Genomic DNA, 72,089 nt, shown 5'->3' on the forward strand with positions numbered 1-72,089 from the left:
TTAAGACATGTGGAGGAATAAGATCTCTCGTATAGATCTTTGTTTCGGAGTTTAAGGGTGTATAACTTTTACCCTTGTGTTCAAATTTGAATATGAGATATGAATTGGTTTGACACCGACTTACTTAGAGTTTATCAGCAACTTTATGGATATTGGATTTTTGTTTGAGTGACAAACAATGATGTGTGGAAGATTCTATGTGATTATGTCAAGCTAGATGTTCAAATTATGATAGGTAACTTATTGATGAAAAATGGTGTGGACCTATAACTTATTGTGATTAAAATGAGGTTTCGAGGGAATCGAAACTACTTTGTTGATGGGACGATACAAACAGCTATGATGTATTGCATAGGCATTTGATAGTCAGTATAGGTTATGATCTTATAGTATACCGAATTATTAGAGTGACCAAGAATTTCTCTAAGTTTAAAATGATGTATATGATATGTTGAATGATAATGGAAACTTGGTATGTGAAAGATTGCGTGGAGTTGAATTTGGGTGTGATTTAATAGTTTTATCTCAATGAAAAAAAAAAAATTTAAAATTTTTGTTATTAGCCTTGTCTGTGACTTGAATTTAATACAAAATACTTATTTGGATAGGGAGAGCGACATAGTTCAAATTTTTTTTGGAGGTGATAATGTGTTTTCTAAGAAGACTTTGATACTAGTAATGGTTCGAGAGTAAGGTAAATGGATGATGTAGTTATTAATTTTTTTATATTAGGAGTGTTGACTTCAATAGAGTATTGTGAGAAATATGTGAGGTTTGAAAAATCGACTATGTGTAAGATTGTAATGATATGGAGTCATCTAAATATAATTACTTGATATGTTCACTATGAAAAGAGTATCTTATGTTATCCGGCCTTAGTTTTGTACATTTTTAGGTGACCAGATACTTTGTTTCATAAATGGTTTGAAGTGTGATTCGTTGCATATGCTCGTGTGTGTTTCTACATCTATGGGTGGATTTCTAATGGTGGATCGGATGTACCGATCCTCTTATATCTTTTTGATAGAGTAGGATCCTTGGACAGACATAGTTATTTCATTTATGGTAGATTTGGTGTTATATGGGATAGTTGAAGTTTAAGAGTAGTTCTACACTCACAACATTGCTTATGAGAAGTTATATAATAGCGATGATGAGTTACAATTGTCTAGGAGTGTTCTTAGAAATTCTGTTAGTTTTGGTGTATTGCTCTCTAGGTAGTTACTTGATCTTATTCTTCTTTAAGTTTGATATGTTTGATTTTCCCTTGATAAGTAACAGATGACTAAATATTATATTTTTATAACTTAAGCTCGTAAAAAGATTGTGTACTGAAAAGGGAATTTTGAAAAGATATGCGATGATTTGTGTATTATAAGTATGTGGTGGTTGGTTAAGATTCACTTCCCGTTGTAGCGAGTATTGATTCAGAATTTTATAGTGGTTATGTGAGAGAAGCATATTGATGGTTGTGTTATGGTTCAGTGGTTTTCAGTGTAGACTCATGAGTTAGTTGGTGGCTTAATGATAGTCACTTCACTCTTCTTCTTCTTATTTATGTTCGGGGACAAAAATGATTTTAGTGCTGCATAATGTAAAGACCCGTTACGTTATTTTGAGAACTAATCCCCTCTCTTTTCTAAAGACCCTTTCCTAAATATTTATATCACAATTTTGAATTATTTGCTAAATTATGATTATTCAATTATTAATAAAAACTTAGTGAATAAAATTAATTTATAATTAATGACCCAAGTTAATAAATCTTGTAATATCCTACATTATCTGACCCGTGTATAAGAATTAAATTAAGTGGGAAGGATTAAACCTAATAAATAATAGCATCAAAAGTTTCGGCCACAAAAGGACACATAAGTTTACAAAGTAGTTTCAGACAAAAAGCTTCAAAAGAAATCCTTCATAAGTCCAGGTTTGATTTCTTTTAGTTTTTGCGTTCCTAGTATTAATTATTATATTGGTAGAATTGGGAGAATGAGATTTTATTTATCTACATGGGCCAATTAATGTTTTAGATTTAGGTGTCATTATGTTTCTTTGAATTAATGGATAAAACATGATGATGTAATGATGACCCAATAATAAGGTTAGCCAATTATTAAAAAATAACATTTGATAGTGAAAAATTTTGGTGTTTCACAGTGGATCCGTTAATTTGGTTTCAGAATCTATATTATATTAGTCCGTACGTAATCGACTTCAACTTTGAGTTTAGTGTTTTGGTTATTACATTATAAATCATGTTTTTACATATTAAGATAGGTAATTAAATATGATGTATAGGATATTATATGACGACTATTGGGATTATGGTATTTGGAGGAATTTTGACTTAATCCTAAACTTGAAATTAAGAAAAATATGAGATGTAACCTATAAGTTGGAATCATGATTTCGAAACACTATTATAAATTAGTGTGAGTTTTGAGTCTAAGATAGACATATTATAATGTGAGTGTTGTTAGTTTGAAAGTCTTATTGTAATTACTTATTTGAATAGATTGCATTTAATTGGAGGCTGAATGAAACGGAAAGATTCAAGTCCCTAAGCGATTGTCGACTATTTTAGGAAAGTGGATTTCAAAACTCTTTCCAAGTGTGTGGAATGTGTGTATTTCCTTGTGGTATGCGTTTGTGAGTAAAGGAGACTTAGTGATTGGTTGACTTGTCCACATTGATTAATTTTAATGATAAAAAGGGGTAATAAAAGACAATGTAATTATTTCTTCGTACATGATGTGTTGAGAATGGTACGATTTCCGGTGTTATAATGGGAAGGTTTATTACTATAGAATGCGGATTGTAATTCGAGAATGCAAAAACATATGTGCATTAACTAATATATTATTGATTTGATTACTATTTGTGATTTGTGTTCTTTACTGAATCTGTATTATTGTTATAATTGAGATGATTATATGTCATAGTGACGTTTGATGTATTGAGATGATTTGATATCATATTGTGCACATGCATTGACATGAGAGTGGTTATGCGTAAAGATCTAACAAGTAGAGATCGTCCGTGTTGAGATTGAGTTATGATTATTTTAGCACGTGGAGATCGTCCGTGCGATAGAAAAGTTATGATTATGATTTAGGAACGGGGAGATCGTCCGTGAGGAACTTGTTTGATTTATGATACTGCGTTGAGATCGTCCGCACAGACACGTGGAGATCGTCCATGTCAGTTTATGAACCTCACGAGTCCCCATGGGTCATTAAATCTCGATGTATTTCCGAGGAGTATCATGTATATACGGTTGAGAGATAAATTTGTATTCTTAGGTATATCATTTCATGGTATCATATTACATTGCATCCCATGACATCCCTTATTTTTGATGATTATATGTTTTACTGGTGGTTGGAAAGTATTTGATATTTGATTACCTCTATTTGACGAACTTGATCTTGTGTATTGTTGATATTGTGAGTGACTTTTTGTGAAAGCTGTAATTTTTGAATATTGAGTTTGTAGTTGAGGATGTGCAAATTTGTTGAAATGATTTTTGATGAGCTGGGTGCTATTAAAGTTATGAACTATTAGGTTGGACTGAATTTTATGCAGGTTGTAATTGTGGAGGTTTGGTTGGTGTGTAAGGAGTACCCGTATTTTATCCCCTTAGCTTGTGTTTAGAAGTTTACTCGTTGGGTACCGTGTGGTTTGGTACTCACCCCTTGCTACTACAATTTTTTTTGTAGGTTACTAGCCCGGACTCTATGTTATTTTCTCTTCTCCTTGCTGAGGCTTCTTGTGGATAATTGAGAGCTAGCTGCTTGTTATCTCAGCAGACCTTCTTACTTCTATTTGTGATCTTGTTCTATTTGAGAAACGGTTTCATTCGAGACTAATTTTTTTTCAAGAATCAATTGAAATACTTTAGAGTCTTGTACACGCGACAACCAGATTTTGGGGGTACTTTTGAGAAACTTATGAAATTTCCGCATTTTATTATAATGGTCGAGCTTATGCTGATTTATATTGGTGAGATAAGACGAGTGCCATCACATCGATTTTTTTAGATCGTGATACTATATTTCTAGCTTAGATCCCACAAGTCATCAAACACAAATCTACATTCAAGTTCATAATCTTGAGATCAAATAATATGCTAAGTTTCTCATTTCTCAAATTCAAGATTTGGGTTAAGTCTTAATTCTTTCCATTGACATAATATTAATGGTACTTATATAATTTGATATACCTAATTTTTAAGTACCTATCTCTATAATTCAAAACTTAATTTATAACAAGATACTTAAAATTATGTGCAGTATCCACGACCTTAACTTTCAAGCGACTCTATTCATTTTATATACTATATGTATGTAATAAATTTTTCCATCCTCAATAATTAAGTGTCCATTAAGAGGTCTTAAAATAATGCCAAGAACACAAACTCCGTGAATAACTAAATAACATTTTAATTCATTTTAATACATTAAAACTAACAAAAACTACCAACTAATATTGTATAATCACTGCAACCTCAAGTTTCTAAAATAACAAATTCCTACAGAAACATATTATATTCATTAACTTTCAAATCCTCGGCCAATACTATATCGTAATTATCTTATACAATTTATTAACAATGTAAACTAAGATAATCAATCCACAAGCTGCCCATTAATTGTAACTTCAATTCTTATTAATTAGTTTAACATTATAATAAGAGTTTAGTTCCTCGATTCAATGATTTCCAGCCAACTTATATAATAAGAATAATTCTCACCATAATATTAAAATAATATAAATCCCCTCCCCAAACTATTAGTTTGTGAAAAGTAATATTGAGCTTCATTATGCATTACCTCGAGAAACTTTTATCACATTCCAAAGACGTCAAACTTGAGTTCTCTCGCACTATAGTTTTTGCCGCACATCAGTTGTATAAGGAAAGAAACAAAAAAAAACATTCATTTTGTTTAATTTAATTTTTCTTACCCTAATTGTATACCTAACTAATTATAAAGATAGTAAAAGTGATCCACTATTAATTTTAATGTTATTTGTTTCAACCACCACCTAAATGATGGAGCAAGATCTGGGTCGGATTTCTGTAATTATTTTAAGGGGTGTTTTGGACTATTCCTGCTTTAATTATAAAGTTAGTGGGTTAATTCTAATAAGTCTAATTACTTGGGGGGTTAAAAGAGGTAACCTTAAATTAATTAGTGGTTATTATTGCCATCTTTTATTCTTAATTATATGCTAATTAGGGTAAAAGAAAGAGGGTTTGAATAGGAAAAAGAAAAAGAACAGAGAGAGAGAGGGAGAAACGATCGAGTGAGAGAGAGAGAAGAACGCAACTTTGGGAACTTGCTTGCTTGATTTCTTATCTTCAGTGGAGGTAGGTTATGGTTTTTATGCTATTCGTAGTAAACTCTTAATAGCGAATGATATGTATTGGTAGTATTGTAAACCCTTCTATATGCTTAATTGCATGCTTGCATGAATGTGATTATGTAATTGTGATATAATAAGCATGATGAAGCTATTGAATCCTAAATCTTGAAAAGAAACCCTAATCTACTTTGTTAATGATGATGCCTTGGTATAAAAGAAGGCTTGATGAATGAAAGTAGTGAGATTAGGGGATCGGGTGCCACGTTCCGGTACCAGGATAGTATATTAGGATCGGAGTGTCACGTTCCGACACCAGGATAGTATATGGATCGGGTGCCACGTTCCGGTACCAGGATAGTATATGAGGATCGGAGTGTCACGTTCCGACACCAGGATAGTATATGGATCGGGTGCCACGTTCCGGCACCAGGATAGTATATGAGGATCGGAGTGTCACGTTCCGACACCAGGATAGTATATGGATCGGGTGCCACGTTCCGGTACCAGGATAGTATATAAGGATCGGAGTGTCACGTTCTGACACAAGGATAGAATATGAGGAGCGGAGTGTCACGTACTGACAAGAGAGGAATAAAGATAATGAAATCTTGAAAGATGTTAATATACTCAATCTAATGAACCTAATTTCCAAATGAGTATGATGAGGAGGCGTGAGTCCTCATTGATGAGCTTGGTGTTGTAACCAAGGGTTATGGTAATTGTAAATGCTGCATGCTAAGGATATTAGTTGATTTTATGATGTTATCTGATATATACTGTTTTCTATTTTGAGTTGGCCGATGATACCTACTCAGTACTTGTGTTTGTACTGACCCCTACTTGTATATGTTTTCTTTTGTTCATTGTGGCGTGCAGCAAACGTACCGTCATCTTCAACTCAACCGCAACTCTAGCCAGTCTTCATTACACCGGATTTCAGGGTGAGCTAATGCTTCTAGCTTGGACTGGGTCTTCTTCTTCATGTCTTGATGCCTTGAAGTTCCGGCATTGACTAGCTTTTACTTGTTTTAGCTTTTAGAATACTCTTAGTTTAGTAATTTGTTCATAGATGTTCTTGTGGTGATGACTTCCAGATTTTGGGGATAATAATATTTATTGATTTTATTAATGAGTTTAAGTCTTCCGCATTATATTCTGTTATTATGTTAAAATGTTGGGGTTTAGATTGGTTGGTTTGCTCACATAGGAGGTAAGTGTGGGTGCCACTCGTGGCTCGATTTGGGTCGTGACAAACTTGGTATCAGAGCATTAGGTTCGTTGGTCTCATCACACAAGAACGAGTCTAGTAGAGTCTTAAGGAATGGTAGGGGGACGCCTTTACTTTTCTTTAAGAGGCTATATGACTTTAGGAAAATTCCATTCTCTCTTTCTTTCTTTCATGCTATTACTTGGGTCCAATGTGTATCTAGGTGATAGAAATTGGTATCTGACCATCTTCACTCTATTTCGCAGATGGTTAGAACTAGAGTAACAACCGCGCCAACATCAACATCGGCAAGACAAAAAGCGTCTGAGCCAGCCACTCGGGCTGTAGCTCGAGGAAGAGTAGCGGCAAGAGGTCGTGGTAGAGGTCGTGGGAGGACGTCCTCTAGAGGAAGAGGACGAGCACCTAGCCCATCTGATACTAGGGCGGTGACTCCTCCACCGACTGAAGAAATAGTAAGAGAGGGTGAGGAAGGGGAAACTGAGTAAGTGTAGAATGAGGGATTTCCACCCCAACCTACCCCAGAGATGATAAATCAGGTGCTTGCTTATATTAGTGGGTTATCTGATCAAGGTCAAACACCTCCAGTGTTTTCTGCACCAGCACCTCAGGGTCCGGAAGTACAACAGGCAACTGCTGCGGCTCCCCGCGTGGATGTTCAATTAGAAATAGGCACGTTTCCTCATCTGACTACCGGGCCTATAATGAGAAATGATCGGCATGAACTTTTCAGTAAGTTCTTGAAATTGAAACCTCCAGTCTTCAAGTGTGCTGAATCTGAGGATGCTTATGATTTTTTGGTTGACTGCCATGAGCTACTACACAAGATGGGTATAGTGGAACGGTTTGGTGTTGAGTTTGTGACTTACCAGTTTCAAGGGAACGCCAAAATGTGGTGGCAGTTACATGTTGAGTGTCAACCAACAGAGGCACCACCTATGACTTGGGCATCATTCTCTAGCTTGCTTATGGAGAAGTATATCCCCCGGTCTTTAAGGGATAGGAAAAGAGATGAATTTTTGAGCCTAGAGCAAGGTAGGATGTCTGTTACTGCATATGAGGCTAAGTTTTGTGCATTATCCCGATATGCCACCAAACTATGTTTCAGTCCACAAGAGTGGATTCGCCGTTTTGTGAAGGGGTTGTGATCAGAGTTGCGGATTTCAGCCTTACAGGTACCGGCTACAGCGAAATTTTTTCAAGAAGTGGTAGACTTCGTGGTAGAGGTAGAGGGAGTGAAGCCAGATGACTTCACCATGGCAACTACATCAAAAAGGTTTCGAAAGGGAGGTGAGTTTAATGGTTCTTACTCTAGAGGACAGGGTTCAGGAGGTTACTCAGTCCGACCAATTCAGTCTTCACTACAGACTGTAGTTGGGGGTCCACCTCAGACCGGTCAACACTTGTCTGAGAGACCTATGCTTGAATCCAGAGAGTGTTATGGATGTGGGGAGACTGGACACATTAAGAGGTATTGTCCAAAACAGAGTTACAGACCTCCAAATGTTAGAGGTAGAGGTGGTTATGGAAGAGGTCGTCATTCTGGAGGACGCGGTGGTCGAGGTAATGGTGGTCACCAAAACGGCCGCGGTGATGGACAAACTGGAGCCACAACATCACAACATGGGGGGCAACGGACTGACAGGTGAGAGGGCCCATTGTTATGCTTTCCTTGGGTGGTCTGAAGCGGAGACATCTGATGCTGTCATCACAGGTAATCTTTCGGTTTGTGATTGCATGGCTTCTGTATTGTTTTATCCTGGATCCACATTTTCTTATTTATCTTCCTCATTTGCTAATGGTCTTAATTTACCTTGTGAATTGCTTGACATGCCTATTCGTGTGTCTACTCCGGTGGGCGAGTCTGTGATAGTTGAAAGGGTATATAGGTCTTGTTTGGTGACTTTTGTGGGGAGCAATACTTATGTAGACTTGGTTATCTTAGAAATGGTTGACTTTGATGTAATTCTGGGTATGACTTGGCTTTCCCCAAATTTTGCAATCTTGGATTGTAATGCTAAAACTGTGACGTTAGCCAAGCCTGGGACAGATCCGTTAGTGTGGGAGGGTGACTACACTTCTAATCCGGTTCGTATCATCTCCTTCCTTCGTGCTAAGAAAATGGTTAGTAAGGGTTGTTTAGCGTTCTTGGCACATCTCAGGGATGATACTACCCAAGTACCTCCGATTGAGTCGGTCTCGATAGTTCGTGAGTTTCTAGATGTGTTTCCTGCAGACCTTCCTGGTATGCCACCGGATAGAGACATTGACTTCTGCATCGATCTTGAACCGGGTACTCGCCCCATTTCTATACCCCCTTATAGAATGGCCCCCCTTGAGTTACGAGAGTTAAAGGCCCAACTTCAAGAGTTGTTGAGCAAAGGCTTCATCAGACCAAGTGCATCTCCTTGGGGTGCTCCGGTGTTATTTGTGAAGAAGAAGGATGGGAGTTTTCGGATGTGCGTAGACTACCGGCAGTTGAACAAGGTATTTATTAAGAACAAGTATCCAATTCCTCGCATTGATGACTTGTTCGATAAGTTACAAGGTGCTTGTGTCTTCTCTAAGATTGACTTGAGATCCGGTTATCATCACTTGAAGATACGGGTAATGGATGTGCCAAAGACTGCTTTTCTAACTAGGTATGGGCATTACGAATTTGTAGTAATGTCTTTTGGTCTTACGAATGCCCATGCTGCTTTCATGAGCTTGATGAACGGGATTTTTAAGCCATATCTGGATCTCTTTGTGATCGTATTCATTGATGATATATTGTTATACTCAAAGAGCAAGAAGGAACATGAAGAGCATTTGAGAATGGTACTGGAAATGTTAAGGGAGAAGAAGCTCTATGCCAAATTCTCCAAGTGTGAGTTTTGGCTAGATTCAGTGTCCTTCATGGGGCATATGGTTTCGAAGGATGCGGTGATGGTAGATCCTTCTAAGATTGAAACAGTAAAGAATTGGGTAAGACCTACTAATGTGTCGGAAATAAGGAGCTTTATTGGTTTAGCTAGCTATTACCGTCGATTTATGAAGGGATTCTCTTCCATTTCTTCCTAATTGACGAACTTGACTAAGCACAATGTTCCATTTGTATGGTCGGATGAATGTGAAGAAAGCTTCCAGAAGCTCAAGACTTCGTTGACTACCGCACCAATCCTTACCTTGCCAGTAGAAGGTAAGAATTTCATTGTCTATTGTGATGCATCCTATTCTGGCTTGGGTGCGGTGCTAATGCAAGAGAAACATGTAATTACTTATGCTTCAAGACAATTAAAGGTGCATGAACGCAATTACCCGACCCATGATTTAGAATTGGCTGCGGTAGTGTTTGCCTTAAAGGAATGGAGACACTATCTATATGGGGTTAAGTGTGAAGTATAAACGGATCATCGTAGCCTACAGTATGTCTTTACTCAAAAAGATTTGAACTTGAGATAGAGGAGATGGATGGAACTACTGAAGGACTACGACATCACTATCTTGTATCATCCGGGAAAGGCTAATGTTGTGGCAGACGCCTTAAGTAGAAAGGCAGGGAGCATGGGAAGTCTAGCTCACTTACAAGTTTCTAGACGTCCATTGGCTAGAGAGGTTCAGACTCTGGCTAACGACTTGATGAGGTTAGAAGTAAATGAGAAGGGAGGATTGTTGGCTTGTGTGGAGGCAAGATCTTCTTTTCTTGACAAGATTAAGGGAAAACAGTTTGAGGATGAGAAACTAAGCAGAATCCAAGATAAAGTATTGCGAGGATAGGCTAAGGAAGCACAAATCGAGGAGGAAGGTGTTTTGAGAATAAAGGGAAGGGTATGTGTACCTCGCGTCGATGATTTGATCAACACTATTCTGACAGAGGCTCATAGTTCAAGGTATTCTATACATCGTGGTGCAACCAAGATGTATCGTGACCTAAAGCAACACTTTTTGTGGAGTAGAATGAAGCGTGATATTGTTGATTTTATTGCCAAATGTCCAAACTGTCAGCAAGTAATGTATGAACACCAGAGGCCCGGAGGAACACTTCAGAGAATGCCCATTCCTGAATGGAAGTGGGAAATGATTGCAATGGATTTCGTAGTTGGTCTTCCAAAGATAATGGGTAAGTATGACTCTATTTGGGTAATTGTGGACAAATTAACTAAGTCTGCTCATTTCATTCCGGTCAAGGTGACTTATAATGCAGAGAAGTTAGCCACAATTTACATCTCAGAAATTGTTCGGTTGCATGGGGTTCCACTCTCCATCATATCAGATAGAGGTACGTAGTTTACTTCTAAGTTTTGGAAAACATTGCATGCGGAATTGGGTACTAGGTTTGACCTTAGTACTGCGTTCCATCCTCAGACCGATGGTCAGTCTGAGCGAACGATTCAAGTGTTGGAGGATATGCTTCGTGCATGTGTGATAGAATTTGGTGGTCATTGGGATAGCTTCTTACCCTTAGCATAGTTCTCCTACAACAATAGCTATCACTCAAGCATTGATATGGCCCCATTTGAGGCACTATATGGGAGAAGATGTAGGTCTCCCATTGGGTGGTTTGATGCATTTGAGGTTTGACCTTGGGGTACTGACCTTCTAAGAGAATCGTTAGATAAAGTGAAATCTATTCAAGAAAAGCTGTTAGCGGCTCAAAGTAGACAGAAAGAGTATGCAGACTGAAAGGTTAGATACTTGGAGTTCATGGAGGGTGAGCAAGTCTTGTTGAAGGTTTCACCCATGAAAGGGGTGATGCGTTTTGGTAAAAGGGGTAAATTAAGCCCAAGGTATATTGGTCCCTTCGAGGTTCTGAAGCGCATAGGGGAGGTGGCTTATGAGTTAGCCTTGCCTCCAGGGCTGTCTGGAGTACATTCCGTGTTTCATGTGTCTATGTTTAAAAGATACCATGGGGATGGAAACTACATTATCCGTTGGGATTCAGTTCTGCTTGATGAAAATTTGTCTTATGAGGAGGAGCCTGTTGCCATTTAAGATAGAGAAATTCGCAATTTGAGATCAAGGGAGATTGCATCCATCAAAGTTCAATGGAAGAATCGACCAGTCGAAGAAGCCACTTGGGAGAAAGAGGCTAATATAAAAGAAAGATATCCACACCTGTTTAGGTACTTCTTTTCGCCCTTGTTTTTCTTCTTATGATCGTTCGAGGACGAACAATGGGTAAATTGGTATCTATTGTAACGATCTGTTTAGTCGTTTTGAGCAGCTGACTTTGATTCTAGAAAAACTGGCAGAAACAACGGACCCCACGACGGACCTTCATGGGCACGACGGACCGTCGAGGGGGTCTCGTTTCAAAACACTTAGAAATTTTGATAATTGGGTACTGAAATCGACTCTCTGAACTTCGTAACGGAATGGCAGGACGGACCGTCACAGACTCTTCAGAGAAGTGAGTCTCTGAACTCTGTGACGGAGCAGCAGGACGGACCGTCGCAGGCACGACGGCCCGTCACAGGCTGCGTAATCCCAGACTGGGTCGGATTTCTGTAATTATTTTAAGGGGTGTTTTGGACTATTCCTGCTTTAATTATAAAGTTAGTGGGTTAATTCTAATAAGTCTAATTACTTGGGGGTTAAAAGAGGTAACCTTAAGTTAATTAGTGGGTTATTATTGCCATCTTTTATTCTTAATTATATGCTAATTAGGGTAAAAGAAAGAGGGTTTGAATAGGAAAAAGAAAAAGAACAGAGAGAGAGAGGGAGAAACGATCGAGCGAGAGAGAGAGAGAAGAACGCAGCTTCGGGGAACTTTCTTGCTTGATTTCTAATCTTCGGTGGAGGTAGGTTATGGTTTTTATGCTATTCGTAGTAAACTCTTAATAGCGAATGATATGTATTGGTAGTATTGTAAACCCTTTTATATGCTTAATTGTATGCTTGCATGAATGTGATTATGTAATTGTGATATAATAAGCATGATGAAGCTATTGAATCCTAAATCTTGAAAAGAAACCCTAATCTACTTTGTTAATGATGATGCCTTGGTATAAAAGAAGGCTTGATGAACGAAAGTAGTGAGATTAGGGGATCGGGTGCCACGTTCCGGTTCCAGGATAGTATATCAGGATCGGAGTGTCACATTCCGACACCAGGATAGTATATGGATCGGGTGCCACGTTCCGGTACCAGGATAGTATATGAGGATCGGAGTGTCACGTTCCGACACCAGGATAGTATATGAATCTGGTGCCATGTTCCGGTACCAGGATAATATATGAGGATCGAAGTGTCACGTTCCGACACCAGGATAGTATATGGATCGGGTGCCACGTTCTGGTACCAGGATAGTATATGAGGATCGGAGTGTCACGTTCCGACACCAGGATAGAATATGAGGAGCGGAGTGTCACGTACCGACAAGAGAGGAATAAAGATAATGAAATCTTTAAAGATGTTAATACACTAAATCTAATGAACCTAATTCCCAAATGAGTATGATGAGGATGCGTGAGTCCTCATTGATGAGTTTGGTGTTGTAACCAAGGGTTATGGTAATTGTAAATGCTGCATGCTAAGGATATTAGTTGATTGTATGATGTTATCTGATATATACTGTTTTCTATTTTGAGTTGGCCGATGATACCTACTCAGTACTTGTGTTTGTACTGACCCCTACTTGTATATGTTTTCTTTTGTTCATTGTGGCGTGCAGCAAACATACCGTCATCTTCAACTCAACTGCAACTCTAGCCAGTCTTCATTACACCGGATTTCAGGGTGAGCTAATGCTTCTAGCTTGGACTGGGTCTTCTTCTTCATGTCTTGATGCCTTGAAGTTCCGGCATGGACTAGCTTTTACTTGTTTTAGCTTTTAGAATACTCTTAGTTTAGTAATTTGGTCATACATGTTCTTGTGGTGATGACTTCCAGATTTTGGGGATAATAGTTATTGATTTTAATAATGAGTTTAAGTCTTCCGCATTATATTCTGTTATTATGTTAAAATGTTGGGGTTTAGATTGGTTGGTTCGCTCACATAGGAGGTAAGTGTGGGTGCCAGTCGCGGCTCGATTTGGGTTGTGACAACGTAGCTTTCTATAAATATGTATAAATTAGAATCTAAAAGATTACATTTAGATTTTACATATTACTAAAAAAAAACTGAAAAAGAAAAAGAATCTCCTATTATACATATAACTGTATTTTATATCAATATTTTAAATTGTTTCACACTTATAAAACATACAAATTAGAATCTAAAAGTTTATACTTAAATTTTACATAATGCTGAATTATTATTATTATTATTTTTTAAATTCAATATTACAAAATTATATATTTTTTTTAAAAAAGAGACCAGAACACATGTAATTACAGTTAATTGTTTTGAAATAGTAAAGATAATTAATTAAGAATTTATATAAATCTTATAACACATTATTAGTATATATTTTTTTAAAAGTGATGTATTCATGAATCAAAATATATATATATATATATATATATATATATATATATATATATATATATATATATATATATATATATATATATTTAAAAAAAACTAAAAATACACAATCCAATAGCATGTACATCTCTCTCTATATATATATTTCACGACCCAAAACGAGCCGCGAGTGGCACCCACACTTAACCTACTATGTGAGCGAACCAACCAATAAAAACCCCAACATTTCAACCATAATATACAGAATATAATGCGGAAGACTTAAAACTCATTAATATAACCACTAAATAACTTCTAAAATTTAATACTTATTATTCCCAAAACCTGGAAGTCATCACCACAAGAACATTGTATCCTCAAATCACTAAATCTAAGAGTATCTAGAAAGCTAAAATAGGTAAACAGATGGTCCATGTCCGAACTTCAAGGACATCATGACATGAATGAGAGAGAATCCAGTCCGAGCTAGGATCAATAGCTCACCCAAAAATCTGACGTGATGAAGACTGGCTAGAGTTGAGGACGAGTTGAAGTCGATGTCACGTTTGCTGCACTCCACAAATAACAAAGAAGAAAATTACAAGTAGGGGTCAGTACGAGGCACAAGTACTGGGTAGGTATCATCGGCCAACTCATAATAGAAAGCAATATATATAAGATAATAACATAAAATCGACCACCATACTCAACTGGTGACAACAACAAGTACCATAACCATTGGCCACAACCCAAGCACATCTATGAGGACTCAAGCCTCCACACCGTACTCATTTGGGAAATAGGTTCTTTAAATTGAGTATATTAACATAATTCAAGATTCATTCTCTTTATCATCCTGGTGTCGGAACGTGAATCTCCGATCCTCTAAAGATTCATTCTCTTTAGCATCCTGGTGTCGGAACGTGACACTCCGATCACCTAAAGATTCATTATCTTTATTATCCTGGTGTCGGAACGTGACACTCCGATCCCCTACTACTATGTGTCGGTTCGTGACACCCGATCCCCTAATTCCTGGTGTTGGTACGTGACATTCCGATCCCCTAATTCTACGTGTCGGTTTGTGACACCGGATCCCTTATTTCTATGTGTCGGTTCGTGACACCCGATCCCCTAATTCTACGTGTCGGTTCGTGACACTGATCCCCTAATCTAATTCTTTTAGTTCATAAAGCCTTCTTTTATACCAAGGCATCATCATTAACAAAGTGGATTTAAGGTTTAAGATTCACAGCCTCATCTTTCAAATCCATTACAATTACATAATCACATCATGCAAGCACACAATTAAGCATACAGAAGACTTTACAATACTACCCAATACATATCATCCGCTATTAAGACTTTACTATGAAATAGCATAAACCATAACTTACCTCCATCGAAGAATCGTGATCAAGCAATCTACTTCTCCAATGCCTTTTGCTTTCTCTTCCTTCTTCTTTCTCTCTCGCTCATTCTCTCTTCTTTTCTTTTTAATTTTCTCCTCTTTCAAATTCCCTTTGTTTTACCCTAATTACCATATAATTAAGTATAAAAGATGATAAAAGTAACCCACTATTTATTTTAAGGTTATCTCTTTTAACCCTCAAGTAAATAAGTTAATAAACTTACCCACTAATTTCATACAGTTTGACATAAATAGTCAAAAACACCCCTTTAAAACTTGGGCAGAAATCCGACGCAGTCAAGGTTACGCAGCTCATGACGGCCCGTCGTGCCTGCGACGGTCTGTCCTGCTGTTTTCGTCACTAAGTTCAGAGATTCTAATTCATTAAAGGGTCTGTGACGGTCCGTGCTGCTCTTCCGTCGCGAAGTTCAGAGAGTTTTTTCCCCGTACCCAAATTTTAGAGTTTAACTGTTTTGGGATAGAGACCCTCGACGATCCGTCGTGACCACGACGGTCCGTCGTGTGGTCCATCGACACAGTTAGTTATTTTCAAGACTAAACTTCACTGCTCGAAAAGACTAAATAGGTCGCTACAATAGATACCAATTTACCCATCTTTCGTCCTCGAACGATCACAAGAAGAAAAACAAGGGCGAGAAAGAGTACCTGAATCTGTGAAAAGGTGTGGATATCTTTCTTGCATATCAGCCTCCTTCTCCCAAGTGGACTCTTTAACTGGCCGATTCTTCCGTTGAACCTTGATGGATACAATCTCCCTTGATCTCAACTTGTGGACTTCTCTATCTAAATGGCAACAGGCTCCTCCTTATAAGACAAATTCTCATCAAGAAGAACTGAATCCCAACGAATAATGTAGTTTCCATCCCCATGGTATCTTTTCAACATAGACACATGAAATACCGGGTGCACTCCTGAGAGTCCTGGGGGCAAGGCTAATTCATAAGCTACCTTCCCCATGCGCTTCAGAACTTCAAATCGACCAATATACCTCAGGCTAAGCTTACCTCGCTTACCAAACCGCATCACCCCTTTCATGGGTGAAACCTTCAGCAAGACTTGTTCACCCTCCATAAAATCCAAGTCTCTAACCTTTCAATCTGCATATTCCTTCTGTCTACTTTGAGCCGCTAAAAGCTTTTTTTGAATGCATTTCACCTTATCTAACGATTCCCTCAGAAGTTCAGTACCCCAAGGTCTAACCTCAAATGCATCAAACCACCCAATGGGAGACCTACATCTTCTCCCATACAGTGCCTCAAATGGGTCCATATAATTACTTGAGTGATAGCTATTGTTGTATGAGAACTCTGCTAAGGGTAAGAAGTTATCCCAATGACCACAAAACTCTATCACACATGCACGAAGCATATCCTCCAAAACCTGAATCGTTCGCTCAGACTGACCATCGTTCTGAGGGTGAAATGCAGTATTAAGATCCAACCTAGTACCTAATTCAGCATGCAATGTTTTCCAAAACATAGAAGTAAATTGCGTACCTCTATCTGATATGATGGGAAGTGGAACTCCGTGCAATCGAACAATTTCTGAGATATAAAGTTTGGCTAACTTCTCTACATTGTAAGTCACCTTAACCGGAATAAAGTGAGAAGACTTAGTTAATCTTTCAACAATCACCCAAAAAGAGTCATACTTACCCATTGTCTTTGGAAGACCAACCACGAAGCCATTGCAATTCTCTCCCACTTCCATTCAGGAATGGGCATTCTTTGAAATGTCCCTCCAGGCCTCTGGTGTTCATACATTACCTGCTGACAATTCGGGCATTGAGCAACAAAATCAACAATGTCACGCTTCATCCTACTCCACAAAAAATGTTGCTTTAGGTCACGATACATCTTGGTTGCACCAGGATGTATAGAATACCTTGAACTATGAGCCTCTATAAGAATAGTGTGACTCAAATCATCGACGCGGGGTACACATACCCTTCCCTTGATTCTCAAAACGCCTTCCTCATCGATTTTTGCTTCTTTAGCCTCTCCTCGCAATACCTTATCTCGAATCTAGATCAGTTTCTCATCAGTAAACTGCTTTCCTTTAATCTTGTCAAGAAAGGAAGATCTTGCCTCCACACAGGCCAAAAATCCTCCCTTCTCTAGTACTTCCAGCCTCATAAAGTCATTTGCCAGAGTCTGAACCTCTCTAGCCAATGGGCGTCTAGAAACCTGCAAGTGAGCTAGACTTTCCATGCTCCCTGCCTTTCTACTTAAAACATCTGCCACAACATTAGCTTTTCCCGGATGATACAAGATAGTGATATCATAGTCCTTCAGTAGTTCCATCCACCGCCTCTGTCTTAAATTTAAATCATTCTGTGTAAAGACATACTGTAAACTACGATGATCCGTATAGACTTCACACTTAACCCAATATAGATAATGTCTCCATTGCTTTAATGCAAACACTACTGCAGCCAACTCCAAATCGTGGGTCGGATAATTACGTTCATGCACCTTTAATGGCCTCGAAGCATAAGCAATTACATTCTTCTCTTGCATTAGAACTGCACCCAAACGAGAATAGGATGCATCACAGTAAACAATGAAATTCTTACCTTCCACTGGCAGGGTAAGAATTGGTGTAGTAGTCAACAAAGTCTTGAGCTTCTGAAAGCTTTCTTCACACTCGTCCAACCATACAAATGGAACACTCTGCTTAGTCAAGTTTTTCAATTGGGAAGCAACAGAAGAAAATCCCTTGACAATTCGACCGTAGTAGCTAGCTAAACCAACGAAGCTCCTTACCTATGTAAAATTTAGTAGGTCTCACCCAACTCTTCACTGCTTCGATCTTAGAAGGATCCACCATTACTCCATCCTTAGAAACTACGTTCCCCAAGAAGGACACTGAATCTAGCAAAAACTCACACTTGGAGAATTTTGCATAAAGATTTTTCTCCCTCAACATTTCCAATACAATTCTCAAGTGCTCCTCATGTTCTTTCCTGCTCTTGGAGTATACCAATATATCATCAATGAATACAATGAAAAAGAGATCCAGACATGGCTTAAAAATCCCGTCATCAAGCTCATGAAAGCAGCAGGGGCATTCGTAAGACCAAAAGACATTACTAAGAACTCATGATGTCCATACCTGGTCCGGAAATCAGTCTTTGGCACATCCGTTGCCCGTATTTTCAATTGATGATAACCAAATCTCAAATCGATTTTTGAGAAGGTACAAGCACCTTGTAACTGATCGAACAAATCATCAATGCGAGGAAGAGGATACTTGTTCTTAATAGTTACCTTATTCAGCTGTCTGTAGTCTATGCACATCCGAAAACTTCCATCCTTCTTCTTCACAAATAAAATAGGAGCAACCCAAGGGGAAGCGCTTGGTCTAATGAAGCCTTTGGCTAACAACTCTTGAAGTTGGGCCTTTAACTCTCTTAACTCAGCGGGAGCCATTCTATAAGGGGGTATGGAAGCCCGGCTCCAGATCAATACAGAAATCAATATCTCTATCCGGTGGCATACCAGGAAGGTTTGCAGGAAACACATCCAGAAACTCACGGACTATCGAAACTGACTCAATTGAAGGTACATGGGTAGTATTGTCCCTGAGGTGTGTCATGAAAGCTAAACACCCTTTACTAACCATTCTCTTAGCACGAAGAAATGAGATGATACGAACTGGAGTGGAAGTGTAGTCACCCTCCCACACTAACGGATCTGTCCCAGGCTTGGCCAACGTTACAGTTTTAGCATTGCAATCTAAGATTGCAAAATTTGGAGAAAGCCAAGTCATACCCAGAATTACATCGAAATCAACCGTTTCTAAGATATCCAAGTCTACATGAGTATTGCTCCCCACAAAAGTTACAAGACAAGACCTATACACCTATTCAACTATCACAGACTCACCCACCGGAGTAGAAACACGAATAGGCATGTCAAGAAATTCATAATGTAAATTAAGACCAGTAGCAAATAAGGAAGATACATATGAAAATGTAGAGCCAGGATCAAATAATACAGAAGCCATGCAATCACAAACAAAAAGATTACATGTGATAACAGTATCAGATGTCTCCGCTTCAGACCTCCCAGGAAAAGCATAACAATGGGCCCTATCACCTGTCTGCCCGTTGCCCCTACCATGTTGCGCTGCAGTAGTTCCAGTTTTCCCGCCACCCCGGTTGATTTGGTGACCTCCATTACTTTGGCCACCCCGTCCTCCAGAATAGCGGCCTCTTCCATGACCACCTCTACCTCTGACTATTGGGGGTCTGTAACTCTGTTTTTGACAATACCTCCTAATATGTCCAGTCTCCCCACATCTATAACACTCTCTAGGTTCAAGCATCGGTCTGTGTGAGAATGACGGAGTCTGGGGATAACCCCCAAACTCAGAGAAGTGTTGACCGGTTTGCGATGGACCCCCAGTTACAGCCTGCAGTGAAGACTGAATAGGTCGGACTTGGTAACCTCCTGAACTCTGCCCTCTTGAGTAAGACCCACCAAACTCACCTCCATCACGAAACTTCTTAGGTGTCGATGCCATGGTGAAGTTGTCTGGCTTCACTCCCTCCACTTCTATCACAAAATCTACCACCTCCTGAAAGGATTTTGCTGCAGTAGCTACCTGTTAGGACGGAATCTGCAAATCTGACCTCAATCCCTTCACAAAATGGCGAATCCGTTCTTGTGTACTGAAGCAAAGCTGGGTGGCATACCTGGATAATGCAAGAAACTTAGCCTCGTAAGCAGTAACCGACATCCTGCCTTGCTCTAGGCTCAGGAAATCATCCCTCCTCCTATCCCTCAAAGTCCGGGGTATATATACTTCTCCATAAACAAGCTAGAGAATGATGCCCAAGTCATAGGTGGTGCCTGTGCTGGATGACACTCAACATACGATCAGCACCACATTTTGGCATTTCCCTTAATATGATAGGTTACAAACTCAACACCGAATCATTCCACTATGCCCATCTTATGTAGCAGCTCATGACAGTCAACTAGAAAATCATAGGCGTCCTCAGATTCAGCACCATTGAAGACTGGAGGTTTCAATTTCAAGAACTTAGTGAAAAGTTCATGCTGATCACTCTTCATTATAGGCCCTGTAGTCAATCGAGGAAATGTGCCTATATCCAATGAGGCATCCATGCGGGAAGCCACAACAGTTGCATGTTGTACTCCCCGAACCTGAGGTGCTGGTGTAGAAAACACTGGAGGCATTTGGCCTTGATCGGATAACCCGCTAAGATAAGCAAGAACCTGGTTAATTATCTCTGGGGTAGGTTGGGGTGGTAATTCCTCATTCTGCACTTGCTCACTCTCCCCTTCCTCACCCTCTCTTACTACTTCCTCAGTCGGTGGAGGCTTCACCACCCTAGTACTAGATGGGCTAGGTGCTTGTCCTCTTCCTCTAGAGGATGTCCTCCCGCGACCTCTACCACGGCCTCTTGCCACTGCTCCTCTTCGACCTACAGCCCCTGTGGCTGGCTCAGACGCATCCTGTCTTGCCGGTGTTGGTGTTGGCGCGGTTTTCGCTCTAGTTCTAACCATCTGCGAAATAGAGTGAAGATGGCCAGATACCAATTTGTATCACCTAGATACCAATTGGATCCAAGTAATAGCACGAAAGAAAGAAAGAATGGAATTTTCCTAAAGTCCTATAGCCTCTCAAAGAAAAGTAAAGGCATCCCCTTACCGTTCCTCAAGACTCTAGTAGACTCGTTCTTGTGTGATAAGACCAACGAACCTAATGCTCTGATACCAAGTTTGTCACGACCCAAAACGAGCCGCGAGTGGCACCCACACTTATCCTACTATGTGAGCGAACCAACCAATCTAAACCCCAACATTTCAACCTTAATAAACAGAATATAATGCGGAAGACTTCAAACTCATTAATATAACCAATAAATAACTTCTAAAATTTAATACTTATTATTCCCAAAATCTGGAAGTCATCACCACAAGAATATTCTATCCTCAAATTACTAAATCTAAGAGTATCTAGGAAGCTAAAATAGGTAAACAGATGGTCCATGTCCGAACTTCAAGGACATCAAGACATGAATGAGAGAGAATCCAGTCCGAGCTAGGAACAATAGCTCACCTTGATATCTGATGTGATGAAGACTGCCTAGAGTTGAGGATGAGTTGAAGTCGATGGCACGTTTGCTGCACTCCACAAATAACAAAGAAGAAAATTACAAGTAGTGGTCAGTACGAGGCACAAGTACTGAGTAGGTATCATAGGCCAACTCAAAATAGAAAGCAATTTCTATCAGATAATAATATAAAATCAACTAGCATACTCAACTGGTGACAACAACAAGTACCATAACCATTGGCCACAACCCAAGCACATCTATGAGGACTCAAGCCTCCACACCATACTCATTTGGGAAATAGGTTCTTTAAATTGAGTATATTAACATAATTCAAGATTCATTCTCTTTATTATCCTGGTGTTGGAACGTGACACTTTGATCCCCTAAAGATTCATTCTATTTATCATCCTGGTGTCGGAACGTGACACTCCGATCCCCTAAAGATTCATTCTCTTTATCATACTGGTGTCGGAACGTGACAATCCGATCTCCTAAAGATTCATTCTCTTTATTATCCTGGTGTCGGAACATGACACTCCGATCCCCTACTACTACGTGTCGGTTCGTGACACCCGATCCCCTAATTCCTGGTATCAGTACGTGACACTCCGATCCCCTAATTTTACGTGTCGGTTCGTGACACCCGATACCCTAATTCTCTGTGTCGGTTCGTGACATCCGATCCTCTAATTCTACGTGACGGTTCGTGACACCCGATTCCCTAATCTCATTCTTTTAGTTCATCAAGCCATCTTTTATACCAAGGCATCATCATTAACAAAGTGGATTTAAGGTTTAAGATTCACAGCCTCATCTTTCCAATCCATTACTATTACATAATCACATCATGCAAGCACACAATTAAGCATAAAGAAGACATTATAATACTACCCAATATATATCATTCGCTATTAAGAGTTTACTATGAAATAGCATAAACCATAACCTACCTCCACCGAAGAATCATGATCAAGCAATCTACTTCTCCAATGCTTTTTGCTTTCTCTTCGTTCTTCTTTCTCTCTCGCTCGTTCTCTCTTATTTTCTTTTTAATTTTGTCCTCTTTCAAATTCCCTTTGTTTTACCCTAATTACCATACTATTAAGTATAAAAGATGATAAAAGTAACCCACTATTTATTTTAAGGTTATCTCCTTTAACCCTCAAGTAAATAAGTTATTAAACTTACCCACTAATTTCATACAGTTTGACATAAATATTCCAAAACACCCCTTTAAAACTTTACCAGAAATCCGACCCAGTCAAGGTTATGTAGCTTGTGACGGCCCGTCATGCCTGCGACGGTACGTCCTGCTGTTTCCGTCACTATGTTCAGAGAGTCGAATTCATTAAAGAGTCTTTGACGGTTTGTCGTGCCTACGACGGTCCGTGCTGCTCTTCCGTCGCGAAGTTCAGAGAGTTGTTTCCCCGTACCCAAATTTCAGAGTTTAAGTGTTTTGGGACGGAGACCCTCGACGATCCGTCGTAACCATGACGGTCCATCGTGTGGTCCGTCGACACAATCAGTTATTTTCATGACTAAACTTCACTGCTCGAAACGACTAAACAAGTCGTTACAATATAAATATATATATATATATATATATATATATATATATATATATATATATATATATATATATATATATATATATAACTTCTCCATTTTTTATATAAAAAAATATTTACATGTTTATGATAAAAACATAGGAATTCCCCCGTGAAAAAGAAAAAAACAAAAAAAAAATATTTTGTCTCTCCTATGCTATATATTGTGATTTTTCTAAAATAAATGCAAATGTTTTAAATAAATTTTGTAATTCTTTATCTTTTTTAAAAAATAAATAACCGCTAAATAGATATAAAATGAAATACAAACATATATATATATATATATATATCTGTGTGTGTGTGTGTGTGTGTGTGTGTGTGTGAGTGTGTGTGTATATATATATATATATATTAAAATTATAAATTAAAAATTTATTTCAAAAGTTACTTTACTCTTATAATTTTAATTCAATAAAAATTTCGAAATAATTAATTTTCAAATTAAAATTTAATTCATATAATTTTTTATTCATTTGAAATTAAGATCATACTAAGCAGTCATCATTAATTTATGCTTTCAAAAATAAATGTCAATTGATTATATATGTGCTAAAATTGTAAATGATAATATTTCAAAAATATTTTTAGTTTTAAAAGAAAAAGGGCAGACAATATTATAGGCCAAAATTAAACTTGAAAAAATGAAAAATGAAATTACTAGGACAATAATGATGATGATGAAAGTACTAAACATGTGCATATTATTACTAATATGTGTTAAGAAGCCGAGAAATTTGTTATCCTAATCGCAACAACAACTACGTAAGAGTAACTCATTAAAGAGTGTAGAGATTCGTATCCTCTTCAAGACATAATATTGAAAAATATAATATAACATAATTTCTTCACATAGAAAAATGCCTATTATATCTTTGGGCATAAGATATGACATAATTATTTACGTTTATGTTATCCACGCATCGTGCAGGTACATATACTAGTTTAATCAATAGAAGACAAAGCTAGAAAACATTATGATATATTCATTTCATAGTCAACGTACACATTTAACCTCTTTTCCTTTATCGTAATATTGTAAAAACAACTAATCAAGCAAGTCGCAGTTTTACTCATCAAGTAACTAATAACTAGATTAAAATAAAACTCTCACAATTCATTCAAATTAAAAAAAAATTAAAATTCAACTTTAATTCTTCTTTCTCTTAACTAATGCTAAGCAAAAAAACATACTAGAGATTAATTAACATAACTTTATGCTAATAAAATAAGGATTGTTTCATAGCTAATATTCATCTATTGTAATAGCACCAAGTGTCACCTTGAAATCTCTCATGGACTCAAGATTTCATCATGTCAGGGATAATAGTACAAAATGGGCCTTCTGGCACAAATTGAGTCACTAAAGGATGAAAAATAACTGGCACATTTCCACCACCATGTGGATTAATGTGTAGGTAAAAGAAGCGAGATCGGAGTACTGGATGACTATACAATGATTAACTATTCATTCTATGAAAACTTCTAAAACACCCACAATCAAGAAAAATATATTCTTATTTAGTTCCATCATCACCCTTCTTCGTAAATTCACGACATCCATCAATCGAATGTTCACCAAAATCAGTAGCATGATTTTTTAGACATATCCCATTTATAATCATCATATCACCACTTGGATTTGTGCTTGAACTATTTTTTATTGCTTGATTATTTTTTTATGCTAAAGACTTGAGAATGATTATTTTGTATTACTTTTTTATTTTTCGATTAAACTCTCTTAAATAGTGTGTGTAACAAACGTCATTTGCTTGTTTGGCATAAATTGAACCAAGATATATCTATATTGGAAGTTAACTTATTTTAGTAATTTTGCATTAATAATATCTTTACGAAATGTTTGAAAAGATATATACAGATAAGAATGATTTATGTAAGTTTATGTGTATATTATTACTAACTCGTAGTTTTAAGTGACACTTCTAAAGGACTAACACAACATATACAAGTTGTACCAAAAGTACTACAAATTGTAAATGATATTTAGTTTGTTATCTATTATGGTAAATAATTGTACCAATAGCACTGTCAATTCTACTATAAGCTTTGTCCAATATGATTGGCTATTCAATATCTTTTACTTTTGTATTAGAACTTGTACTATATTTTTTTCTCATCAAACCATGTGTACTTTTTAGGCAGATTTTATTTTCTTGATTTTCCAACACTGAATTCTTCGATGATTCTAGAAAATTATATATTTTTCTTTTAAATAGTTTCCAAATTTCATTTGATCGTGAAGTTTTTCCATTCGATTTTTTTAGCATTGAAAAATTTCGTTGTATGTAATCACGATCTTTTTGGGTTGTTTTCTATTAAATTTTCAACATGCATATACTAATTATTTTTTATATTCAGGTGCAATTTTATGGATGATTCTAAATCCAAGCTTAAAGATAACGACCTATTTAGGGATTTTCTCCTCTTTTCTTTTTCTAATGAAAAGCTAAGTTAATTCAGTTTAATAATTAATGCAACAGAAGTATTTGATAGTATGCACGAACCAACTAAAAAGTTTTTTTATTTCCCTTCCTTGCAGATTTTCTACAAGGTACGCCTCTTCAATTTTGAAGATTCTTGGTCTATATAATTTTTTTTTGGATTTTGTTGGTAAGTCTAAGATGCTATACTGAACTATTCACGAATTATATTGTCTTCTATATTTTGTGTTGAATTTCTAATTTTATTGATCCCGCCCAAACCAGGAGTGATCTTCAACTTTCAAGAAAGATTGAAGACACTATTATCGAAGGAGAAATTTATGAAATCATTATCTCTGAACATATTTTTCAGTTTATGCATAATATTCATAAATTCGTCCAATTACATCTACTTCAAATGATGATTGTTCACCTATATGTTATTGCCTCCTTCCATTTAACAACATAGTAAATTCTGCATTTATTATAAGATGGATAATGAAATTTAAATATTGCTTCTTTTAAATTATTATTTACTAGTTTTATTAAGCAATTCACTTTTCTAAAGTATATGGATAGTCACACATTAGGACTATCAACATGCTCGATATCTTGCTGGTAACCATTAATCTTATTGAAAGTTTAAATTTGAACCTCAAAGAGTTCTGCGGTGATTATATTTTCCTTTTATTGTCATGACCCAAAAATCACGAGTCATGATGGCACCTATGTTCCCAACCAATAGGTAAGCCAACCAAAACATTTTACAAACTTAACTAACTAATGAGTGAAAAGACAACATTTAGCAAAATCACCAAGACTGAGTTCCTTATAAGTAAGAATGCGGAAAACTGAAAAATGTACTACCCAAGAATTGGTGTTATAAGTAGAGGAGCTACTAAAATACGATGCAAGTCTGAAACTAAAATGACAATCTAACATAAGGAAACCCTGTGTGAAAACTAAATGACAGAATAAGTAAAAGATAGAGGAAGGTGTGATCCACAGAAAAGCCAACCAGCTCACTGATATACCGTGGTTTCACAGTATTATTAATACTTTTTCCTTAAAGTTTATGTGTCCAAAAGACTTTTTGTGCTAATTTTTATATAAGTTTCTCTTTATTTGCAGGAAATCTTTCAAAAGATGAATGCGGAGATTTTGAGCGAAGAAATGCAGAAGAGACCACCTACGGAGCTTGTGACGGTCTGTCGTGCTTATGATGGTCCGTAGGTGGCAGTGTAGTGCAGCTGCTAAAGGAAGATGGGGAAGTCTGACCAAGTGTGGGGTTATGGAGTCCATGACGGTCCGTCGTGTCTATGACGGTTCGTCCTTCAGGCTTTTCATGAAGTTCAGAGAAGTAGTCCCAGTACCCATATTCCAAGAGTTCAAGTGTTTTGAAACGATGAACCTCGACGGACCGTTGTGCCTATGACGGTCCATCATACTTTCCGTCGAGGGTAATGAAGAGAGCAGCAGAAGAAATTGCACAAGTATGGGACGACGGAGTCCATGAAGGTCTGTCGTGCCCACGACATCCGTCGCGAGGTCCGTCGACCCAGCCGCTTTTTGATAGGTTTCCAGCAAATAGAGTCCTTGTTTAATTAGGTGTTTATTTTCTATAAATAGTTTGAAAAACCTCATTTTTGAGGTTAGACTCCGTATTGTTAGACTCCGCATTGTTAGACTCTGTGTATTAGTGTTAGACTCTTGATTAATTTGTAGACTCTTGGAGAGATTATTGCTTATCTTGAGACTTTTATCATTGATTGTGGGAGATTTTTGCTGATTAATCAAGTGAACTTTGGGATTTTACTCTTTCTCATTGAAGTAAATACATGAATTCTTATATAATATATTTGAATATTGTGATTATGACTATGAGTAACTAAACTCCATAACTAGGGTTGTGGGAACCATAGGTAAATAATGAGATCAAACCTAACTAAAATAACAATTCCAGATTACTGTCTTGCATGTATTATTAATTCTTTCACTTAGAAGTCTTTTTAACGGATGGCCGACGTTAGAACTCGCCTTAATGCTACTTGCCGGACCAAGGAGGTAGATAATAGGAAAAGAATTATCAACATCGATTTAGTGTATACTATCTAATAAGCTAGTATTGACTTGTACGAGGTAATAACTTAGTCAAATATCGAATACGATGCTTAATATGAGGTAATGATAAGGGTTAGGATAGCAACACACGTAGCCGGACCAAGGTGCGCAGTGAGATTTTCTAGATGCGTGACCAAGGATTTAGAAATACATAACTTATCACTTTGCATGCAAGATACTAGGAAAGAATTGTTATAGTTAGAATTATAAAGTTATGAACCTGTGGGGAACAAGTAAACCCTAGTTACTTTGATTAATTGATTAAACTCCAACATTCAAAGATGTTAAGTGTCTATTTCAATATAGTTTGTTATTTTCATTCATTTAGAAATAGAAAACCCCCTTTTATTGTTTTTACTTTCCAAGGAAGTCGTTTACTGAACAATAGTAATAATGGGTTAAAGCTAAGTCTAAACTAGTTTCCTCGTGGGAACGATCCCAACCTCACTAGTTGGGTTATTTTCTTGACACGACCGCTTTACTTCTTATTTGAGAAGTAAGTTTGAGCGTATCAAATTTTGGCGCCGTTGCCTAGGATTATAGATTTTATATTAACTTAAACTTATTACTATAGTTTAGTTGATATTTTCTTGATTTTACTTTGTTTTATTGTTTTTGATTTGTGCAGAACCAACCTCTTTGTATGTCAAATACACGGAGAGGAAGAGAACCAATTTTTCCCTACGATCAGGAATTAGAGCGTACACTATGCAACATGAAACGAAACTTGGGAATCAATGATGATGATCCAAACAAGAACATCCCAGTTCCGGTTGATGTTCTTGGTCAAATGTTACCCGATCTCCAGGTGAACACCAACAGAGGGGACAAAATCCCGCTCCACGGCCCCAAGCATACTATAGAGGCTATGATAACATAGCAGACTCCGATGGGCCACTTGTTCGGCCTCCTCTACCCACAGGCCATACTTTTGTGGTAACTAGTAGCCTGATGCAAATGATCACTGCCAGAGGTTTGTTTTCAGTGCTACCTTCTGAGGATCCACATGCCCATATAGCTAAGGTAAGAGCAGTATGTAAAAGTTGTGTAGGGAGGCCTGACTTTGACTTAGATGTAATAGGGCTCAGAGTGTTTCCTCTCTCACTAGCGGGAGAGGCTGCTATATGGTTCACTGAGCTCCCTTATAACTCAATTTTCACTGGGAACCAACTAAGGGATGTCTTCTTAGCACGCTACTATCCGGTCTCCAAGAAACTAAACCACAAAGACAGAGTGAATAACTTTGTGGCACTGCCAGGAGAGTCAGTTATTAGTTCTTGGGATAGATTCACCTCGTTGTTGAGCAGTGTGCCAAATCACCGTATAGATGATGAGTCACTGAAGGAATACTTCTATCGGGGACAGGATAATAATAAAGTGGTGTTGGACACTATAGCAGGTGAATCTTATGGGGAGTGTCCTTATGCTGAGATTGCTGAAAAATTAGAAAAAATCTCCCGGAATAATAAAGCTTGGAGTACTAGGAAGTCGTATACCGGGAGAAACACCTTCGCAGTGCTGTCCACTAACAATCCAGCCACAGATGAGATTCCTGAAGAAATGGCTCAGATGAGAACTGAGCTTAGGTTGGTACTGAAACATGTCAGTGGGCGTGCAGAAAAGATAAATCCAGTCAACTACTTGTCGAAACAACCGCCACAAAACGATGAGTGCTATTATGAGAAGGATTCCTATGCAATAAATGAACAAAGTGTTTCCGACCAAGTGCACAAGGCTCTAATCAGGAGAATTGGCGCCAAGGTCAAGGGAACCAAGGAAGGAACTATGGTAACTACAATAGTGAGGGTCATTATGTCCGAGATGGAAACTATAACCGCGACAACAACTTCAACAGGGGTAACTACGGCAACAAAAATGATAGGAATGGGCCCTATGTCCCTCCTCAAAATTGTGAAGTTATTCCTAGGGATGGTGGAGATAGTATGGCGCGAGTTGAGGATATGTTACACAAATTGATGAGGAGGTTCGATGCTAGGGATGAGCACATTAAAGAGTTAAGGGGTGATTTAGCTAGTATTGGGCAAAAAGTTGATACACATGCAATTTCGATTAAATAGATCGAATTTCAAATGACCCAATTATCTGCGATAGAGAACACACGGCAACCCAACACTCTTCCTAGCAACACTGTCCAAAATCAATAAAATGATGCTCTCTGTATGACAATCACTACTCGGGGTGGGAAGCAAACCATTTACCCACCTATGCCGTCTAATGAGAAAAATGTGAGAAAGGATGATGATAAGGTGGTAAAGGGTAGTGTTGAGGAAGAAGAGAGCAATGGAAAAGATGCAGAAGTCCCTATGAAGGTAATTCCCATGCCTAGACCACAACCACCCTTGCCTCAGAGATTAGTGAAAAAGACCGAGGACGGTAAATATCGGCGTTTTATAACAATGCTGAAGCATCTCTCTATCAATGTCCCTTTTGTAGAATCTCTAGAACAAATGCCCGGTTATGCCAAGTTTATGAAAGATCAGGTAACAAAGAAAAGATTGGTCACTTTTGGGGATGATTATAGACTGCAACATTGTAGTGCTATTACTAAAAGATCCCTCGTACAAAAGAAAGAAGATCCGGGTGCGTTCACTATTCCTTGTACAGTTGGGTCATTACATTTTACGAAAGCATTATGTCATCTGGGGGCAAGAATAAATCTCATGCCCCTTCGATCTAAAAGAAGTTGGGTTTGGGTGACCCAAAACCCACTGCGATGCGGCTACTGATGGCTGATCAAACAGTGAAAAGGTCAATAAGGATACTCCATGATGTGTTAGTAAAAGTGGAGTCATTCATATTTCCGGAAGATTTTGTTATTCTTGATTGTGAAGTCGATTTTGAAGTGCCTATTATTCTTGGGAGACCATTCCTTGCTACAGGTAGAGCCTTAGTTGATATGGAAAAGGGGCAGATGAAATTTCGGTTGAACAATGATGAAGCGACCTTCAACGTTTGTAGGACTATGACGCAGAGTGGTGAGATCTAATCGCTATCCTCCATATCCCACAAAGAAAATATGAAGAAGGAGAATAAACAAGAAAGTTCAAAATAAGAGTTTATGGTTGGGGATTTGGTGTTTGTAGACAGTTCTGGGTCGCCTTGTCTTCCGGGCAAGCTCAACTCTAAATGGACTGGCCCTTACTTGATTACCCTAGTATTCCCTCATAGAGCAATTGAGTTAAAAGAGAAGGAGAGAGTGTGGTTTAAGATGAATAGAGATCGAATAAAACTCTATTTTGGGCATAAAGCAACGGGGAATGAAGTGAAAGAGGCGTACCATTTTGATGAAGTCTGAGTAAACAAGTGTCCATAGTCGTGCCGCTACATTAAATCAGACGCTTGTTAGGAGGCAACCCTATACTTATAGTCTTTTTAGCAATGGTAGCATTTTTCTACTAATGGGTTTTAAATTTGCAGGCACATCACCAGGAAATTCTGCAGAAAAAATTACTCTGCAGCACTAACTGATGGATACAGCGACGGACCGTTGCGCCTGCGATGGACCGTCGTATGCATCCGTCGTGCTAGGGACGTCTTTCTGTTATTTTAAAACTAGGGCACACACGACGGAACTAACGATGGGTCGTCACAATTGCGAAGGACCTTCGTCGTGGAATCATCGCGTCATTAATGAGGCGTACCCGACCCGACCCGGTTAAAAGTTTTTTAATAAAATATCACCATTTAAACTCCCCAAACCCTCATTTCACCCCCATTCCTTCATTATTCCTCCCATTGCCCTCTTGTTTAAACTTCCACAATCTCTCCCTCTTCAACCGATCATTGTTCCCCCAAAATTCTCCAAACCCTAAAAGTTATCATCTACTAGTCGGAGTTGCTGCTGTTGGTGTCTTTTTTGTCACTGAGTACTTGTCCATCTTGTTTTCTCCAATTCTAAGGTATGTATCTCTAATTTCTACTCATTTATCTTGCATTTTTGTTTATTAATTAGTATTAGCTTAGTTGTTCGTGATATGTTTGTTGCTTTTATATAAGATTCTGTCTAACCTAGGTTAAAAATGTGCAAAATTGTCGTGTTTACAACCCTAGACATAGGTGCTTTTGCATTGCTAGTTTCCTAGGTATTTGGGTTAGACAAATGTAGGTCCAAAACACTATAAGTTCGATTTGGGTCATGGGGAGTGAATGGGGTACCCCCAGTTCTGTCACTGATCTACAGAACGAGACCCCAATGACGAACCGTCGTACCGACGACGGACCGTCGTAGTGTCCTATCCAAAATCCCTAACACCCCACTGCCCATTTTATTCTAAGTGTCCTCTAACGAACACATGTGACGGACCGTCGTCTTCACGACGGTCCGTCTTGCACAATCGTTCTGGTTGTCAGAGACCCTGTTTCTAAGGGTCTATCTCCATTTTTCTAAGTGTCGTCAAACGGACGAGTACGACGGACCATCATACCCACGATGGTCCGTCCTGCCTGAACGTTATGACGGTCAGAGACCCCTCTCCTACGGGTCTCCATATTTTTTTAACTGTCCTCTGACGGACACTTAGAACGGACCGTCCTACCTATGACGGACCGTCCTACACATACCGTCATACTTGTCAGAGACACTCCTTCAGGGTTATCCATACATAGTCTAAGGAAGACACGACGGACCCCATGACGGTCAATCATAAATACGACGAGCCATCACAAGGACCATCGTGCGTCACTATTACTATATAAATGTCATATTATTTTAATTTTTTTGTGTGGTTTTGCTTGTCTTGTTTGCCACTACTCGTACTAATATTGATCCTTTACAGGTACTATCTACTATGGCACCCAAGCAAGATCGAATCTATGCACGCGGGCGATCGAAGTCTATTGCCCCGTCTGCCTGCATGGTCATTGGCTCTGATGATGAGCGTGACCCCGAGTGTGTGCCCCCAGGCACTTCCACCCCTTCCCGTGCTTCACGTGCCACCAGAGCCACACCCACAAAGGTGGCGTCCGGAGTAGTCACTGCCTCCCAGTCTGATAAGGAGCGCACAATGACCGGCACAGCTTCTGGGTCAGCCACAAATGAAGAAGGAGCGTCTGGCTCCTTAGGAGTTTTGTGATCGGAGGAAGCCTCCATCTCTGCTGAGGTTCCCGCACCCGCCACCGCTGCAGCGTCGGCCTCGTCTGATGAGGCTGACACTTTGGAATCCACACCAGGATCACCATCTCATGCCCCCACCCTGGCTACTGACCAGCCCAATCGGTGGTGTATCGACGGACAATTTCAAGTCTACTTCGACGCCAAGTTCCTGACTGACAAAGGAGTTATGACTCGAACACTTACCTTGGAGCGGCGGGTCCTTACAGGGAGTCTCCGACAATGCCTAAGATCCAGAATCTCTTCACCAGATATCGCTTGGAGTGGACAGCACGTCCGTTGGGACGTTACAGTGATGAAATGGTCCGACAGTTCTACGCATCCTACGTAGAGACTCTCCGATCTCAGATTGATAGGCGGGCTGCCCCCGCCAAACAGGCCCCACTGGAGAAGATCCAAGTACGGGGCGTGCAGATTGACATTTCCCTGCCTGCCATCCGCCGGTTTCTATACAGTGAGGGTGTTAATGCTCCTCGGACCCCTGTCACTGCCAAGTTTGACTACCGATGGCAGCTGGTTAAAGATGGCCAGTTCCTGCGTGAGCCATCGCTGAGTGAGACCACCAAGAGGTGGATGGACCTGCACCTGTCAGTTAATGGATAGGGTGTCGACTGGTTGACCGAGCCAAAGGGGGCCATCAAGAAGGCCAACCTAACTTTCAAGGCGAAGTTCTTGTGGCTGATTGTCCGCCACTGCCTTTCCCCCATAGCCGGTGATAATATAGTTACATGGGATCGAGCAGTATTGATGGCGGTGATGATAGCCGGGTTTGAGGTGGATTTCGCGTGGCTTCTACAGGCAGTCATGCACGAGAGGGCTTTCAAGGTCACAACTACTTACCCTTTCCCGTGCATGATCTTTTCTCTCTGCAGGTCCGCAGGTGTGCTTATATAGCACGTAGATCATCTCAGATCCCACAGGGCATGGTTGATGTCGACCTCACCAAAGATGAGGCCAATGAGTTAGCTCCACGAAGAGGGCCCCATCCAGAGCTGCCCCCACTTGCTGACGATCTTGCTGATACGGTAGCCCAGGCTTGCACGGCTATGCAGGCGGCGTCAACTGACACTACCCCGGTCGTGTCTATCCCGGGTAGTAGCACTGCCCGGAGCTCCTCTCGCACAGCCCCTCTACCCGCGTTGGTCCCGCGTGCTAGGGTCTAAAAATTAGAAGAGCAAATGGCTACACTTCTGCATCATATCCAGCCGTGGATGAAGAGGTCCATTACCGAGATAGAAGAGCGCCTGGAGTGGAAAATGGTCTAGTATACAGAGCGTAAGATCGCTGAGGTTCACCTGCGCTTGGACGCCTTTGAGTTGCGGTTGCTAGCCCAGCCAGCCCCTCCAATGGATGTGTCGACTCTTCAGGTTGCGGTCGACAGTCTTCACATAGATATCGACACGATCTTAGAAGCTAGGGTGCCAAAGTCTGAGGGCGCTTATGTCGAGCCTGCTGAAGACACAGTGTTGGCGGCCCTATTCGCCACCTCAGAGATTCCACTACCTCCCCCTTGAGAGCACGCCAAGAGGCGTAGGAGTCGAGCAGAGCATGAGGCGCGAGCACGGAAGAAGGAGCGCCGTGAGATAGAGGCTGCGAGGAGAGCCTGACTTGCTGAGGAGACGGCGCACCAGATGAGAGCAGGAGAGTTAGCGGCTGGGGCGTCTAGCTCCCGAACTGTGGAAATAGAGGGAGCCACTGCTGATAGTACGGTTGTTGCTGAGGACACCACTGAGGGTGTCCATATTGCAGAGGACGTGGGTTCCGGGGAACCAGACCCACCAGCTTGCTGATCGACGACGCTTTGCGCCACAGGTTTGCTTCACCTACCACTCTAGTATTTAAATTTTCTATGCATTGGGGACAATTGCATGTCTTTTTTGGGGGTGGGGTATATGGATAGTAAGTGTTAGGGTGAAGTCTGAGTAGCCCAATTCACTCTCCTCTTTTGGGGTTTTCTTGCATGTGTTCTTTATCCCCAAAAGACTGATTACTTATTCTGTTGAACCGGCATGTCTATATCTTTTGTACGTAGTTTTATTCTGGAGCATGATGGCTAAAATGATATCCTGATAAATTGGAAAATAATGCACGACTAGGCATAGTAACTGATAAATGTGTGGCTGTAAGCACGACATAGAGGTACACTATTGCATTACCCTAAGTCTAAAATTCGAACTAGGTGTCTGATAATCTGGTATAGTGATGAGATTTCAAGTGAGTGTGAGGAAGATTTGAATAGTCCACTATTGGTACTGAGCTAGAACTTGCCTGGTTAGTCCTGCTAAAAGTAAGCTGTAATAGACAATTAGGAAGGGATCATAGGCCCTTATTCAATATAGCCCATTTTTAGCCTAAATAAAAGAAAACCAAATGAAATTTATCCTTCTTTTATCCAAATAATTTGAGCATAAATTAGACCTTTCTTTTTCACCCCAACTAATCTTTTCTGGGAACAATGTGTTGGACCTGGTCCCTCCTTGGACATGTGCACCTCAGCTTATGCCAAAAGAATAAGTTGAGGGTGGCTAATGCAGTAAACAACCTTCGTTATGGCCCTGACCCAACTTTGGGTACTGTGTACCTTGACTTCTGGCAAAGCCATGAGTTGAGAGTGGCTATTATGAGGAATGCTCTGGAAAGTGGGGTTGAAAGAACAAACAGACAGAATGAACAAAAGTAAAGTGACTCAAGAATTAGTTGAAACAAAAGTAAAGAAAAGAAAAATATACGAGAAATACAAGCAAGAAAAGAAGAGTCACTTACACAAATGAAGAATGAAGAGAAAATAGCAAGGTGAAAGAATATGAGAAGATGGGCCAGATAAAATTATAGAAAGGAGTAGGTTTAGCGAATATGTCAAGGAGGGAAAAAGGTCACTAAAGTAAACCTAAATATACCCTACCTTACCCTGAGTCTATGTTACAAGCTAAAAAAGTCCTATCGTGATCCTAAGGGTTGTATAGTGAACTTAAGGCAGTGAAAATAAGGGCAAGCTTATGGCAATAGGTATGAATGAGTGTGACTTTATTCTTAGAGCAAGTGTTGAAAAGTAATCCTTATACTGAAACTTAAATCATTGTGTGAAAAATGAGGATTTTGTTTTAAAGTGAGGACACTAGTTGCAATACAAGAATTGTTAGCACCTTGGTGAGAAATTGAAGAGGATAGGTGTTAGTGCATGGTGAGTCTGTGTCATGTTCTGATCCAACATAATTCAAGCCTAATAGTGATAGAATGCATAGATATGATGAGATTAATCGAGATTGATATCCAAATAATTGCAAAGGATAAAACATGGATACTTTTTTACAAAGAGTTTTTATTGAGTCATAGTGCGTCTCTTGAGGTCAAACAACAAATTTAAGTTGAGGGTGTTTGATATACCGTGGTTTCACGACATTATTAATACTTTTTCCTTAAATTTTAGTGTGTCCAAAAGACTTTTTGTTCTAATTTTTATTTAAGTTTCTCTTTATTTGCAGGAAAATCTGTCCAAAGATGAATGCGGAGATTTTGAGCGAAGAAATGCAGAAGAGACCACCTACGGAGCTTGTGACGGTCCGTCGTGCTTGTGATAGTGTCACGACCCAAATCGATCCGTGAGTGGAACCCACATTTATCCTCCTATGTGAGCGGACCAACCAATCTAAACCCCAACATTTAACCATGGTAAACAGAATACAATGCGGAAGACTTAAAACTCATAAATAAAATCAATAATCAACTTCTAAAACTCAAAACTTATCATTATCCACAAAATCTGGAAGTCATCATCACAAGAACATCTATCCTCAAATTACTAAATCTAAGAGTATCTAAGAAACTAAACATAAATAATATCTAGTCTATGCCAGAACTTCAAGGCATCAAGACATGAAGAAGAAGATCCAGTCCAAGCTGGAAGCTATAGCTCACCCTGAAATCTGACGTGATGAAGACTGGCTAGAGTTGCGGTTGAATTGAAGACGACGGTACGTTTGCTGCACTCTACAATGAACAAAAGGAAAACATACAAGTAGGGGTCAGTACAAAACACGAGTACTGAATAGATATCATCGGTCAACTCAAAATAGAAAACAGTATATATCAGATAATATCATAAAATCATCTACAATACTCAACACGTAGCAACAACAAGTACAAGAATCATTGATAATAACGCCAAGTACACCCATTAGGACGCAAGCCTGTATACCATACTCATTTGAGAAATAGGTTCATTAAATCTGAGTATATTACCATAATTCAAGATTCCCTCTCTTTATTCCTCTTGTGTCGGAACGTGACACTCCGATCCCCTAATACTACGTGTCAGTTTGTGACACCCGATCCCCATAATACTACGTGTCGGTTCGTGACACCCGATCCCCCTAATACTACGTGTCAGTTCGTGACACCCGATCCCCCTAATACTACGTGTCGGTTCGTGACACCCGATCCCCCTAATACTACGTGTCGGTCCGTGACACCCGATCCCCTAACCTCATTCTTTTAGTTCATCAAGCCCTCTTTTATACCAAGGCATCATCATTAACAAGAGGTTTTCAAGATTTAGGATTCAATAGCTTCATCATACTTATTTTATCACAATTATATCGTCACATAATGCAAACACACAATTAACCATATAGAACGGTTTTACAATACTACCCAATACATATCATTCGCTATTGAGAGTTTACTATGGAATAACATAAAAACCATAACCTACCTCCACCGAAGCATTGTGATCAAGCAAGCTAATCCTCAAAATATTTGCTTTCTTCTTCGTTCCTCTCTCTCTCAATTGTTTCTCCCTCTTCTCTCTATTCTTTCTATCTTTCTTATTCAAACCCTTTTTCTTTACCCTAATTAACATATAATTAAGTATAAAAGATGACAAAAGTAACCCACTAATTAATTTAAGGTTATATCCTTTAACCCTCAAGAAATTGGATTATTAATATTTAACCACTAACTTTATAATTATAAGCAGGAATAGTCCAAAACGCCCCTTAAAATATTAAACAGAAATTTGACCCAGTCAGGGTTACGCAGACTGTGACGGCTCGTCGTGCCTGCGACGGTCCGTCCTGTTGCTTCCGGCACAAGGTTCAGAGACTCGATTTATTAAAGTGTCTGTGACGGCCCGTCATGCCTGTGACGGTCTGTCCTGCCACCTTGTCATGAAGTTCAGAGAGTCGATTTCAGTACCCAATTTTTCAGAATTCTAAGTGTTTTGGAACGACACACCCTCGACGGTCCGTCGTGCCCATGACGGTCCGTCGTGGGATCCGTCGACTAAAACTGTAATTACCAGAAATACACTCTACTTCTAAAAACGACTAACAGGTCGTTACAATAGATACAAATTTACCCATCGTTCGTCCCCGAACGATTACGAGAAGAAAAACAATGGCGAAAAGGAGTACCTGAATCTGTAAAAAGATGTGGGTATCTTTCTTGCATATCAGCCTCCTTCTCCCAAGTGGACTCTTCTACCGGCCGATTCTTCCATTGAACCTTAATGGATGCAATCTCCCTCGACCTCAACTTGCGGACTTCTCTAACTAAAATAGCAACCAGATCCTCCTCATAAAAAAAATTCTAATCAAGCAGAACTGAATCCCAACGAATAATGTAGTTTCCATCCCCATGGTATCTTTTCAACATAGACACATGAAATACCGGATGCACTCCTGACAGTCCTGGGGCAAGGCTAATTCATAATCTACCTCCCCCACGCGCTTCAGAACTTCGAATGGACCAATATACCTCGGACTAAGCTTACCTCGCTTACCAAACCGCATCACCCCTTTCATGGGCGAAACCTTCAGCAAGACTTGCTCACCCTCCATAAACTCCAAGACTCTAACCTTTCGATCTGCATATTCTTTTTGTCTATTTTGAGCCGCTAAAAGCTTTTCTTGAATGCATTTCACTTTATCTAACGATTCCCTCAGAAGGTCAGTACCCCATGGTCTAACCTCAAATGCATCAAACCATCCAATGGGAGACCTACATCTTCTCCCATACAATGCCTCAAATGGGGCCATATCAATACTTGAGTGATAGCTATTGTTGTATGAGAACTCTGCTAAGGGTAAGAAGTTATCCCAATGACCACCAAATTATATCACACATGCACGAAGCATATCCTCCAAAACCTGAATTGTTTGCTCAGACTGACCGTCGGTCTGAGGGTGAAATGCAGTACTAAGGTCCAACCTAGTACCTAATTCAACATGCAATGTTCTCCAAAACTTAGAAGTAAACTCCGTACCTCTATCTGATATTATGGAAAGTGGAACTCCATGCAATCGAACAATTTCGGAGATGTAGAGTATGACTAACTTCTATGCATTGTAGGTCACCTTGACCGGGATGAAGTGAGTAGACTTAGTTAATCTGTCTAAAATTACCCAAATAGAGTCAAACTTCCCCAATGTCTTTGGAAGACCAACCACGAAGTCCATTACAATTCTCTCCCACTTCCATTCAGGAATGGGTATTCTCTAAAGTGTTCCTCCGGGCATCTGGTGTTCATACTTTACTTGCTGACAATTCGGGCATTGAGCAACAAACCGAACAATGTCACGCTTCATCCTACTCCACCAAAAATGTTGCTTTAGATCACGATACATCTTGGTTGCACCTGGATGTATAGAATACCTTGAGCTATGAGCCTCTGTAAGAATAGTGTAAATCAAATCATCGACGCGGGGTACACATACCCTTCCCTTAATTCTCAAAACACCTTCCTCATCGATTTTTGCTTCCTTAGCCTCTCCTCTAAACACCTTATCTCGAATCCGAATCAGCTTCTCATCATCAAACTGCTTTCCCTTAATCTTGTCAAGAAAGGAAGATCTCGCCTCCACACAGGCCAAAAATCCTCCCTTCTCATTTATTTCTAGCCTCATTAAGTCATTATCCAGAATCTGTACCTCTCTAGCCAATAGGCGTCTTGAAGCTTGCATGTGGGATAGAATTCCCATGCTCCCTGCCTTTCTACTTAAAGCATCTGCCACAACATTAGCTTTTCCCGGATGATACAACATAGTGATGTCATAATCCTTCAGTAGTTCCATCCACCTTCTCTGTCTTAAATTCAAATCTTTCTGAGTAAAGACATACTGTAGGCTACGATGATCCGTGTAGACTTCACACTTAACTCCATATAGATAGTGCCTCCATTGATTTAATGCAAACACTACCGCAGCCAACTCCAAATCATTAGTCGTATAATTACGTTCGTGCACCTTTAATTGCCTCAAAGCATAAGCAATTACATTCTTCTCTTGCATTAGTACTGCACCCAAACCCGAATAGGATGAATCATAATAGACAATGAAATTCTTACCTTCCACTGGCAGGGAAAGGATTGGTGCAGTAGTCAACAAAGTCTTGAGCTTCTAAAAGCTTTCTTCACACTCGTCCGACTATACAAATGAAACATTCTGTTTAGTCAAGCTTGTCAATTGGGAAGCAATAGAAGAGAACTCCTTGACAAATCGACGGTAGTAGCTAGCTAAACAAACAAAGCTCCTTACTTCTGACACATTAGTAGGTTTTACCCAATTCCTCACTGTTTCAATCTTAGATGGATCCACCATCACTCCATCCTTAGAAACTACGTGCCCTAAGAAGGATACTGAATCTAGCCAAAACTCACACTTAGAGAATTTGGCATAAAGCTTCCTCTCCCTCAACTTTTGCAACACAATTGTCAAGTACTCCTCATGTTCTTTCTCGCTCTTTGAGTATACCAGTATATCATCAATGAATACAATGACAAAGAGATCCAGATATGGCTTAATAATCCCATTCATCAAGCTCATGAAAGCAGCAGGGGCATTCGTAAGCTTAAAAGACATTACAAAGAACTCATAATGCCCATACCTGGTCCGGAAAGCAATCTTGGGCACATCCATTGCCCGCATTTTCAATTGATGATAACCAGATCTCAAGTCGATTTTTGAGAAGGTACAAGCACCTTGTAACTGATCGTGCATATCATCAATGCGAGGAAGAGGATACTTGTTCTTAACAGTTACTTTATTTAGTTTCATGTAGTCTATGCACATCCGAAAATTTCCATCCTTCTTCTTCACAAACAAAATGGGAGCACCCCAAGGGGATGCACTTGGTCTAATAAAGCCTTTTACTAACAATTCTTGAAGTTGGGCCTTTAACTCTCTTAACTCAGCGGAAGCCATTCTATAAGGGGGTATAGAAATGGGGCGAGTACCTTGCACCAGATCAATGCAAAAGTCAATATCCCTATCCGGTGGCATGCCAGGAAGGTCTGCAGGAAACACATCTAAAAACTCGCGGACTATCGAAACCGATTAAATTGAAGGTACTTGGGTAGTATCATCCCTGAGGTGTGCCAAGAAAGCTAAATAACCCTTACTAACCATTCTCTTAGCATGAAGAAAGGAGACGATACGAACCGGATTGGAAGTGTAGTCACCCTCCCACACTAACGGATCTGTCCCAGGCTTGGCTAACATCACAGTTTTAGCATTACAATCCAAGATTGCAAAATTTGGAGAAAGCCAAGTCATACCCAGAATTACATCGAAGTCAACCAATTCTAAGATAACCAAGTCTACATGAGTATTGCTCCCCACAAAAGTCACAAGACAAGACCTATACACCTTTTCAACTATCACAGACTCACCCACCGGAGTAGAAACACGAATAGGCATGTCAAGCAATTCACAATGTAAATTAAGACCATTAGAAAATGAGGAAGATACATAAGAAAATGTGGATCTAGGATCAAACAATACAGAAGCCATGCAATCACAAACCAAAAGATTACCTGTGATGATAGCATCAGATATCTCCGCTTCGGATCTCCCAGGAAAAGCATAACAATTTGCCCTATCACCTGTCTGCCCGTTTCCCCTACCATGTTGCGCTGCAGTAGTTCCAGTTTGCCTGTTACCCTGGATGTTTTGGTGAACACAATCACCTCGGCCACCACGTCCTCCCGAATAACGGCCTCTTCCATGACAACATCTACCTCTGATTATTGGGGGTCTGTAACTCGGTTTTGGACAATTCCTCCAAATATGTCCAGTCTCTCCACATCCATAACATTCTCTTAATTCAAGCATAGGACCTGTGAGAATGACGAAGTCTGGGGAAAACCACCAAACTCAGAGAAATATTGGCCGGTCTGCAGTGGACCCCCAGCGACGGTCTGTAGTGAAGACTGAATAGGTCGGGTTGGATAACCTTAGGAACTCTGCCCTCTGGAGTAAGAACCACTAAACTCACCTCCCATACGAAATTTCTTAGTAGTTGATTCCATGGTGAATTCATCTGGCTTCACTCCCTCCACCTCTATCACAAAGTGTACCACTTCCTGAAAGGATTTTGCTGTAGCAGCTACCTGTAAAGCTGAAATCCGCAAATCTGACCTCAATCCTTTCACGAAACAACGAATCCGCTCTTGTGGACTGAAGTAAAGTTGGGTGGCATACCTGGATAATGCACGAAACTTAGCCTCGTAAACAGTAACCGACATCCTGCCTTGCTCTAGGCTCAGGAACTCATCTCTCCTTCTATCCCTCAAAGTCCAGGGTATATACTTCTCCATAAATAAACTAGAGAATGATGCCCAAGTCATTGGTGGTGCCTCTGTTGGTTGACACTCCACATTTGACTTCCACCACATTTTGGCGTTCCCTTGAAATTTATAGGTTACAAACTCGATGCCAAATCGTTCTACTATACCCATCTTGTGTAGTAACTCTTTTACAGTCAACCAGAAAATCGTAAGCATCCTCAGATTCAGCACCCTTGAAGACAGGAGGTTTCAATTTCAAGAACTTACTGAAAAGTTCATGCTGATCACTTGTCATTATAGGCCCTGTAGTTAACCGAGGAAACGTGCCTATTTCCAATGAGGCATCCATGCGGGGAGCAACAGTAGCTGCATGTTGTACCTCTGGAACCTGAGGTGCTGGTGCAGAAAACACTGGAGGTGTCTGGCCCTGATCAGATAGCCCGCTAAGAGGCCGTGGTAAAGGTCGTGGGAGGACGTCCTCTAGAGGAAGAGGACAAACACCTGGCCCATCTAGTACTAGGGCGGTGACTCCTCCACCGACTGAGGAAGTAGTTAGAGAGGGGGAGGAAGGGGAAAATGAGCAAGTGCAGAATGAGAAATTACCACCCCAACCTACCCCAGAGATAATCAATCAGGTTCTTGCTTATCTTAGCGGGTTATCTGATCAAGGCCAGACACCTTCAGTGTTTTCTGCACTAGTACCTCAGGTTCCGGAGGTACAACATGTAGCTACTGTGGCTCCCCGCATGGATGCCTCATTGGAAATAGGCACGTTTCCTCGATTAACTACAGGGCCTATAATGACTAGTGATCAGCACGAACTTTTCAGTATGTTCTTGTAATTGAAACCTCCAGTCTTCAACGGTGCTGAATCTGAGGATGCCTATGATTTTCTGGTTGATTGTCATGAGCTACTGCACAAGATGGGCATAGTAGAACGATTTGGTGTTGAGTTTGTGACCTATCAGTTTCAAGGGAACGCCAAAATGTGGTGGCGGTCACATGTTGAGTGTCAACCCGCACAGGCACCACCTATGACTTGGGCGTCGTTATCTAGCTTATTTATGGAGAAGTATATACCCCGTACTTTGAGGGATAGGAGGAGAGATGAGTTTCTAAGCCTAGAGCAAGGAAGGATGTCGATTACTGCTTATGAGGCTAGGTTTCGTGCACTATCCAGATATGCCACCATGCTTCGGTTCAGTCCACAAGAGCGGATTCGCCATTTTGTTAAGGGGTTGAGGTCAGAGTTGCGGATTTCAGCCTTACAGGTAGCGGCTACAGCGAAATCTTTTCAGGAAGTGGTAGACTTCGTGATAGAGGTGGAGGGAGTGAAGCCAGATGACTTCACCACGGCACCGACATCAAAAAGGTTTCGTAAGGGAGGTGAGTTTAATGGTTCCTACTCCAGAGGATAGGGTTCAGGAGGTTAATCAACCCGACCTATACAGTCTTCACTCCAGACTGTAGTTGGGGGTCCACCACAGACCGACCAACATTTCTTTGAGTTTGGAGGTTAGCCCCAGACTTCGTCATTCTCACAGAGGCCGATACTTGAATCCAGAGAGTTTTATGGATGTGGGGAGACTGGACATATTAAGAGGTATTGTCCAAAACAAAGTTACAGACCTCCAATAGTCAAAGGTAGAGGTGGTCATGGAAGAGGCCGTCATTCTGGAGGACGTGGTGGTTGAGGTAATAGTGGTCACCAAAACGGCCGGGGTTATGGACAAATGGGAACTACTGCAGCGCAACCTGGTAGAGGCAACGGACAGACTAGTTATAGGGCCCATTGTTATGCTTTCCCTGGGATATCTGAAGCGGAGACATCAGATGCTGTTATCACAGGTAATCTTTTCGTTTGTGATTGTATGGCTTCTGTATTATTTTACCCTGGCTCCACATTTTCATATGTATCTTCCGCATTTGCTACTGGTCTTAATTTACATTGTTAATTGCTTGACATTCCTATTCGTGTTTCTACTCCGGTGAGCGAGTCTGTGATAGTTGAAAAGGTTTATAGGTCTTGTCACGTGACTTTCATGGAGAGCAATACTCATGTAGACTTGGTTATCTTAGAAATGGTTGACTTCGATGTAATTCTGGGTATGACTTGGTTTTCTCCAAATTTTGTAATCTTGGATTGTAATGCTAAAACTGTGACGTTAGTCAAGCCTAGGACAGATCCGTTAGTGTGGGAGGGTGACTTCACTTCACATCCGGTTCGTATCGTCTCCTTTCTCGTGCTAAGAGAATGGTTAGTAAGGGTTGTTTAGCTTTCTTGGCACACCTCAGGGATGATACTACCCAAGTACCTTCAATTGAGTCGGTTTCGATAGTCCGTGAGTTTTTAGATGTGTTTCCTGCAAACCTTCCTGGTATGCCACCGGATAGAGATATTGACTTCTGCATTGATTTTGAACCAGGTACTCACCCCATTTCTATACCCCCGTATAGAATGGCTCCAGCAGAGTTAAGGGAGTTAAAGGCCCAACTTCAAGAGTTGTCAAGTAAAGGTTTCATTAGACCAAGTGCATCCCCTTGGGGTACTCCTATTTTGTTTGTGAAGAAGAAGGATGGAAGCTTTCGGATGTGCATAGACTACAGACAACTGAATAAGGTAATGTCTAAGAACAAGTATCCTCTTCCTCGCATTGATGATTTGTTCAATCAGTTACAAGGTGCTTGTACCTTCTCAAAAATCGACTTGAGATTTGGTTATCATCAATTGAAAATACGGGCAGTAAATGTGCCCAAGACTGCTTTTCGGACTAGGTATGGGCATTATGAGTTCTTAGTAATGTCTTTTGGGCTTACGAATGCCCCTGCTGCTTTCATGAGCTTGATGAATGGGATTTTTAAGCCATATCTGGATCTCTTTGTGATCGTATTTATTGATGATATACTGATATACTCCAAGAGTAAGAAGGAACATGAGGAGCATTTGAGAATTGTGTTAAAAGTGTTAAGGGAGAAAAGGCTTTATGCCAAATTCTCCAAGTGTGAGTTCTGGTTAGATTCAGTATCCTTTTTGGGGCACGTGGTTTCTAAGGATGGAGTGATGGTGGATCCTTCTATGATTGAAACAGTGAGAAATTGGGTGAGACCTACTAATGTGTAAGAAATAAGGAGCTTTGTTGGTTTAGCCTGCTACTACCGTCGATTTTTCCAGGGATTCTCTTCTATTGCTTCTCAATTGACGAAGTTGACTAAGCAAAATGTTCCATTTGTATGGTCGGATGAATGTGAAGAAAGCTTTCAGAAACTGAAGACCTTGCTGACTACTGCATCTATCCTTACCCTGCCAGTGGAAGGTAAGAACTTCATTGTTTATTGTGATGCATCCTATTCTGGTTTTGGTGCAGTGCTAATGCAAGAGAAGAATGTAATTGCTTATGCTTCGAGGCAATTAAAGGTGCATGAACGTAACTATCAAACCCTCGATTTGGAATTGGCCGCATTTGTGTTTGCATTAAAACAGTGGAGACATTATCTATATGGGGTCAAGTGTGAAGTCTATACGGATCATCGTAGCCTACAGTATGTCTTTACTCAGAGGGATTTGAATTTGAGACAGAGGTGGTGGATGGAACTACTGAAGGATTATGATGTTACCATCTTGTATCACCCAGGAAAGGCTAATATTGTGGCAGACGCCTTAAGTAGAAAAGCAGGGAGCATGGGTAGTTTAGCCCACTTACAAGTTTCCAGACGCCCATTGACTAGAGAGGTTCAGACTCTGGCTAACGACTTTATGATGTTAGAAGTAAATGAGAATGGAGGATTTTCGGCCAGTGTGGAGGCGAGATCTTCTTTTCTTGACAAGATCAAGGGAAACAGTTTGATGATGAGAAACTAAGTCGGATTCGGGATATGGTGTTTCGAGTAGAGGCTAAAGAAGCAATAATGGATGAGGAAGGTGTTTTGAGAATTAAGGGAAGGATATGTGTGCCCCGTGTTGATGATTTGATCCACACTATTCTTACAGAGGCTCAAAGTTCCGAATATTCTATACATCCTGGTGCAACCAAGATGTACCATGACCTAAAGCAACACTTTTGGTGGAGTAGAATGAAGCGCGACATTGTTGATTTTGTTACCAAATGTCCAAATTGTCAGCAAGTAAGGTATGAACACCAGAGGCCCGGAGGAACACTTCAGAGAATGCCCATTCCTGAATGGAAGTGGGAGAGAATTGCAATGGACTTCGTGGTTGGTCTTCCAAAGACATTGGGGAAGTTTGACTCCATTTGGGTAATTGTGGACAGGTTGACTAAGTCTGCTCACTTCATTCCGGTCAAGGTGACTTACAATGCAGAGAAGTTAGCTAGACTGTACATCTCAGAAATTGTTCGATTGCATGGAGTTCCACTTTCCATCATATCAGATAGAGGTATGCAGTTTACTTCTAAGTTTTGGAGAACATTGCATGCGGATTTAGGTACTAGGTTGGACCTTAGTACTGCATTTCACTCTCAGACCGATGGTCAGTGTGAGCGAACAATTCAGGTGCTGGAAGATATGCTTCGTGCATCTGTGATAGAATTTGGGGGTCATTGGGATAACTTCTTACCCTTAGCGGAGTTTTCATACAATAATAGCTATCACTCAAGTATTGATATGGCTCCTTTCGAAGCATTGTATGGGAGGAGATGTAGGTCTCCCATTGGGTGGTTTGATGCATTTGAGGTTAGACATTGGGGTACTGATATTTTTAGGGATTCATTAGAGAAGGTGAAAGCTATTCAAGAAAAGCTTTTAGCGGCTAAAAGCAGGCAAAAGGAATATGCAGATCGAAAGGTTAGAGACTTGGAGTTCATGGAGGGTGAGCAAGTCTTGCTGAAGGTTCCGCCAATGAAAGGGGTGATGCGGTTTGGAAAAAGAGGTAAGCTAAGCCCGAGGTATATTGGACCATTTGAAGTACTTAAGCGAGTGGAGGAGGTAGCTTATGAATTAACCTTGCCCCCAGCATTCTCAGGAGTGCACCCGGTATTTTATGTGTCTATGCTGAAAAGATACCATGGGGATGGAAACTACATCATTCGTTGGGATTCAGTCCTGCTTGATGAGAATTTGTCTTATGAGGAGGAGCCTGTTGCCATTCTAGATAGAGAAATTCGCAAGTTGAGATCAAGGGAGATTGCATCCATCAAAGTTCAATGGGAGAATCAACCCGTTGAAGAGTCCACTTGGGAGAAGGAGGCCGATATGCAAGAAAGATACCCACACCTATTTACAGATTCAGGTACTCCTTTTCACCCTTATTTTTCTTCTTGTGATCGTTCGGGGACGAACGATGGGTAAATTGGTATCTATTGTAACGACCTGTTAGTCATTTTGAGCAGTAGAGTTTATTTCTGGTAATTACAGTCTAAGTCGATGGATCCCACAACGGACCGTCATGGGCACGACGGACCGTCGAGGGGGTCTCGTTCCAAAACACTTAGATTTTTGAAATTTGGGTACTGAAATTGACTCTCTGAACTTCGTGACGGAATGGCAGGACGGACCGTCACAGATCCTTCAGTAAATTTCAGTCTATGAACTCTGTGACGACTCAGCAGGACGGACCGTCGCAGGCACGACGGCCCGTCACAGACTGTGTAATCCCAGGCTGGGTCGGAATTCTGTTAAATGTTTTAAGGGGCGTTTTGGACTATTCCTGCTTTTAATTATAAAGTTAGTGGTTGAATGTTAATAATTCAATTACTTGGGGTTTAAAAGAGAGAACCTTGAAACAAGTAGTGGGGTATTTTATCATCTTTTATACTTAATTATATGCTAATTAGTGTAAAAGAAAGAGAGTTGGAATAAAAAAAATAGAAAGAACAAGAGAGGGAGAAATGATCGAGAGAGAGAGGAACATAGAGGGAAACAACGCTTTGGGGAATTTTCTTGCTTGATCACGAATCTTCGGTGGAGGTAGGTTATGGTTTTTATGCTATTCGTAGTAAACTCTTAATAGCGAATGATATGTATTGGGTAGTGTTGTAAACCCTTTTATATGCTTAATTATATGCTTGCATGAATGTGATTATATAATTGTGATAAGATAAGCATGATAAAGCTATTGAATCCTAAATCTTAAAAAGAAACCCTAATCTACTTTGTTAACGATGATGCCTTGGTAAACAACAATGCTTAATGACCGAAAGTAGTGAGATTAGGGGATCGGGTGTCACGTTCTGGCACCAGGATAGTATGATGAGGATCGGAGTGTCACGTTCCGACACCAGGATAGTATATAGATCGGGTGCCACGTTCCGATACCAGGATAGTATATGAGGATCGGAGTGTCACGTTCCGACACTAGGATAGTATATGGATCGGAGTGCCACGTTCCGGCACCAGGATAGTATATGAGGATCGGAGTGTCACGTTCCAACACCAGGATAGTATGATGAGGATCGGAGTGTCAGGTTCCGACACCGGGATAGTATATGGAGCGGAGTGTCACGTACCGACACGAGAGAAATAAAGATAGTGAATCTTGAAAGATGTTAATATACTCAATTTAATGAACCTAATTCCCAAATGAGTATGATGGGGAGGCGTGAGTCCTCATTGATGTGCTTGGTGTTGTGACCAAGGGTTATGGTAATTGTAAATTGCCGCATGTTGAGTATTTTAGTTGAATTTATGATATTATCTGATATATACTGTTTTCTATTTTGAGTTGGCCGATGATATCTACTCAGTACTTGTGTTTGTACTGACCCCTACTTGTAATTGTTTTTCTTTGTTATTTGTGGAGTACAGCAAACGTACTGTCGTCTTCAACTCAACCGCAACTCTAGCCAGTCTTCATTACACCGGATTTCAGGGTGAGCTAACACTTCTATCTTGGACTGGATCTTGTTCTTCATGTCTTGATGCCTTGAAGTTCCGGCATGGACTAGCTTTTTATTTATTCTAGCTTTCTAGATATTCTTAGAATTAGTAATTTGAGGATAGATGTTCTTGTGATGATGACTTCCAGATTTTGGGGATAATGATAAGTGTTTGAGTTTTAGAAGTTATTAATCTATTTTTATTAATGAGTCTTAAGTCTTCCGCATTGTATTCTGTTTATTATGGTTAAAATATTAGGGTTTAGATTGGTTGGTTCGCTCACATAGGAGGATAAATGTGGGTGCCACTCACGGCTCGATTTGGGTCGTGACAACTTATTTAACAGAAAGAATCATCAATTACATACGCATAGTTACCGACTAGTTCAAAAATATCCCTTTAAATTTTTCTCAAAGAGACAAAATAGTCCTAGCTCTTAAAACGACCAGCGGGTCGTTACATTACCTACAACTTAAACAAACTTTCGTCCTCGAATGGAAAAATAAAATAGCTAACCTGAACGCTCAAAAATATGAGGATATTTACTCCTCATGTTTGACTCTTTCTCCCAAGTAGCCTCCTCCATTTGATGATGCTTCCATTGAACCTTTACTAAAGAAATCTCCTTGGACCTTAGCTTCCAAATTCGCCTATCCAAAATGGTTATCGGCTCTTTCTCAAAAGTCAAATTCTGAGCACGTAACACTGAATCCCATTGAATCACTTGCACCACCCTGATACTTCTTCAGCATTGAAATATGAAATACAGGATGGACACTTATCAACCCAGGTGGCAAAGCCAACTGATATGCCACCTCACCAATACGCTCCACAATCTCGAAAGGTTCAATATACTTTGAACTCAACTTTCCCTTCTTTCCAAGTATCATCACACCCTTCATGGGTGAAACCATAAGTAGGATCCTCTCTCCAACCATAAACTCCAAATCACGAACCTTCCTATCTGCATAACTCCTTTGCCTACTCTGAACCATGAGAAGTCTATCTTGAATCAATTTGACCTTGTCCAAGGACTCCCTCAGAAAATCTGTACCCCACGGTCTAACCTCAAATACATCAAACTAACCAATTGGAGATCGACATCTCCTACCACACAAAGCCTCAAACGGTGCCATCTCAATGGTCGAATGTTAACTATTATTGTAAGCAAATTCCGCTAATGGCAAGAACTGATCCTAGTGACCACCAAAGTCAATAACACATGCCCACAACATGTCCTCAAGAATCGGAATAGTCCGTTCAGACTTACCATCAGTCTGAGGGTGAAAATTAGTACTAAGATCCACTTGAGCACCCAACTCCTTCTGCATAGACCGCCAGAAATGAGATGTAAATTGGGTTCCACGATCTAAAATAATAGAAATAGGGACCCCATGCAAACGATCTATATCTCGAATATAAATCTTGGCTAACTTATCTTAATTGTAGCTAGTATGAACTGGACCGAAGTGTGCAGACATAGTCAATCGATCCACAATGACCCATATAGAATGAAACTTACCCAAGGTACGTGGAAACCTACCACAATGTCCATAGCAATGCACTCCCACTTCCACTCAGGTATGGGCATCCTCTAAGTCATACCTCCAGGCTTTTGGTGTTCATACTTCACTTGGTTACAATTCAAACACCGAGATACAAAATCTACTATGTCCCTCTTCATAAGACACCACCTATAATGTTGTTTCAAGTCACGATACATCTTAGTAGTCTTTGGATGAATAGAGTACCTCAAACTATGGGCCTTCTCCATTATCAATCTAGTCAAATCACCTGTCCGAGGAACACAGATACAACCCTTAATACTCAAAACTCCCTCATTATCAAGAATTGCACCCTGACTTGTCCTTTAAACACCTTGTCTCTAATCTTACATAAATCACCATTATCAAACTGTTGAGCTCGAATATTCTCCATCAAGGATGACCTAGCCCCCATATAAGCAAACACCTTACTAGATTCTGAAATATCAAGTCTCACAAAGCTAATTGTCAAGGATTGTACATCCCTAGCTAAAAGATGCTCGATAACCTTTAACATGGCTAGACTACCCATACTTACCGCCTTCTGACTCAAGGCATCTGCTACAACGTTTGTCTTGCCTAGATGATAAAGAATAGTCATGTAATAGTCCTTGAGAAAATCCAACCATCTGCGCTTCCTCAAATTGAGATCTCTCGAATTGAATATATACTGGAGACTACGATGATACGTTAACACCTCACAATGCAAACCACAAATATAATGCCTCCAAATCTTCAATGCAAACAAAATAACCGCCAACTTTAAATCATGAATAGGGTAGTTCTTCTCTTGAACGTTCAATTGCCTCGAAGCATAAGCTATAACCTTTCCCTTCTGCCTCAATGAACAAGCCATACCAATCCGAGAAGCATCACAATATACAACAAAACCCTCTCTTCCACCGGTATGGTCAAAGTCGGAGCAGTAGTAAATAAAGTCTTGAACTTTTGGAAACTAACCTCACACTCGTCATACCACTAAAAAGTCACCTCCTTCTGCGTCAATCTAGATAATGGAGATGTAATGGATGAGAAAACCTCTAAAACCGTCTATAATAACCAGCAAGGCATGAGAAACTCGGAGTCTCAGTTAGTGAAGTAGGTCTGACCCAATCTCTAACTTCCTCAATCTTCTTAGGGTCCACCATAATACCCTCCTTTGACACTACATGTCCCAAGAATGCTACCGATCTGATCCAGAACTCACACTTTGAAACTTTGCATTAATCTTCTTAACCTTTAGAATCCCAAGCACGATCCTCAAATGATGCTCATGTTCCTCTTTAGTGCGTGAGTATATCAATATATCATCTATAAAGACAATAACAAAGGAATCCAAATACGGTTTCAAAACTCCATTCATCAAGTCCATAAAAGTTGCAGGGGCATTAGTCAATCCAAAAGACATCACCAAAAACATGTAATGACCATAACGAATTTGAAAAGTTGTCTTAGGGATATCCTCCATTCTAACCTTTAGCTTGTGATAGCCAAATCTCAAATTAATCTTGGAGAAAACTGAAGCACCCTGCAACTAATCAAATAAGTCATTAATACGAGGTATCAGGTACTTATTTCTGATGGTTACCTTGTTCAATTATCGATAGTCAGTACACATACACATAGATCCATCTTTCTTCTTCAAAAATAATACTGGAGCACCACAAGGAGATACACTCGGTCTAATAAAACCTTTGCTTAACAAATCCTGCAATTGCTCCTTCAACTCTTTCAATTCAGCTGGTGCCATACGATAAGAAGGAATGGAAATAAGCTGAGTGCTTGGCTCCACATCAACAAAAATCAATATCACAATCTGGTGGAAAACTTGGCAAATTTGTCGGGAATACCTCCAAAATTTCACTCACCACTGGAATCGTCTCAAGCATAGGAGTCTCAACACTAATATCTCGAATGTGTGCCGAGTAAGCCAAATATCCTCTCTCTACCAACTGACGAGCCTTAAGAAATGATATTACACCCTTAGGAGGGTGACTTAGAGAACCTCTCCATTCTACTATTGGAATTCTAAGCAAAGCTAAAGTGATTGTCTTGGCATAGCAATTTCAAATTGCGTGGTAAGAACATAACCAATCCATACAAAGAATCACATCAAAATCTACCATATCTAAGACCTTTAAATCTGCATAAGTGTCATATCCCATCAAGGTAACAATATATAATCGATACACCCGATCTACCACTACAGAATCCCAGACATAAGTAGAAACATGCATCGACAAATCAAGAGACTCGCATAATTTATCCTGACTAGGTGTAAAATATGTGTACACATAAGAATAAGTAGAACCTGGATCAAATAATATAGTAGCTTGTCGATGAAAAAATGGTATAATACATGTGATAACAACATATGAAGCCTCAACCTCTAGCCTACCCGAAAAAGCATATTAATGAGAACGACCTCCCTCACACTATGAACATCCACGACCACCACCTCGACCAGAAAGAGAACCACCTCTACCTGAATGAGAACCACCTCTACCATTGTATGAACCACCTCTAGTTAGAGGTTGTGCAGCCTTAGAAGTCAAACCCTGAGAACCCTGATGTAAGCCACCACGTCTGGTCCTACAACAGTCTCTCACATAGTATCCCATATCACCATCTCAAAACAGCCCCTACGAGATGTAGGCTTATGAGAGGAAACTAAATGACCAGAATATCTACACTAACTTTAGGTCTAGAAGATGAACCCTGTGATGTACTGAACTCGAAGAGCTATACCCAGCGTAACCAGCCTCACATGCATGTACAGTAGCATGAATAGGTCTGCTCGACTAAGGGTTATAATCTTTGCCCAAGTAACCTCGACTCCTAGGTGGAGCACCACTATAATCACCTGAATAACGAGTCCTCTTGCCCTCACGTTGCACAAATCCCTCACGCTCAATCATCTCCAACTCCTTAGCAGTATCTACAACTTTTTAGAATAGAACACCAGAAGCAGCAACCTGAGAAACTCCTAGGCGAATCAGAATAATCAGCCTCTTAACAAACCTTCTCACTCTCTCAGCCTCTGTGGGAAGTATCATAGAAGCATTCCTATCCAATGCATGAAATTTACACTCATACTCTGCAATTGACATACCACCTTGCTGCAAACCCTCAAACTCAGCCTTCTTACCTTCCCTCTCACAGTGTGGAACAAATTTTGATAGAAATACCTATGTAAACAGAGTCCAGGATAGTGAAGGAGATCCAGATATCCTAGTACTGATATAATCCCTCCACCACCACTGAGCGAAGCTAGACATCTTAAACGCTGTGAAGTCAACCTCATGACACTCCAATAAACCAAGATTATGCAACCTCTCATGACAACTAACTATAAATTCATTTGCATCCTCAGTTAAGTCACCAGTAAAAGTAGGAGGATTCATTAGTCTGAACCTCCCAAACATCTTTTGCTCATCAATTCTCATAGAAGGCCTATTCGCCAAATGTTATGCAATATCTGGAAACTTTGTACCATCAAAACGAGGAGCTACAATAGCAGTTGGCTGAGTCCTAGGAGTTTGAGAATCAGGCGCAACTATGAGAATCTGGAGTCTAACCTCCAACATGGGTATGTGAGCCATCAGAAGTGACAGGCAAAGCTCCTGCCTGATACATTCCCTCTAAGAGTCCTAATATACGAGCCAAGGTATTTTGAAGCACTGAGGTGGAAATGGTATTGGGTTGAGCCTGAGCTGGCCCATCCCCCTCGACACGATCTTGCACATACCCATGAATAACATTTGCATCAGGAGGTACGATCCTATCACGACCCGGTGTATCTATTGGTACTTTACCTTCCATAGGTGTTGCATTACGCCCTCTACCCCGACCTCAACCCCGATATCGAACCCTGCCTCTACCTCAGATAGCATTCCCAGAAACAGACACAAAAATGGGATCCTTACCACCACTTACCGATGTACGAGTCCTCGCCCTCTGAGTGAATGAGAAATAAAGATTAGAATTTCAACAAATTCAACTATGCACGATAGTAAATGAAAGAAAGGATATTTTCTTAATTTATTATAGATCTCGAAGATTGGTATGGACGCCTTCATACCGATCCACAAGACTACTAAAAATTGCTCTTGTTTTCGTGAGACTGTTGAACCTAGGGCTCTGATACCAAATTGTCATGACCCGAAAATCACGAGTCGTGATGGAACCTATATTCCCAACCAATAGGTAATCCAACCAACATATTTTACAGACTTAACTATCTGATGAGTGAAAAGACAATAATTAGCAAAATCTCCAAGACTAAGTTCCTTATAAGTACTAATGTGGAAAACTGCAAAATTGTACTATCCAAGAATTGGTGTCATAAGTACAAGAGCTACTAAAATACGATGCAAGTTTGAAACTAAAATGACAATCTAACATAAGGGATACCATATCTGATACTAAATGACAGAGTAAGTAAAAAATAGAGGGAGGTGTGGGCCACAGAAAAGCCAAGAAGCTCACCACAACTCCAAGACACTCCAAACATGAACTCAAATTTCTCCTCGAGATGTGTTCCTACTCAGAATTTGTTCTGCACCACAAAGAGTGCAATAAGTGTAGTATGAGTACGAAACCACGTGTACCCAGTATGTCTCATTGACCTACAACGAAGAAGTAGTGACGGGAGTTTATATAAGAAAAATAAATTCTTAACCATTAAAAGTGTATATATATTACAGTTACTATTCAAGTTTCATCAATAAAGGTAACCAAAAATCAAGTACTTTCCAAACACCAAATAAAATACATAATCATCAAGAATGAATGATGTGATAAATGCAATGCAATATGATACCATGAAATGATATGTGTCAGAATGCCCAGTACTCACTCAACCGTATATACATGATACTCCTCGGAAAATACATTGAGAGTTTATGACCTATGGGGGACTCGTGAGATCCATTCCGACACGGACAATCTCCACATGTCTATGCTGACGATCTCAACGCAATATCATAAAAATCAAACAATTTTGTGCACGGATGATCTCCACATGTCAAAATTATAATCTTTACATCTCACCATCTCCCGCACGGATGATCTCCACGTGCCCAACTTATACTTCATCTCATGTCAATGCATGTGCACAATATTATTTCAAATAGAGGGAATGATGATGTACCTCAATCAATCAAATATCAACATAATACATAACCACCTCAATTATCACAACTATACAAATGTAATAAAGAAAACACAATCACACCAGGATTTCAAGTCAATAATATATCATCTAATGACCATATGCTTTGGCATTCCCAAATTACAATCCACATTCTATAGAACTAATTTTCTCTTTTATAAAACTGGTACTCGTACCAATGTCCATGACGCCATTCATACGAGACCCCCATCTTTCGCCCTTACCCCTTTGTCTATTTCATTTTTTTTAATCTTTAATTAGGAAAACGTCCTTCAACGAGTCTAAAAGTCTTAACATACCTTAGATTTTAAACCTCGTTCCGCAAACCTTCAAGATTTTTGCAATATTCCTAAGTAAGAGAATTTGTAGACATTCAAATTATTATATGTCTATCATGGTCCTTAAAAGTCACTCATATCTCTAATCAACCTCCATATCTTGATATAATTTATATGCTAAAATTATCATCTCTGTTAAATTTCGAGTCAAGAATTAAAGTTTCATCTCCTCAAATACCCTAAAATTCAATGTTAAATCATATCATATACACCTAATAATTAATTAACTATCTCAATATATCAAAAATAGTATCTTAAATTGATAAATAAATAAAATAAGAACCAATTCCAGCATTTACAGAAGTATGTATGTGACCCTTTTACTTTACCTTCATTCTGCAAAATTACCATTTTCCCTATAATTATATGCCCAAGTGCCAATTTTCCCAATAATTATATGCCCAAGTGCCAATCATTGGCATGATTGCCTACTGATTAGAACAAACTTTTGTCCCCCAACCTTTTTAATACCAAAACTAAAATAATAATAATATTAAGAGAATTATGAATCCAATTGTTTTTCAGAATCTGCAACTTTGCTCACGCTGCCGCATATAAATCATAAATCCTACACATTACCACTGCTGCAATCATTAGAAGTTATTAGGTAATCATTAGTCCATTAAACCTAGCAGTAAATCAGATTACCATTCCACACATTCCCACACATGACAAAAAATAAAAAATCATAACTTAATACACTGATTTTAATGCAAACCTACAAGTAGTTAATAATTTACTAATGTATTCATTGTCACCTAACAAATTAAATATCCCATTGTTAGAAAATAAAAAATCAAAAGGAGTTACCTAAAGCGATCCTAAACTAAGTTTCTAGGTTTCCTATTTCCTTTTATTAGAGTTCTCTTCTCTTTTGTTCTCCCTTTTCTCTAAACTGACTCCACTAACATAATTTAATTACATGGGTCTAAGTTGTTACTATTAATTATGTATGTGATATAATACTCATTTAACAAAAAGAATCATCAATTAGATACGCATAGTTACCGACTAGTTTAAAAATATCACTTTGAATTTTCTGCAAAGAGCCAAACTAGTCCTAGTTCTCAAAAAGACCAGCGGGTCGTTACATTTATCATTGCTAGTAGAGTACAATATAAGTATGTTGTTCGAGTTTAATCTTTCAGGGTACTCCTTTGTTGAATATCTATGGTCATTTATTTTTTAATTTTTTTGTTGGGTTAGTATTTTTTTTATTTACTTTAGCAATTCCTCACTTATACACTTGATGTTTACATGATTTTCGTAGTGCAAGGTCTGTCTTAATCTATTAGTTCTAACAAGTAGTCGACTCTTTGAATGACTATCCCATCATCCTTTTTTTTCGACTTACTCTTAGTTCTACATTTTCAGCAATGAAGTTTCTTAATATGACATTCCATCTTTTGAGTAAATAAGGGATAGAGGGAGAAGGGTAGCAAAATTAAGAAAAATGGTTTTCCGAGTAAACAAGGGTCAGAGGGAGCAGGGGTAGAAAAAATAAAAGAAATGGTTAGACTTATACCATATGTTCCTCTAAAGAAAATGGTAATTCAATGTTTTCTTTTTGTGCAAGATGTCTGCGTTATTTCTAATCACTTGAAATGCATGAAAGTTTTTGTAAACGAAAGTGCATATGTTGAGAAAGAGATATATCCAAGCTGTTAATGTTAACAAATATAGGGGTGTAAGAATTGTTTTCTTAGTTTGAGACTCATTCTTCTAATTATATCATACAACGCATGAAGTGCATTGATCGTTTGGTACAAATGATGGGATAGAATAGTCATGGGTTCGTTGATTTCTCGTACCAAACATGAAATGAAGTTAATGCTTAACCTTATCTTGAGATTGATTTTCTTATCTTATGACCCAAAGGTATAAGTTTATACTTGAGATATTATTACATCATATAAGTTAAATATAACTCTGTTGGAGTGAATATATAACACAAATTATATTATTGTCTTAGAGGTGGGATTATTAAAAAGGCCCTCTCTTTTGTCAATTTCTTTTTAAAGTTTGTATCTTAGGCTACTAGATTACTCAAATTAGAATTGTATCAAATATGCATGTCGAGATGATTAATCTGCATGGCCCTTAAATATGGACAAACTACCGTAAACTAAATAATGTACATTGACGATGAGTATATAGAAAATATGTTAATTACCAAGAGTGTGTTTGGTATGAAGGAAAACATTTTTCGGAAAACATTTTTCGGAAAATGTTTTCCAAATTTCTCATGTTTGGTTGAGTCAAATGTTTTGGAAATTCTTTTTCCAAATAAAATTATTTTCATGAAATTTAAGGAAAATGTCTTCCCTTCAAAACTTAAGAAGAACATTTCCCAAAACTTTCTTCCAACCTCCCCTACCCAACCCACTCTACTAGCCCCAAACTCACCCCTACCAGCCCCCCACTCACCCACCTCCACCCACCCCTCCCCCACTGTAAGGATGACAAGGGGAAGGGGACGGGACGAAGGGGGATGCGACGGGAAGGGTGATTGCGATGGGGGGATTTGGCCGGTCGCGGAATTGGGGGAACAAAAATATTTCCCATCCCATCCAACTATATATACAGGACGGGACGGGACGGGACAGGGGATTCTTTATTTTTTGAATACTTTTTTTTTGTATTGAAATTATATGTTTTTAGCTAATAATTTTAAATTTAACTTTATATTTTCAAATTTCAAATTTTAAACTAAATATTCAAATTTCAAGCTTCATGTTTCAAATTTAAAGTTTAAAGTTTAAAGTTTTAAATTTGAAATTTCAAATTTGAGAAGTTTAAATTTAAATTTTAAATATTTTAAAGTAATGTAAACTTGAAATTTCAAATGTCAAGTTTCGATTTTTAAATTAAGTATTTTAAAGTTAGTTTAGTATATATTTATATATGTACGTGTAATTGTATATATTAAAATTAAAATGCAAGACAATAATTGTATAAAAAAGACTTGAATAAAACCTTAAAATTTATTCAATAAAATCTAATTGCAAATTAGAACTTAGAAGTTAGAATTAACAAATATTAGTAGAGTAACTAATGTACGCGTCCACCTTCTAAGAAGGGTTCTTTTTCAATAAGGTCTCATATATAAAACTAATATTTGTTACAAATATTAGATGAGTAACTAATTTTACACAGCCACCTTCTACAAAGGTTTCTATTTCAATAAGTTCTCGTATGTAATATAATATTATCTGTTTTCTCCTTTAAAATTCAATTCTTATTGTCGCATCGTATCGATGGTGATATCCTCCGGTGTTGGTAAACTTGCTAGACTCACTTGTGACACTAATTCATCATCACTACATTCAATTGCCATTTCGATCCAAGTTGCTTGTTTGCAACTTAACTTTGGCAAATTATTATTCCTCCTATTGACATTGACCCATTCTCTAAATAAAACCGTTGTTTTCAAACAGTCTTCGCCAATGATTGTCTATGATCTCCAATTTGAAACCTTGCACTGAAAATAGCCTCCGATGCAACTGATGAAGCTTGAATAGCTAGAACATCACGAACTATATTTCTCAAAATTGTAAATGCAACGCTCCGCCTCCTCAACCATCCTAATATATCTTCATTGCCATATTTGATTTCCTATGCTGGTAAAGATTGATTAAGATATCCTTCAAAATCATCATGGTTAGTAGAATTAAGACAAGAATACTCGCATATAAGTTGAAATTCGTACTTCACAATAAATCTCAGGATTAGAAGTTTGACCAACTTCTCCTTGAGTATTTTCCTTAATTCTATATTTTTCATACAACATTTTTGCTTCTACGTTATGCAAGACATACACTTTTCACAAGTGGAATTTGTTTCGGTAAAATTTCTTATAATTGCCTGCACACCTCGTAATTTATAATCAGGACGAAGTAAAGTAGCATTTAAATAAATATGAGGAATAGGAAGAAAGTATTTTAAAAAGTTTTCAACTATACCTTCAATCCCAACTCTACATTTATCTTTTTTTTTATATTTAGAAAACTTAATTAAAAGAGCACAAATATTTTTTAATACTGATGAAATAGTAGGATAATAAATTTCAGAAAAATGGTTGTAGCATCATAAAAAAGTCTTAAAAATTGTAATGGTTCTTTAGTTTCTTCCCAATCTTCATCGCAAATTCTATCTAATGGGTCAGTATTATGAGTATTAAACACAATTTGTATAGGTCTTTTATATTTGTAGGCAACTGAAAGAATTTCGAAATATGAATTCCACCTTGTTTCAATATGTCTTGGAATTTTTCTAGGTGACAATTCACATATTAAACAAACGCTCGTTGAATTCCCTAGTTCTAGCATCTTTGTTAGTGTGAAAAATCCAAGCAACGACATATTCAACTTTCATGCAACCACAATCAAATAATGAATACCATCTTGTACAACTAAATTTAATACATGTGCAACACATCTAACATGAAAAGTATTACTATCAATTGAACATAATATAAGTTTTAACATCTTAACAGCGTTTGTATAGTAGATGCATTATCTAATGTGACAGACATTATTTTATCAATAAGTATGTAATAATCTAAAACACTTAATATATATGAAACTAAATATGCACCAGTTTTTTCTCTACACATTGTTTATAACTTAAGATTCTTTTTTGCACATTTCAATTATGATCAATCCAATGTGCTCTAATAGTTAAATAATCCTTTCCATTAACACTATGACCCATGTCCGAAGTTATAGATACTTTCTAATATGCTAAATATACAACGAAAAAATTAATAGCATTTACCGTGATATTTAAAAACATCAAATTTAACATATTTCTAGAAAAACCTCTATAAGCAAGATTATAAGTTTGTTGAATATATTCTATAAAATCAGGATTTGAATGAAAACTATAATGAAAACCATAAACACAAACCATTTTAGCTAAATTTTTGCGATCTAATTCCTTATCATATTTACGTTGTGTTAGTGGACCACCGGGGTAAGAAGGATCTAATGTTCCGTGAACCATGTTAGAAGCCCATACCTATTCATTGCCGCTAATATCAAATTCATTAATTGGAATTCTTTTTTTTCTATTGTTTTAGCTTCTTTATGTTGAATTGACACACGAGATAACAAATGTCTATTTAATCCTCCCGTCCACCTTTACCCCCACCTTGTTTATGTTTAAAAAGTTGCTTACAGTTATTACAAATAGCAACACTATTTTCCTTATCGAAAGTCATAAGTTGCCACACATTTAGGGCGTTTATACTTCACATTTTCCCTTGTGGGAGGAATAAGGGGTGGACGTCCACAATTTTGCTCTGTTGAATTTATAGTTTCATTTGGAAATTGTGTCACCGAACTAGTAGGTGTATTTTCTAATTCCTCTTCTCCCTAATCAATTTCTACTTCTTCACCTGAATTTTCATCAAGATTAGTATTAATAAAAGCATAACGTCGTTCTAAACTTTGGTGATCGAGTTGAAAATTTGAATAAATTTCATAAGCACTATCATCAACAAAAGTAGAATCATTTGTATTAAATATAACTCTAGACATTGATTTAGATTAAGTACCAGCACATTCACTATTATTTTCTTCTTTACTTTTTTTTAACAAAAATTAAATATGTTTAAAATGTCACTTTGTTCGTTCCCTTGTTCTTTCTCTTTTCCTTTATCGGTATACTTTTTTCTAGAAGTCATATTTAATTATATATAAAGTGTAATATAAAATAATAATAACACAAAAATTAAAGACAAAAAATAAAATATAAATATTATGAAACGAATGTACCAAACATCTGATAGTTAAATGGAATAGAAATTAAAACTTAAAAATTAAGATTTAGAATTGAAAATTAAAATATATGTATTATAATAATATGATAGTTAAATGGAATAGAAATTAAAACTTAAAAATTAAGATTGAGAGTTTAGAGGATATAGAAAATATACGAGAATTTATAATATTCAAAATGGGTTAAAGTGTAATTATGATAACTTGAGAGTTTATATTAAAGTATTAAAAGTAAGTGGGGTGATAGGGGGTGTTGGGGAAGTAAAATAGTTGAAAAAATCCGTTGGGGGGCCCACTAGTTGTTTCCCCAACGCCTGTCAACAGATAGTTTTTGATTTTTTTTAAAAAAAATAGGGGGATCCCGCGAACCGGCTGGTTCAGCCGGACCGGGTCGATCGGGACGAAGGGAAGAACCAGCCCTTGAACCCCCATCCCTATACCCCCCTTTTTGTGACAGGACCGGGATCGGCGGGCTGGGCTAGCCAACCCAGTCCCCCTGCTAGCCTTACTCCACCTAAAAAAATATTAAGTTTATTTTCAAAAATAATTTTAAACTTCTAATTTTTATTTTTCACCCCGCCTCCTACAAACTCCCCCCCCCCCCCCCCCCACATTACTAGACCCCTACCATCCCCCCATCAAATGAAATTAATATTTTTTTTAAAAAAATTCAACTTCGAATTTTAATTTTTTCACCCGTACCCTCAACCTCCTCCCCCCCCCCCCTAACAAAATTTTAGTTTGTTTTCTTAAAATAAAATTCAACTTCAAAAATTACTTTTTAGTGTAGTAAAAAATAAAGGATATTTCTCAAAAAGTTGTTTTATTCTAAAACCAAACACTAAAATATTTTTTCAAAAAATATTTAATGCTTACCAACTAAACATGAGAAAATAAGTCAAACATCTACTTGTTTTCCAGGAAAATATTTTTTTTCATACTAAACGCATCCCATGTCTTGCTCATTTTTAAATCATCCATAATTAACTTATCCCCTTTCCTTTAAATGACCTTCCAAATACAACGTCTATTTTTATGATGATTAACCATATTTGAAGAAGTTGACGAATCTGAGATTAATTGACTACGTACATAACAGATTTATGTTATACCTTTTAATGTCGTGAGTGTAATAGCAATATTGATGGTCTCACTCGATAAAGGGTTAATGAGTTAGAGAAGTATGCATTGGCTAGAAGTTGGGAAGGCATACATTAATCAGTGAGGTATGTGAAGTAACTTATGGTGCTACAAGTGTTAGTATTTTTTAACAAATTTCAATTTGGATTGGGAATTTTTGGTTGAGTAGCAGGGCAAACAACAATGTTTGTGTTTGATCTTTATAACTACATTAAAATGGAACACATGGAAGTGAACTTTTAGCTCAATTACACAGAAGTCTAGGTCGGTGTTTTATTCTCTTATACTAAAAGACAATCACTGAGAGCTTGTATGGTCATTTTTTCTCCTAGCAAAATATACGACCTGATTTTCTATTGTGGTTGTGAATAACAAATTATTCGTTATAATTATCTTTATTTTATTAACTGAAGAAAACAATATAATTTTTGGAATATACTCTGAAATTAATTATGAATTGTAAAAGGCAGATTATTCATGATTAGTAAGATAGAGCCTCGACGAAAATAATACTTGGTACAGGTCTGATGTTTACACAAGATGATCATAGGTGGTGTAGTTTCAATTACAGGAACACCTATCTATTTTAGGCAGAATATAATATATTCAGTTGGAGAGTTACCACTATTATATTTTCATGTCGCTACACTAGATATTTTAATTGTTATGCAGGTTGATAGTGTTATTATATATATATATATATATATATATATATATATATATAGATAGATAGATAGATAGATAGATAGATAGATAGATAGATAGTCATATTATTTGATGAAAAAACATTTATATATAACGACATGTGATACATCTATTAAATTGATGTATATATTTAGGGTCTGTTTTACCATGTGATATAAAATCATGATTTGAAATTATGAGAATGATGTTGATGTTTTGTTTGGACATTTTATGTTATTTATTTTCTAATAATCATAAAACCCTATAGCTTTAAAATTGACTCACTTCTTTACAAAATCTTAACAAATTAGAAAAAGTATTTAAAGTCTCACAATATCATCTCACAAAACTTTTCTAAAATATTAGAATATTTATGGACCAAACTTATTTTCATTTTTTAAAAAAAGTAAACATAAGTTGTAGTGTCTAGTATTTAATATAAGGGAAAATGCACAATTACCCCCTCAATTTATGCCCGAAATCCCAAAGACACACTTATACTATACTAAGGTCCTATTACCCCCTGAACTTATTTTATAAGTAATTTCTACCCCTTTTCGGCTTACGTGTACTAATTTGAAAAAAAATACAACCTGCATTGGGCCAACAAGATAGGGTCACGTAGGCCGAAAAGGGGTAGAAATTTATTAATAAAATAATTTTAGGGGGGTTTAATGACCTTAGTGTAGTATAAGTGTGTCTCTGAAATTTTGGCCATAGGTTGAGGGCGTACTTGTGTATTATCTCATAATATAATATTGCGCATCCTACGGATAATCTTCTCTAATTGAACTTGCATTTTTTCAATTATATGACAGAGAATGTGAACTAACATTGTTATTCTAAGTCATTTGTTGGTCAATTTGATTTGTAAACAAAATTGATAAAAAAAATAGGGAAAACGCAAAAGTAATCCCTCAACCTATGCCTGAAATTTCAGAGACACTTATACTATACTAAAGTTCTATTATCCCTCTAAACTTATTTTAAAAGTAATTTTTTTACTTCTTTTCGGCCTATGTGAAACTAACTTGAAAAAAAAAGTCAACCAGCGTTAGGCCCACAAGATAGTGTCACATAGGCCAAAAAGGCGTAGAAAATTATTAATAAAATAAGTTCAAGGGTAATATGACCTTAGTATTCTACAAGTGTGTCTCTGAGATTTCAGACATAGGTTGAGGGGGTACTTGTGCATTATATCTAGAAACTAATGAATTTGGTTATTATTAAATGGTAGAGTAGGAACTGATTTAATGTAATTATTAATTTTATGTTGGTAAAAATTATTATTTATTAGATATAAAAGGTTTTAAACGTAAAGGTGTAACGACCTGTTTAGTCGTTTTGAGCAGTGGAGTTTGTTTCTGGTAATAACTATCTGAGTCGATGGATCCCACGACGGACCGTCATGGGCACGACGGACCGTCGAGGGTGTCTCGTTCCAAAACACTTAGAATTCTGAAATTTGGGTACTGAGATACACTCTCTGAACTTTGCGACGAAATGGCAGGACGGACCGTCACAGGCATGACGGGCCGTCACTGACTCTTCAAGGAATTGAGTCTCTAAACTTTGTGACGGAAGCAGCAAGACGGACCGTCGCAGGCACGACAGTCCGTCACAGTCTGTGTAACCCTGCCTGGGTCGGATTTCTGTTAAATGTTTTGAGGGGCGTTTTGGACTATTCCTGCTTATAATTATGAAGTTAGTGGTTTAATGTTAATAATTCAATTACTTGGGGGTTAAAGGAGATAACCTTGAATTAATTAGTGGGTTACTTTTGTCATCTTTTATACTTAATTATATACTAATTAGGGTAAAAGAAAAAGGGTTTGAATAAGAAAAATAGAAAGAACAGAGAGAGGGAGAAACGATCGATCAAGAGGAGAGAACGAAGAGGAAAGCAAAGCTTTAGAAAAGTAGATTTTTGGATCGCGAACTGACACGTAGTATTAATGGAACGGGTGTCACCAACCAACACGTAGTATTAGGGGATCGGGTGTCACGAACCGACACATAGTATTAGGGGATCAGGTGTCACGAACCGACACGTAGTATTAGGGGATCGGGTGTCACAAACCGACACATAGTATTAGAGGATCGGGTGTCACGAACCGACATGTAGTATTAGGGGATCGGGTGTCACGAACCGACACGTAGTATTAGGGGATCGGAGTGTCACGTTCCGACACAAGAGGAATAAAGAGAATGAATCTTGAATTATCTTAATATACTCAAAATTTAATGAACCTATTTCTCAAATGAGTATGGTATGGAGGCTTGAGTCCTCATGGGTGTACTTGGCGTTTTTATCAATGATCCTTGTACTTGGTGTTGCTACCTGTTGAGTATTGTAGTTGATTTTATGATATTATCTGATATATATTGCTTTCTATTTTGAGTTGGCCGATGATACCTACTCAGTACTTGTGTTTTGTACTAACCCCTACTTGTATGTTTTCTTTTTATTATTTGTGAAGTGCAGCAAACCTACCGTCGTCTTCAACTCAATCACAACTCTAGCCAGTCTTCGTCACACCAGATTTCAGGGTGAGCTAAAGCTTCTAGCTTGGACTGGATCTTCTTCTTCATGTCTTGATGCCTTGAAGTTCTGGCATAGACTAGCTGTTATTTATGTTTAGTTTCTTAGATACTCTTAGCTTTAGAAATTTGAGGATAGATGTTCTTGTGGTGATGACTTTCAGATTTTGGGGATAATGATTAGTTTTGAGTTTTAGAAGTTAGTTATTGATTTCGTTAATGAGTTTTAAGTCTTCCGCATTATTTTTCTGTTTATTATGTTTGAAATGTTGGGGCTTAGATTGGTGTGTTCGCTCACATAGTAGGATAAGTGTGGGTGCCACTCGCGGCTCATTTTGGGTGGTGAAAAACTTGGTATCAGAGCATTAGGTTCGTTGGTCTCATCACACAAGAACGAGTCTAGTCGAGTCTTGAGGAACGGTGGGGGGACGCCTTTACTTTTCTTTGAGAGGCTATAAGACTTTAGGAAAACTCCATTCTTTCTTTCTTTCGTGCTATTACTTGGGTCCAATTGGTATCTAGATGATACAAATTGGTATCTGACCATCTTCATTCTATTTCACAGATGGTTAGAACTAGAGCAACAACTGCGTCGACACCAACACTGGCAAGACAAGATGCGTCTGAACCAGCCACTGAGGCTGTAGCTCGAAAAGGGGAAGTGACAAGAAGGGGAAGTGACAAGAGGCCGTGGTAGAGGTCGCGGGAGGACATCCTCTAGAGGAAGAGGACAAACACCTGCCCCATCTAGTACTAGGGCGGTGACTCCTCCACCGACTGAGGAAGTAGTAAGAGAGGGGGAGGAAGGGGAGAATGAGCAAGTACAAAATGAGGAATTACCACCCAACCTACCCCAGAGATGATTAATCAGGTTCTTGCTTATCTTAGCGAGTTATCTGATAAGGGCCAGACCCCTCCAGTATTTTCTGCACCAGCACCTCAGGTTTCGGGAGTACAACATGCAGCTGTTGTGGCTCCCCGCATGGATGCCTCATTGGAAATAGGCACATTTCCTCGGTTGACTACAGGGCCTATAATGACTAGTGATCAGCACGAACTTTTCAGTAAGTTCTTGAAATTGAAACCTCCAGTCTTCAAGGGTACTGAATTTGAGGACGCTTATGATTTTTTGGTTGATTGTCATGCGCTAATACACAAGATGGGCATAGTAGAACGATTTGGCATCGAGTTTGTGACCTATCAAATTTAGGGGAACGCCAAAATGTGGTGGCGGTCACATGTTGAGTGTCAACCAGCACAAGCACCACCTGTGACTTGTGCATCATCCTCTAGCTTGTTTATGGAGAAGTATATACCCCGGACTTTGAGGGATAGGAGGAGAGATGAGTTCCTGAGTCTAGAGCAAGGCAAGATGTTGGTTACTGCTTACGAGGCTAAGTTTCATGCATTATCCAGGTATGCCACCCAGCTTTGCTTCAGTCCACAAGAGCGGATTCACTGTTTCGTGAAAGGGTTGAGGTCAGAATTGCGGATTTCAGCCTTACAGGTAGCTGCTACGGAAAAATCCTTTCAGGAAGTGGTAGACTTTGTGATAGAGGTGGAGGGAGTGAAGCCAGATTATTTCACCATGGCATCAGCAACTAAGAAGTTTCGTAAAGGAGGTGAGTTTAATGGTTCTTACCCTAGAGGGCAGAGTTCAGGAGGTTATCCAGCCCGACCTATTCAGTCTTCACTACAGGCTGTAGCTGGGGGTCCACCGCAGACCGATCAACATTTCTCTGAGTTTGGAGGTTATCCCCAGACTCCGTCCTTCTCACAGAGACATATGCTTGAATCCAGATAATGTTATGGATGTGGAGATACTGGACATATTAGGAGAAATAGTCCAAAACCGAGTTACAGACCCCCAATAATCAGAGGTAGAGGTGGTCATGGAAGAGGCCTTTATTCGGGAGGACGTGGTGGCCTGGGTAATGGTGGTCATCAAAACGGCCGGGGTGACGGGCAAACTGGGACTTTTGCAGCGTAACATGGTAGGGGCGACGGGCAGACAGGTGATATAGCCCATTTTTATGCTTTCCCTGGAAGATCAGAAGCAGAGACATTTGATGCTGTCATCACAGGTAATCTTTTGGTTTGCGATTGCATGGCTTCTGTATTATTTGATCCTGGATCCACATTTTCATATGTATCTTCCTCATTTGCTACTGGTCTTAACTTACATTGTGAATTGCTTGACATGCCTATTCATGTTTCTACTCCGGTGGGTGAGTCTGTGATAGTTTAAAAGGTATATAGGTCTTGTCTTGTAACTTTTGTGGGCACCAATACTCATGTAGACTTGGTTATCTTAGAAATGGTTGATTTTGATGTAATTCTGGATATGACTTGGCTTTCTCCAAACTTTGCAATCTTAGATTGTAATGCCAAAACTGTGACATTGGCCAAGCCTGGGACAGATCCATTTGTGTGGGAGGGTGACTACACTTCCACTCCAGTTCGTATTATGTCCTTTCTTCGTGCTAAGAGAATGGTTAGTAAGAGTTGTTTAGCTTTCTTGGCACACTTCAGGGATGATACTACCCAAGTACCATCAATGGAGTCTGTTTCGATAGTCCATGAGTTTCTGGATGTGTTTCCAGCAGACCTTCCTGGTATGCCACCGGATAGGGATATTGACTTTTGCATTGATCTGGAGCTGGGTACTCGCCCCATTTCCATACCCCCTTATAGTATGGCTCCCGCTGAGTTAAGAGAGTTAAAGTCCCAACTTCAAGAGTTGTTAAGCTAAGGCTTTATTAGACCAAGTGCATCCCCTTGGGGTGCTCCTGTTTTGTTTGTGAAGAAGAAGGATGGGAGTTTTCGGATGTGCATAGACTACAGACAACTGAATAAGGTAACTGTTAAGAACAAGTATCCTCTTCCTCGCATCGATGATTTGTTCGATCAGTTTCAAGGTGCTTGTACCTTCTCAAAAATAGATTTGAGATCCGGTTACCATCAATTGAAAAATACGGGCAACGGATGTGCCCAAGACCGCTTTTCGAACCAGGTATGGGAATTATGAGTTCCTAGTAATGTCTATTGGGCTTACGAATGTCCATGCCGCTTTCATGAGCTTGATGAATGGGATTTTTAAGCCATATCTGGATCTCTTTGTCATTGTAGTCATTGATGATATACTGGTATACTCAAAGAGCAAGAAAGAACATGAGGAGCACTTGAGAATTGTATTGGAAATGTTGAGGGAGAAAAAGCTTTATGCCAAATTCTCCAAGTGTGAATTTTGGCTAGATTCAGTGTCCTTCTTAGGGCACGTAGTTTCTAAGGAAGGAGTGATGGTGGATCCATCTAAGATTGAAGAAGTGAAGAGTTGGGAAAGACCTTATAATGTTACAGAGGTAAGGAGCTTTGTTGGTTTAGCTAGCTACTACCGCCGATTTGTCAAGGGATTTTCCTCTGTTGCTTCCCAATTGACAAATTTGACTAAGCAGAGTGTCCTATTTGTATGGTCGGACGAGTGTGAAGAATGCTTTCAGAAGCTCAAGACTTTGTTGACTATTGCTCCAATTCTCACCTTGCCTGTGGAAGGTAAGAACTTCATTGTTTATTGTGATGCATCTTATTCTGGTTTAAGTGCAGTGATAATGCAAGAAAAGAATTTATTGCTTATGCTTCGAGGCAATTAAAGGTACATGAACATAATTATCCGACCCATGATTTGGAGTTGGCTACGGTAGTTTTTGCATTAAAGCAATGGAGACACTATCTATATGGGGTTAAGTGTGAAGTCTACACGGATCATTGTAGCCTACAGTATGTCTTTACTCAGAAAGATTTGAATTTGAGACAGAGGAGATGGATGGAACTACTGAAGGACTACGATATCACTATCCTATATCATCCGGGAAAAGCTAATGTTGTGGCAGATGCTTTAAGTAGAAAAGCAGGGATCATGGAAAGCCTAGCCCACTTGCAGGTTTCTAGACGCCCATTGGCTAGAGAGGTTCAGACTCTAGCTAATGACCTTATGAGGCTAGAAGTAAATGAGAAGGAAGGACTTTTGGCCTGTGTGGAGGCAAAATCTTCCTTTCTTGATAAGATTAAAGGAAAGCAGTTTACCGATGAGAAACTGATCCGAATTCGAGATAAGGTGTTACAAGGAGAGGCTAAAGAAGCAAAAATCGATGAGGAAGGTGTTTTGAGAATTAAGGGAAGGGTATGTGTACCCCGCGTCGATGACTTGATTCACACTATTCTTACAGAGGCTCATAGTTCAAGGTATTCTATACATCCTGGTGCAACCAAGATGTACCGTGACCTAAAGCAACATTTTTGGTGGAGTAGGATGAAGCGGGACATTGTTGATTTCATTGCTAAATGCCCGAATTGTCAGCAGGTAAAGTATGAACACCAGAGACCTGGAGGGACACTTAAGAGAATGCCCATTCCTGAGTGGAAGTGGGAGAGAATTGCAATGGACTTCATGGTTCGTCTTCCAAAGACGATGGGTAAGTATGACTCTATTTGGGTGATTGTTGACAGATTAACTAAGTCTGCTCATTTCATTCCGGTCAAGGTGACTTATAATGCAGAGAAGTTAGCCAAATTTACATCTTAGAAATTGTTCGATTGCATGGAGTCCCACTCTCCATCATATCAGATAGAGGTACGCAGTTTACTTCTATGTTTTGGAAAACACTGCATGCTGAATTAGGTACTAGATTGGATCTTAGTACTGCATTTCACCCTCAGACCGATGGTCAGTCTGAGCGAACGATTCAGGTTTTGGAGGACATGCTTCGTGCATATGTGATAGAGTTTGGTGGTCATTGGGATAACTTCTTACCCTTAGCAGAGTTCTCATACAACAATAGCTATCACTCAAGTATTGATATGGCCCCATTTGAGGCATTGTATGGGAGAAGATGTAGGTCTCCTATTGGGTGGTTTGATGCATTTGAGGTTAGACCTTGGGGTACTGACCTTCTGAGGGAATCGTTAGATAAAGTGAAATGCATTCAAGAAAAGATTTTAGCGGCTCAAAGTAGACAGAAAGAATATGCAGATCGAAAGGTTAGAGACTTGGAGTTTATGGTGGGTGAGCAAGTCTTGCTGAAGGTGTCGCCCATGAAAGGGGTGATGCGGTTTGGTAAGCGAGGTAAGCTTAGTCCGAGGTACATTGGTCCATTTGAAGTTCTGAAGCGCGTGGGGGAAGTAGCTTATGAATTAGCCTTACCCCCAGGACTGTCAGGAGTGCACCCGGTATTTCATGTGTCTATGTTGAAAAGATACCATGGGGATGGAAACTACATCATTCGTTGGGATTCAGTTCTTCTTGATGAGAATTTGTCTTATGAGGAGGAGCCTGTTTCCATTTTAGATAGAGAAGTCCGCAAGTTGAGATCGAGGGATATTACATCCATCAAAGTTCAATGGAAGTATCGACCAGTTGAAGAGTTCACTTGGGAGAAGGAGGCCGATATGCAAGAAAGATACCCACACCTGTTTCCTGATTCAGGTACTCCTTTTCCTCCTTCTTTTCCTTCTTGTGATCGTTCGGGGACGAACGATGGGTAAATTGGTATCTATTGTAACGACCTGTTTAGTCGTTTTGAGAAGTGGAGTTTGTTTCTTGTAATAACTGTCTGAGTCGACGGATCCCACGACGGACCGTCATGGGCACGACGGACCGTCGAGGGTGTCTCGTTCAAAAACACTTAGAAT

General features: G+C 39.0%; 1 protein-coding gene across 1 annotated transcript; it reads right to left on the reverse strand.

The window, feature by feature from the left end:
• Nucleotides 1-49,878: 49,878 nt before the first annotated feature.
• Nucleotides 49,879-51,601, reverse strand: LOC138348730 (uncharacterized). Its single transcript, XM_069298304.1, has 5 exons — nucleotides 51,097-51,601; nucleotides 50,807-50,995; nucleotides 50,472-50,570; nucleotides 50,289-50,356; nucleotides 49,879-50,187 (listed from the first exon to the last, which is right to left on the reverse strand). Exons 1-5 carry the CDS (start codon nucleotides 51,599-51,601, stop codon nucleotides 49,879-49,881), a joined length of 1,170 nt encoding a protein of 389 aa, XP_069154405.1.
• Nucleotides 51,602-72,089: the final 20,488 nt, after the last annotated feature.

Source organism: Solanum lycopersicum, chromosome 5 (genome assembly GCF_036512215.1).
Source record: "Solanum lycopersicum chromosome 5, SLM_r2.1".
In the NCBI taxonomy this organism is placed as follows: Eukaryota; Viridiplantae; Streptophyta; class Magnoliopsida; order Solanales; family Solanaceae; genus Solanum; species Solanum lycopersicum.

Bases quoted from the DNA above. Each gene is read 5' to 3' on its own strand.
- LOC138348730 (XM_069298304.1), bottom strand. From the start codon at position 51,601: ATGGCTTGTTCATTGAGGCAGAAGGGAAAGGTTATAGCTTATGCTTCG. The intron at 50,571-50,806 runs GTATGACTTAGA...CTATTATTTTAG, and splicing joins TGAACACCAAAAGCCTGGAG to ATCGTGGAACCCAATTTACA. The intron at 50,357-50,471 runs GTAAGTCTGAAC...TTACAATAATAG, and splicing joins TTTTCACCCTCAGACTGATG to TTAACATTCGACCATTGAGA.